The sequence below is a fragment of the Aplidium turbinatum genome, chromosome 4 (assembly GCF_918807975.1).
Source record: "Aplidium turbinatum chromosome 4, kaAplTurb1.1, whole genome shotgun sequence".
Taxonomy (NCBI): Eukaryota; Metazoa; Chordata; class Ascidiacea; order Aplousobranchia; family Polyclinidae; genus Aplidium; species Aplidium turbinatum.
The window spans coordinates 38,509,599-38,576,153 of record NC_137475.1 but is presented as its reverse complement, the minus strand read 5'-3'; the positions used below and the strand labels follow the sequence as shown (position 1 = coordinate 38,576,153).

At 36.5% G+C, this 66,555-nt stretch overlaps 7 protein-coding genes across 9 annotated transcripts in view; 5 read left to right on the top strand and 2 right to left on the bottom strand.

Annotated features, from left to right (window-relative positions):
• LOC145769579 (uncharacterized) overlaps window positions 1-58 on the bottom strand; it is a 4,465-nt gene extending 4,407 nt beyond the window's left edge. Inside the window, exon 1 of the mRNA XM_082581233.1 lies at window positions 1-58. This exon is cut by the window's left edge and continues 151 nt beyond it. Within this exon, the coding sequence (XP_082437359.1) occupies window positions 1-26 (26 nt within the window). The 5' untranslated portion in view covers window positions 27-58.
• Window positions 59-22,984: 22,926 nt separating this feature from the next.
• On the top strand, window positions 22,985-25,084 carry LOC145768422 (uncharacterized). 2 transcript variants are annotated; one of them, XM_082579912.1, is made up of 2 exons: window positions 22,985-23,752; window positions 24,956-25,084. In XM_082579912.1, the coding sequence occupies exons 1-2, from the start codon at window positions 23,626-23,628 to the stop codon at window positions 25,024-25,026; spliced, it is 198 nt and encodes a 65-aa protein (XP_082436038.1). In that variant the 5' UTR covers window positions 22,985-23,625; the 3' UTR covers window positions 25,027-25,084. The 2 variants fall into 2 exon arrangements, with proteins under 2 accessions (XP_082436038.1, XP_082436037.1); XM_082579911.1 differs by lacking the exon at window positions 24,956-25,084 and having other exon boundaries at window positions 22,985-24,243.
• Window positions 25,085-26,423: 1,339 nt separating this feature from the next.
• LOC145768423 (uncharacterized) lies at window positions 26,424-28,885 on the top strand. The gene is made up of 2 exons (XM_082579913.1): window positions 26,424-26,534; window positions 27,013-28,885. Exons 1-2 carry the CDS (start codon window positions 26,532-26,534, stop codon window positions 27,550-27,552), a joined length of 543 nt encoding a protein of 180 aa, XP_082436039.1. The 5' UTR covers window positions 26,424-26,531; the 3' UTR covers window positions 27,553-28,885.
• A 26-nt stretch (window positions 28,886-28,911) lies between these two features.
• On the top strand, window positions 28,912-33,964 carry LOC145768421 (protein GUCD1-like). Of its 2 annotated transcripts, none has more exons than XM_082579910.1 (5): window positions 28,912-29,076; window positions 29,474-29,583; window positions 31,531-31,742; window positions 32,325-32,526; window positions 33,188-33,964. In XM_082579910.1, the coding sequence occupies exons 1-5, from the start codon at window positions 29,042-29,044 to the stop codon at window positions 33,295-33,297; spliced, it is 669 nt and encodes a 222-aa protein (XP_082436036.1). In that variant the 5' UTR covers window positions 28,912-29,041; the 3' UTR covers window positions 33,298-33,964. The 2 variants fall into 2 exon arrangements, with proteins under 2 accessions (XP_082436036.1, XP_082436035.1); XM_082579909.1 differs by having other exon boundaries at window positions 28,912-29,080.
• A 7,346-nt stretch (window positions 33,965-41,310) lies between these two features.
• Window positions 41,311-42,311, bottom strand: LOC145769362 (uncharacterized). The gene has a single exon (XM_082580976.1). It carries the CDS (start codon window positions 42,207-42,209, stop codon window positions 41,634-41,636), a length of 576 nt encoding a protein of 191 aa, XP_082437102.1. The 5' UTR covers window positions 42,210-42,311; the 3' UTR covers window positions 41,311-41,633.
• Window positions 42,312-47,272: 4,961 nt separating this feature from the next.
• Window positions 47,273-55,677, top strand: LOC145768457 (receptor expression-enhancing protein 5-like). Its single transcript, XM_082579949.1, has 5 exons — window positions 47,273-47,559; window positions 50,802-50,895; window positions 52,885-53,023; window positions 54,028-54,193; window positions 54,392-55,677. Exons 1-5 carry the CDS (start codon window positions 47,388-47,390, stop codon window positions 54,628-54,630), a joined length of 810 nt encoding a protein of 269 aa, XP_082436075.1. The 5' UTR covers window positions 47,273-47,387; the 3' UTR covers window positions 54,631-55,677.
• Window positions 55,678-58,520: 2,843 nt separating this feature from the next.
• Window positions 58,521-63,785, top strand: LOC145769653 (uncharacterized). The gene is made up of 4 exons (XM_082581321.1): window positions 58,521-58,670; window positions 60,500-60,655; window positions 61,160-61,540; window positions 63,193-63,785. The coding sequence occupies exons 1-4, from the start codon at window positions 58,563-58,565 to the stop codon at window positions 63,241-63,243; spliced, it is 696 nt and encodes a 231-aa protein (XP_082437447.1). The 5' UTR covers window positions 58,521-58,562; the 3' UTR covers window positions 63,244-63,785.
• The last annotated feature ends 2,770 nt before the right edge of the window (window positions 63,786-66,555 follow it).

Below are 66,555 nucleotides of genomic sequence, written 5' to 3'. Positions count from 1 at the left end.
TTTTCCTTTTCTTGTTCATCGTCCATTTCGGTACGCAGTCAACAAACTGTTACTTGAATAAAAATTATAGCCTACAAAGAAAACAAAAATAAAGATTTTGACGTTTAGAAAAAATAAAAGAAGATTTTCAGCAGTCTGTTATCGAAAAATCATTTCTTGCAGAGTACCGTAACCTATTTTTTAGCGATGACAAACGACCTGATAAGTTTTTTGCGCAAATAACAAAAACTCTGCCAAAATCTTAGTCGCGGCTCATACATAGAAAGCACAGTCTTTATGTTGCTTCAACTGTTTGATTTTAGTTTGACTTTGATAAATTGTTTGGATAGTTCTACCTGTAAGCCCAAGGTAACCGTTAAATCTATTGACTTCTTTCCACAAAAGGCTTGATTTACTGTTATTGTAATTTTTCCCTATAGCATTAGTTGAAATTTCACTTAGTGTAAATTACTTTGTTGCCAAATCACTATAGATTTGTATTGGGTTCTTTATGATCTTTCGTTTTAACTCGAGTTTACTTAGCTTTGCCTGTCACCTGTTTCTAGCAGTGGCGGTTCTGGTCATTATCTTGATGAAGTTGCGAAGTCATTTTTGCTTGTTCAGGGACTTATAGGTCTCCAAACACCATCTCATCCTTACATTGTAAGATTTTAATACCATCTATTTTATGTAAACGAAACACATACCGTATTGTGTTAACCTTCACTCATGCAAAAGTGTTAGGCTACTGCAACGTCTCTTAGTGAATGAAGCCTTCATCATTTATCAGTTTACAACTTGGTAAGCGCCAGTGTGAAATTGCACAGGTAGGCTAGTCCTAAAGCTTGTCACAAAACAACTTGTCTGGAGTTAATCTCCAATAATCCACTCAAACTCACTCTACAATCTGTCGCTCAATTATATATACAGTAGAGTTGTTGTATAACTTTGACTTGAGGAAATAAAATCTCAGGCAAAATTTTAGGCTCATACTGCAGTAAGTAGCCTATAGCCTACTGCTGGTCCGCCCCGATAGCTCAATTGGATAGTGCGTGATTTCTAGAACGAAGAAGTTTTAAGATTATGCGGCGCTGGTTCGACTCTCGGGGTGTGTGCTTGAGCAACGCACGCTAAGGACTGCTCTCCATTCAGCGACATCTAATGGATGGAATAATTCCCCGGCAGCAACACTTCATCAATCTCGGTGACCGGCCTGCGTCAGTGATTCAAAGCCTTCACAAGTATGCGAACTGCCAGGATTAAGCTCTGCAAGAAGTTTTCGCAGTTCGAAGATAAAGATTCAATCAAGTGATCAGATAAGTTCTTCGACTTTGAGCAAATGTTGTTTTCTATAGCTTATTGGAAAAATAAACTAAAATCCTTAAATTAAATTCATGAGGCAAGCTTTTTCAATGCGTTTAATATTCGGTAAGTAGGCTATTTAGCTTAAATTTTAGAAGAACGAAACGGAAGAAATACACAATATAGGTTCCAAAAGCCTATTTTGAAAGAGAATTGAATCAGCTTTAGCACGCCGATAGTCATAAATAAACAAACTTTTACTGAAATGATCAAAAATCAACTACACTGTTGTTTCCAGTGCTGTATTCGAGGGTATACGGCGGTATAGGCCTATACGCAGTATAGTCTCTGCTGTTTACGAGCAACTATAGTATACCCTCTAGTTTCCCAAAGAGAGTGCCTATGCTAACCTTACTGATTCTTGACAACTACTAACTAACTACTCAACCATTTGAGGACCAATGGTACACGGGTGTACCATGAACTTAATTCCGTACCGAGGTACAAAAACAGGTACAAAAGCAGTTTTGTATCTCTCGTCCAATTTTGATATTGATAATTCATGTTATGGTAGAATGTAGATTAGTATTTTGAAAAAGTTGGGTATTATTTATCCTTTTGGCAAATCTGACAGTATACATTGTGCTTTTTTTTAAGAATACACCACTATAGTTGTTTCTGACAGTAAAACAGAGGCTACATTATTTCAAATCGTGGCCAAGAGATGTGCGAGGGTTACTTTCTACGTGGGATAACATAAAACTGTTAATCGATTAAACATGAGGCCGAATCAGTTGAGACAAACAAACGACTCCATATAATTGCATCCTTAATTGCATCTGTTTTCTTATATTAAATTAAAAAATTAGAAAATCCTTTTTTTTGCAGTAAATGTGCACATTGCTTATTTGTCTATCTGTGTTACAGATTAGAATATAGGCCTACATACTACACAATTGCCATGTTTGCATATTTGTTTCTGCAGGGCCATAAAACGTAGCCAAAGTGAAACTTTCAATACAGCACACGTTGCATAACAACTTAATACATTTCAAGTTCTCATTACGTTAGCAAAGTAGTAAACTCCATGCACTACCAAAAAACAAGATATAGCAATTAAAATGTGCAGTACCATCATAAAAACATAAAACCTTGTAATTACACTGTAAAATTTATAGCTCATCGTAACTTATCATTCATATTGCAAAATGACAGCGTGGCTTTGACGAGTGAGTTGTGATTTACAACAGCGTGAATTAAAGATCCATGAATCCTCATAGCTTTTTTGAGTGTTAAAAATAAACTAAATAAATATGTAGTAGGGTAGGTTAAGCCTGCACTATGATATTTTGTACAGAATGTTGTTAGTATGAACCAAAAGTTAGACTTTTAGAAGAATAACCATTGCAAAAGAAATTATTTTATTCATAGAAACTTTTCTAACGTCCGAAATGGAAAGGGACAACACGGATAAGTTAGAGTAGTTGATCGTATATTGTATTTTAAGGATCATAAGCCATGATTTATTTATACAAGAACAATTAAAAAAAAATGAGACTTGAAAATAAAACCATCTCCCTCAAGCAATTGTCTCATTGTGTGACAACCACAGCTTCATGCAAGGCTACACTCGAGCTGACAAGTTTTCAGTATAAGATAGCCTACAGAAATATTGTGTTTTGGAAAAAGTTATGTTTAATCCACAGAATATTTCTGGAAACAACAACAAATCGCGTTTGGGAACAAGAGATGATAAAATTATTAGGACTTCAATTAAAGCTGTAAGCGTGATCTACGCGACGGTTTCGCTTTTTTTGCTTCTTATGATAGTGGTGTATACACAGAGAAAAAGGAAAAAGATCAAACCTGTAACTTCTATTTCGAAAGAAAATCGAAGACACAGATGGACCAGTGCAGCGGAATGGTTGTCGTTGCTCTCTTTCATCTTTCTCTTCCTCAACAGCGTTTGCAGATGCTTGCCAATCTTTCCTGGGTTTGAAAAATTGAATTTTTGTGACATACTGATTAAACTAAATAGCGCTACGATGGAAGTCATATACGATACAACGTTTTTGGTTTTATGGGTGCGACACAAATATTGCTACAATTCTGAATCTTTCCGCTGTATGGCATCACCCTTGGCCAAGACAATCATGAACGTGTCATTTGCTTTCTTTGTCTTTGGAAGTGTCGGCAAATTGACCATGATCATATTTTCGGTTAGGTACGAAAAAATTATCTTCCCAAACAGCAAACGGTACATCTGCAAAAACGTGCACGAAATAATTCCTATTCTCATAAATCGTATCTTGATTGCATGTGTAAGATTGGCCTACCACTTTTTCACCATCTACTTAGCCGCTGTGCCATTGCTAAGAAAATCAACTCCTCCTCAAAGTGAGCAAGACTCATCAAAAGAAGAAGTGAAAAAGCTCCGCTCTATCTTGTTGCGGATCCTACTGGTGTCGCTAACGTGCACAGCATTCGACTTGCTATGGTTGTTAGCATCTGGAACATTGACTCCTGACAACGCCATGCAGCACTTCCTTGCCAACGGTGCAAACATTGGAATGGTAGTTGTGACGCAATTGGTATTTAAAGATTGGCCGAACAGACTATGGCCGTTTGGCAAAGGAAATTAAACGTAATCAAGGTTTAGAAGGATCAGTGTAATTTCTTTTAAATCTACATTGAAACATGATTTTTATAGTATAGCTTTGGTAGAGAGGTACTTTTTAAAAACCATAGACAGACAATCGATAACAACTTAATAACATTGAATTGCATAATTCAAAATTAATACAGAAATGAAATAGATACATAATTTCGAACGTTTTCGGCAAAACTTTCTGCCCTCTTCAGGAAAATATCTTAATTCATCTAAACAAAACAATTATTCGTGAAATGTTAATAATAAATGACTGAAATTCAATAAAACTGCACTGACCTGCGTACAAGCAACAACTGACGAACAAACACAAAAGGTGGTAGCAATCTGTCATAATTATGCGGGAGTGTGGTCATGAGACGAGATAGTGAGCGGACAACATAACATAAAATAAACGTAAGCTAATACAAATTCAACAAAAAAGATGCCCCTCCAGCGAATAATTGTTTGTTGAGCCTGGGGTTGTGCTGCTTTATTTGGAGTGCCTCATGAATTTTAGTTTCAAAATTTTAGTTTGAAACTAAAATTCATGAGGCACTCCAAATAAAGCAAGCAGCACAACCCCAGGCTCAACAAACAATTATTCGCTGGAGGGGCATCTTTTTTGTTGAATTTGTATTAGCTTACGTTTATTTTATGTTATGTTGTCCGCTCACTATCTCGTCTCATGACCACACTCCCGCATAATTATGACAGATTGCTACCACCTTTTGTGTTTGTTCGTCAGTTGTTGCTTGTACGCAGGTCAGTGCAGTTTTATTGAATTTCAGTCATTTATTATTAACATTTCACGAATAATTGTTTTGTTTAGATGAATTAAGATATTTTCCTGAAGAGGGCAGAAAGTTTTGCCGAAAACGTTCGAAATTATGTATCTATTTCATTTCTGTATTAATTTTGAATTATGCAATTCAATGTTATTAAGTTGTTATCGATTGTCTGTCTATGATTTTTATAGTGTCAGCAATTTGAAATCTGTCCAATGACAAACATTAATTGACCAATTTAATTATATGTTTGTGTATAAAGCTGTGAGTAGCTAGCCTAGATGTTGTATTTCACCCAGTAAGCTAACTGTCAGTCTATGTAGCTTTGTTGTAAAAGTTGCTGTTGCTATTGTATTATTACGTGGCAATTTGAAAGAAAACATTTCGAAATTCCAAAATATTTTGTTAACAAAAAATTCTTTGTTTTGGTCTCCTAAAAGATTAATTTCATGTCACAAGCCTATAGTTGTGTTTATAGACTACTAAAATGTTGTGCAAATTTTTGTTGAGGTATTAAAGTTATCTATTTTGGTGTTAATATAAATTGTTTGTGAATTTCATTTCAAACGATTTCTCAAGAAAGCTACGCAAATAAGCAGGCTTGTCCATGGGAATGGGATTTCCACGGGAATCCCATGGGAAATGTCCCATGGGATGGGATGGGATGGGACAGCACGAATTGCATTTCCCATGGGACAGTAGCTAGGCATTTTAAGAGCATTTTAAGAGCAGGAAATTGAAAATTTGCTGAATGAGCACAGTGACTCGGAATATGAGTGCCAATGATAATGAATTGTCATAGATAGACAACTTTTCTGAACTTCAAAGTTAACAAAATCAATAAATTTTGTCGTTTTATATCTCTTTTTGTACATTTAGTCCTATCTAGTACACATTAGACTTAAATTTCCATAAATTTAATAACATTTATTGAATTGTATTTTGATGGGAATCCCATGGGATGGGATGGGACGGGACAGGCATGAATTGCTATGGGATGGGATGGGATGGGACAGAAAAAAATGTCCCATGGACAAGCCTGCAAATAAGTCAATTAGATCAGGCTCATCACACTTGCTGAGAGTACACTTACATTGACTGCGATTTTTGCATGCAATCAGCTCGAACCAAACTGACAACAAATCATTAGAAAATACCAATAGGACAAATTCAATAGTAAAGTTAACGCTTTATCTAAAATTTCTTGATTTCCATGGTTTCTGCGAAGGTTAGGTTACAGTGTGTGACGTGCGTGCATTGCACGTAGCCAGATGCCGTAATTCGCCAGACGGAGGCCCTGTGCAAGCATCCATTATGGGCAGGGCCGGATAAACCCTTAGGCTAATAAGGCTATAGCCTTAGGCCCTGGAAAAATTCGGCCCTCAATTTTTGCAAGGTTGATAGTGATACAGATCCAGTAGCCTACCAGTAGGCCTACAGTTTTTGCTTAAAAACGAATGACTGAGTTGAGTCAATAGCCCACACATGAAGAGCCCATTTCTAAAACCACGTTGGCGCCACTTTTACTGAAATTGAGTTTAGAGCAGGGCTTTTTAATCTGGGGGTCGCGGCGAGCCGTTTTTCGGAGGTTCACAAGGTGCTTGAAATTCCAGTGTCGGCTATTGTTTTCAATTCTTTTTTGCCAGAAAAGATTAAAAACTGTGTTTTTTGGCAATCGCCCATTCCTCTACTTGAGGTTATTATATCGTTTAAGCTTTCAGACGTCGCAAGGCTTTAACTATAGGAAAGCATTCGATATTTTTCACCAAGTTCTTGTACGTTGCTTTCTGCAGACTAAAGTTAACCAGTAACAACGCTATGGTAAAAAAGCAAAATTATGTAGAATCCTATACAAAATAGATTTCTCAGTATTGTTTTCAATGGCATTGAAAAAAATTGGTGTCGGCTATCTTGTTTGAAAGTTCTCTCAGCAACAGGTGCACGCATTGACAAACTTAATAGTTAAAAATATGCAGAACCTACCATCTCACTGAAATTGATTTAAATAAATCCATAAAAAATTGCAATAAATTCAACCGGTGAAAGTGCGAAAATGTGGATTATTCTCATTATTTTTTCTCCTACTATCCAGGTAAGCTTGATAGAAAATGGAAATAACAATCGGAGGAAATGTAATAAAAGCCGTGATACCATCGCTAAAAAACGTTTTTCGTTTCGGTAGTTTACGTTGGAACAGCAAAACTAAACATAACTGGATGTCGGCATGAATCAAATTTGGTTAAATTTTGCATTAAATATGCTTTTGTTGAATACTTTTATGGGGGAGCGCGAGACTATATTGATTGCTCTGAGGGGGTCGCGATGGAAAAAAGGTTGAAAACTCCTGGTTTAGAGTGCCATCAGGTAAAGTATTACCATAGGTACCTACCATCTATTTCTTTCTAAAATCTTTTCCATCTGCTTTAAATTTGACAATAAAAATTGTGTTTGTTCCCAAAACCAAATATGCGCCATTTTTTCTGTTATGTTTATGTTATTTTGGAGTAAATACTTTCCATCTTTCATGTATGTATTTTTATTACTTTTTGTAGCTTGTTTTGCAAAAATAGGTCCTTCTGTAGTAAACAGCCTTAGGCCTACAGTACCCTTAATCCGGCCCTGATTAATGGGGCCCTTAATTTTCTGTTCATATTATTCGATTGAGCTGCTTTTGTCCGTACAAGAATCAATGGGCTTGTTTCTATAATATTTAAATAATTTTATACTTTTTTTGTACAAAACTGTCGACAATTAGAACACCGTTTCTCCAAGGTTGCATGGTCAAACATAAACTGTGTGATTGCAGATTTTCAAAATCGAAATAATGTCATACCAAAAATTTTGTCGGCGATAGTGCGTTGCAGGAATAATTTTGACATGTTAACGTTAATTTTGACGTAGACATAATATCATAAAAATCAAATCAAAATAGACGTTGCAACAACATACGTCATTTAATGTCAATCAAATTTACTTGTGTACAAGTTATGGAGGCGAGGCAACTTTGGAATTAGTAACAAACAATATTTCAACAAAATGCAGATGATTGTTTGTCCCAATAAGAATTAAAGTTTTGAAAGAATTTAAAGTTCCTGACAATCACCACGACAGATAGAGACTAATAAAATACAACAACCTTTGTCAACACAAATTTACTAATTTACTTGCGGGTGACTCAAAAATTTTCCGTGTTGATGTTGCACCAGCACCTAGTCCGCCCCGTTAGCTCAGTGGTTACGCGCCCGGCTCAAGATCACGCGGCGTAAGTTCGACTCTCGAGATGTGCGCTTGAGCAGGAATCAATTGAGCTTGAGCAACGCATATCAGGACTGCTCTCCATTCAGCGGCACCTAGTGAATGGAGTCCCGTCCCCAACGTCGGAGTCAAGTCCCCAACGTCGGAACAGGCGGATGAAGCCAGCCAGGCTCAACGACTGTGAAGGCGGATGAAGGCTGCAGCATGCCACCGGCTCCAATCGTCTTGGCTTGCCTTGCCATTGGATAAAGCTGATGGCTTTGTCAAGTTTATGTGTGCTTGTTGAGTGTGCGCCATTAAGTCCACGCTAATCAATTCACAGACAGGCGTCTTCGCAAGACACACATCATCCTCGAAGACGAGGGGATAGCCATCAGTGAATGGAATAATCTCCCAGAAACAACACTTCAACAATCGGAAGACTCCACTTTGCCAATTCCGGTAACCGCTGTCCTGCGTCAAGAGCCTCTACAACAGTGATTCTTAAACTGTGTGCCGCGGCACACTAGTGTGCCGCCACAGATTCTCAAGTGTGTCGCGAATCTTTTTGATCAGTTTAAAGTTTTGAAAAAGATCTCTCGGTCGTAGCAGCTGTAACAGGTTCTGTTATGTAGCCTATGCAGACATACAAACGTCAGGATAAGATGTTACAACTGATGCATTTTTTACAATAAAAAAAAGCCATTTCTTTGGCAGATTTTACATGTGCAACCTTTTCTTTAAACCATGTTTTAATAGAAAGCACTTGCCTTGGAAACAAAAGATAAACGTCATCAGCAAATGTGTTCAAAATTTTTTTGCTTCAACCTCAATATTCAAACGGAAGCAGATGATAGAAAACTTGATAATGTCGTCACCACTGATTTAATTCTTTTGTTCCAGCCAGACGTCTGTCAGACTTGAAATGAAAGCGAATGGTTCGTCACCTAAATGGTTCGCCACCCAATAAAAAGTTTAATTACAAATAATGGAAATGCTGTTTGATTTGGTGTCAACATATAAGTTTCAAAAGAGCAGAGGTATCCAAAGTCCGACCCGCGGGCCCATAGCCATGGAGAATAAAACATTTTTGGGGGGCGAACACTATTTGCCCAAATTTTTCAAAGTTTGTCCAAAAATACATAGGCCTGCATGTTTTCAAAAACGTAAAATTATTTACAATCTCTGAAGTAGTGCAGTCTAATAACTCTGCAGTCATCAACTTGGCCATGCACGAATACACGGGCAACAAAACGTAGCATACAATAGCAAAACAAGGCTGAATTAACTTTAATCTACATTCATATACCTGCCTGTATCCCAATTAGCCTAAATAAATCATCAAATTGAAACATTCTTGTGTGGCACAAAATATTGGTTTTGGTTTTGAATCTTTATCCCGGAACTGACAAAACTTTGTTAGGTTATTCCTGGTAGTTTCGCATGCCTAACTGGAGTTAACAGAGTGGTGAGGACGGTTTTAGTCTAATGTATAGCCTACTTCCCCCGAAAAGTAGCGGGCTTTCTTTGTGACAGAACTTAATGTGTTAAATCGCCTATCAGTTTTTTGTAAAAAAAACCCGAAAAAGGAATTCCTTGCTGTAAGTTTATCTCAACTTTTATATATACAGTAAAATTCGCCTATAGTGACACCTGAAGGGACCGCGGAAAAAGTGTCACCATAACCGAAGTGTCAGTATAGCCGAATTCTACTCAACTGTTGCGTATGCAAACGGGACTTTGCAACAGGTGTCACTATAGGTGAAGTGTCACTAGCCTATAGCCAAAGTCACTAGGCTATAGGCGAATTCTACTGTATAATAATCTTTCAAGTAGCCTACTACTTTTGACACCAAGTATCTGCTTCGCTTATTACAACAGTCACTGTTGTGCGTCTGCCACCACCACCAAAAATTATTCAATTTCAATAAGCTGCTATTAGATGCTAATATGTTACCAACGCAATAGGCTACGCCTTTTAATTAGCCGAACTACGGTACGTGTATTGTATTTGTTCAAAGAACCTTTTGACTCTCGTTACTTTGTTGTATAGATTTGTTTGTCAAGAGTACGGTACTACAACAATGAAGCTGCATCACTCTCCAGAAGTTTGATTGGGAATTCATTTGAAAAACGCCAAGAAACTCCATTCCTTTCCGATACCGAAGTCACCCGCATGCCATCAAGACCATTTTCATATCTCCTTCACTAAGTACGGTACATTTTTCATTGATCATCACTATAATATCATGTTCAAATAATTAGTGTATTTTCCTGAACCCATCAGTTATCGATTTCTGTTTTAAAACTACACCACTGTCGTTGCTGCGAACAGCTCATTTTATTTAAAAACGAAACACTCTAGGCTATATAGTTTTTTGTATAATAAGCTCACCGTACGTTTATTAAATGCTCGTGTTTTTAATTTTTAATTTTCTGTATTGGTTGTAAGTTCACTCGTCCCCGCATGGCTTCATCAACTGTCACACCTCCAGTTGCTTTAGGTATGTGAAGCCAACTGATTCTTTCAACGAATTCATCTATTTTAAACTGTTAGGTTTGTTTCTCGGCAGCCGATTTGTAGCAAGAATTGACAGCGATAAGTTTGGTGGCCATGCTTAACTTTACTTTCATCGACGTATGCTTTAAATTTACATCGCATGCACGTTTTAAACTTCTGTGGTTTTGCCGCCGTTTCCTTTTGTTGATTTGTTCCCGTAAACTTATTGTAACTTTATCATTGCTGACTGCTGTTGTTTTCCGTCAAAGAAAAATAAATTGAATTGAATTGAGCCCCGCTGTGATGGTACCCACTTTAACAAGTCGAAATTCTGCCACTGAAATTGACTAGAATGCAACCGCCAACCAATCAGACCATGTTATAAGAGGGTGCCGTCCAATTGTGATCCTTCTTGCACTCATCCAGAGAGTTAATGCTTGTTTTGAACTTTATTTGGTAATTAAAGAAGAAAAAGAGCAATAGCAGTAGTGGGAATCGAACCCGCGTCAATGAAATGACTATTTTCTAGCCTTAACCCTAACCCCTAAGCCAATCAGCTGACAAAAAATCCATCACTTAATTTGCTTTCTATCATCTTCTTTTTGCCATTTTTTACGTCATTTAAACCGTAGCTTATGATTGGTTGGCGGTTTCATTCTAATCAATTTCAGTGGCAGAATTTCGACTTGTTAAAGTGGCTACCCGCTGTGATTGACTCATTGACTTCTCTAAAATACGTCATGGTTGACCAGTGAGATTTCGACATGCAATGCATGAATGATTTAATCAAAAAAGCTTTAGCAAATTAGCATTTACTCAGCATAGGCACTTCAGTTCAGTTTATTGTTTTGCTGGCGAATGGCGACAAACAAACAAAAAGTACATAGTGTATATCAGCACAACAGGACGGCAACGAAAGACCTGTAAGGTCATCTATGTCTGCTGCCACCCTAGCCTGTTGCATGTAACACAGTACTGGTACTTAATAAAAAAAATAATAATCACACTAAAAAAAGGAAGTATCTATTTTTCCACAATCAGGTGTTGCCAGAGTTAGGATTAAAGTTAGGAAGGGTTAAGTTAAGGGTGAGAGTTAGGAATAAGATTAGGGTTTTGATCTTCCCAGGACTAAAAAAATTTCGAAAATACAAGTTTTTATCTTCAACAGCTTTAAACTTTTCCCAAAGTAGGGCAGAATTTCTTATCTGGCAACACTATTGAGGCTATTATTACACTATTTAGTGTAAATATAGCCACAGCCAAAAAAAGCAAAACAAAAAACGGAAATTTGAAAACCAATACAGAAAAAAAACAAAGAAATATCAACATAAAAGCAAATATGAATTAATTACCATATTGACCGAGAAGAAAACACTTGTACTTAGCTATAAAGACATTATATTATATGTAGCCTATAATCTTTCAGCTCATTAAATATGTCACTCCATAACTTCACACCAGTAAATCATAACATTTTTCACACTATTTGATTTACGTAACAGGCGGTAAAAACAATGCACATTTTTTGTGATGGCGAGTGTTGTAACTATGGTATCTAAATTGGTGAAGTAAGCATCATACAATTTTGGCAACATATCATGCACAATTTTAAACATTAATTTTCCATAAGTTTAATTAAGTCTTCAATCTTTAAAACGTTAAAAACATGATAGAGCTCAGTTGTATGGGTTGTTTTTGATACAAATAAGCATGAACGAATAAATTTATTTTAAAGTACTTGAATTGAAGGAATAATTGTTTGGTTAGACCTCCCCCAGTTCAAAATGGAATATTGAACCTTTGATTGAAAAAGAGCAAAGTACACAATTTTTAATACAGTTAATGGAACACAGTATCGACTATCGAAGCCTGTATGCAATACCACAATTCAGCTTGTTGAGAATGATGATTGATACGTTAAATCTTTATCGAGAACTCGAAAAGCTGCTTTGAAAGCTTAATCTTGGTAGTTTCGCATACTTGTAGAGGCTTTGAACCACTGACACAGGCCTGAGTGTGACAAAGTTAAATTTCCAATTGTTGGAAGTGTTGTTGTCTGTGAGTTACGGTATTTCATCCACCAGCTGCCACAGTCTCTATATTACTAGTCTGGAAGGCTAACGAAAAAGGCAGTTGTCGTCGCTCGTGAAACAGCGCCCCTAGTGGCGGTACAGTATATTATGAAAGCAAAGCACCAAAGTTATGCAAATACAGGCATATTGTCTACTATCAATGGTGAAATTGTGCAAGATATTGTGGTTGCAGACTTGTTTTTAATTAATGTAGAATGTTTAGGATGTTAGTTTCAGTATTTATCTAGAAAAATTCGTTTGGTTTACTTTTCTGAGGCTTGGGTTAGCATGAATACAAGTAGTTAAAAGATGATGTAAGTTCAAATTATAAGGAATTGAATTTTGGCTTCTTCAGCAGAAGACCAAAACATAGGTTGTTGAAAGGCTGGTTAGTTGATAAACTTTTCTGCCAGGAATATTAGGCACTGGTTAGTTTAAAGGAAGGCACTTGTTGCCAATGGAAATTGACCTAGACTCAAGATTAAACAGTAGGCTACTTTTGTCTATTCAAAGTCTATAAATGTACATAGATATTAATTACATTATGTAAATCTAGATAAGGCTATATCAGACATGTGCAAATTATGATGCACTGGTCAAATCTATACTTGTCACAACCAACAATTTTGCTGTTCATTAAGGATATGTGAATTACAGTCAAAAAATTGCCTATTCTTGTGGCTAGTTTTCTAGGTTAGGCCCAATAAGTTTATTCTAACTTGCCATTGAATATTTATTGTTTGTCAGTTTACACTACAGACTGCAGATATACTGGCAAAAAAACTTGTTTGTTTACTACTGATAAAAATATAAAGTTACGTATGTTATCTCCTTTCTTGTTCCACTTAAGATATTTTGCACCAAAATAAAAAAGTGCATAATTTGTCATGACACATTTGTAGCCTAGATATTATTAGTTCTTATTCACTACCGTAACCATGGTTGATTTTGAGCCAATTCCACTAAAAATAACAGCTAGCTTCATAGAAAAGGAAATACAGCACTTCTATATTTCAGATATGTCACATTTAGCATGTTACTCGTGGGCCACTCATGATATAGAAAACAATTTATATGCATAATACAAATAGAGAATGTTCATAAATACAGTATATGTTTATTACAATACAGCAATAAGTGTACAGAAAGGTTTTATATTGTTTTAAAAAGTCATTAAAATGTTGTCACAATGTTTGGAGGCTCTTCAAGACATGAGTGAAGAAGAACTTATCGTACAATATTTTTGATGAGGTATGATTGTTTAACTACACTTAATACTTTTGCAGTTTACTCGTTAACAATTCTCCGCAACAGCATTATCTGTTAACCGGGTTATTGTGATTATTCTTGTATTTTTTGTTTTTGTCTTTTTGCATGTATGGTAATTAATATGGACTTATTGGTCTGATGCAAATAAATAGTAATAATAATATTATCAATATCAAATTTGGAAATGTAGCCAATGAAATACATAACTGCAGGTTGAAAAAGTTAGCTTTCGAAAGCATAATATGCAATATACACTATTATGATGGTGCTACTTTAGAAGTGCATTAATTCAATAATTCCGTAGCTATATTTACATTTTGAGGTACCGGTAATGAACCTTCTTTGGTGCCATTTTTTGCATACTATATATAGCAATTGAACGTGACTTATTTTACACAAAACATATGCATTACATTACTGGTATGCTAAAGAACTATGGCATCAAATGGTCACCCAAGTTCGGAGAGGTTAATGCAGAATGGCACTTGAAGATGATTATTCATTACTTAATTTATTTGTATTTTACAGTTGAATGAAGATTTGGAAGGTGGAAATTCGCCTATGACGGGGATATTCCCTTCGAAAAGTGGGGTATTACACTGACATATTGCGCGCAATGAAATTAACAACCTTAATCTGCCTAATGCATATCTCGACTATTGTGAAGAAAGCTTATTGCCGGACTTGGACTGTGCAAGGTATACAGCAATCCATACAGAAACCCTCTACGAAGGCGCCTTTGAAAAACTTTTTTAGACCCTTACTATGTTGACGTGTATTGTTTTCGCTGTAATGGTCAGAAATAAAAAAAAAAAACTTAACTTAAGTGCTGTATGCGTATGAGGATTGAGGAGTCATATTTTTGCCATAAGACTTCTTACATGGTAGAAACAAAACAGCTAAACAATCGCATAAGCCGAACAGTGCAGGGTCATTTCATTACAATTCATCCAGAAAATTGAAATTTTGGAACCATAGAATTTATAATTGTCCCATTTTTTCACAGTTTAAAATGCTTGAAATTCTGAGTTATTTGGCACAAATTTTGTCAAAATTGGTCAAGCGGTTTTTGTTTCATCGCTATTTTAATCTTTGACCACCAGGTGGCGATTTTTTTAGTGAGCCGCATAAAAATGCTCATATCTTGGGACCTAGTTGCCCAATCTTCATAAAATTGGTATCTATCCCCCCATTTTCAGGGGTGAGCTTTCCAAAAATGAAGGTTAAAATAAGCTAGGAGTTACACTTTTTGTGATATAAACATTTGTAGTGCTTCGATATCATGGCCGATTTCGCCATGCGGCCACACATTTTTTTCAAAATTTTTTTGATTATTATTATTAGCATAGATGTTATATTCCAAAAATATCTTTTAAATCACTTACAATTCACAACCTCATAATAAAAATTGTGCACAAAAATGCAGAATTTTTAAAATAGTCAAAAACATTGGATTTTACTTTTTTTTTGAATTTTGAGATAAGACTTTAGATTCCATTACCACTACTTGTATTACAACTATTTTATGAGCAAAACTGTAGCCAAGCCTTTTTCTCAATACTAATATTGACGTAGATAACTGACTCCTATTCCAATAATTCCACTTTAATCACTAACAATTCATCAGTCCATACTGGGTGGTCCACCCCTCCCCCCCCTTACTACGTCACTGTATGTCAAGCAAAGAATAGTACAGTAGTATAATACACTATTACACAAGGTGAAGGAGTCAAGACATAAAGATGAAGGAGTTTAATACATCGAAAGGATGTAATGAGCTTGTCCGATGTGGGACATAATTATATCATTTTCCAAACATGTCTCGCTGCTACTAGTAGGACAGTGTGCACAGTACAATTGTGTTACTTTAATTTGTCAGAAGTTACATTAAAGAACAGCATATGCAGCAATCTAAGAAATACATAACAATCTGAGAAAGAAAGCATATACATTGCAATTTCTGAATTGGAATATATGGGCTTTGTCTGCACTGATCAATGTAAAATTACTTATATACATACATCATTGTAAGATTATTAGTGCCAAGAAGTGTACGAAACATTAAAGATAGTTTTAAGTAACTTTCTGCAATAAAATACAATTAAAAAGGATTCAATAAAATAAACCTATAGTTTTGTATGCATAACTAGTGCATCCCATTTTGCATTCAACATCATGTGACACTGGACAAAATATGCTCACTGCAGAGCCATTACAACATTTGAGGGCAACAATTGGAATGAATAAAAACGCAATTGAACAAGGGCCGCCATGCATGTAAATAAACCGACAACCACGGTTTCTACCATGTAGCTAAACATGTGAGAGGCAGCATAAATTACTATATAATTGAACACGGATTGTCATGCATGCGAATAAACTGCAAACCACAGTTTCTAGCACGTACAGTAACTAAGCTCTGTGAGAGGAAGCAAAAATATAAATACAATATAACATAAATGAACAAAGGTTGTTGCACACTTGGACACATAGAACAGCATGCCATTATTGTAACATTAGTCAAGACCTAGACAGCAATTTCAGGCAATCAAACCCAACATAATAGAAGCCAATCAATGCTCATCTTGAATGCAATGAAGCGACGATTCACAGTTTCCATGTTTGGAGCCGAAAATGTGTATATTCTGCCAGTTGTAGTGGAAGGACTGTCCAAAATCATCATGATTGAAGAAATTCAGGACCAGGCACAGTGCTTCCACGCTGGAATCTTTGTTGAGTATTTCTTACTTACACTTGTTACAGCTTCAGAGCAGTATTGATAGGCAGCTGCAGCAGTCAAAATTTGGTTAGCAGTTGGTCTGCCTAGACTTTCGTTACCCAGCTTCCTTTTTACTACTCCATCAATCCCGTCACATGGAGATTAACCATGACTTGTGGCAAAAAATGACCACTCTTGAACAAAGATTCCAGCGTGGAAGCACTCTGCCTGGTACTCATGGACAGTTGGACACCATTACTTCAGTTCAAGTTGTATTGGTTCTTTCAGTTTTAAGCGCGTATCAGATGATTCACAGTTTGCTGGCACATATTGTTTCTTCGATGCAGCCCCAATGATAAACATCCAAGATGTAAGTGTCATGTCTTATGTAGCATGTGTTTATGACGGACAGTGGTGGGTTGGGCTTGTTGAAATTGTGGACAAAGAAAAGAATGATGTTCTGGTCAATTTTATGCATCTTTGTGGCCCCTCTCCATCTTTCAATTGGCCTGGCCATGAAGATAAGTGTTACATGCACATTTCTTCAATCATGATGATTTTGGACAGTCCTTCCACTACAACTGGCAGAATATACACATTTTCGGCTCCAAACATGGAAACTGTGAATCGTCGCTTCATTTGCATTCAAGATGAGCATTGATTGGCTTCTATTATGTTGGGTTTGATTGCCTGAAATTGCTGTCTAGGTCTTGACTAATGTTACAATAATGGCATGCTGTTCTATGTGTCCAAGTGTGCAACAACCTTTGTTCATTCATGTTAATTTATATTTTTGCTTCCTCTCACAATGCTTAGTTACTGTACATGCTAGAAACTGTGGTTTGCAGTTTATTCGCATGCATGACAATCCGTGTTCAATTGTCTAGTAATATGTGCACAAAATGCTGCCCCGAGCCTTTGCTGGCTGCTTCATTTTTGTAAACGAAATTCACCATCATAAAACCCGTCAGAACCAAAAGAATGATTTATATTTGCCTTCTACAACGTCAAACTCTGGTAAGAAGATGCTATGTTTTAATGGAGTGAAACTATGGAATCAAGTACCAAAAGAAATGAAAGAAAAGTCTTTTAATGTTTTTAAATATAAATGTTTATTAAAGAATTTGTACAATAATCACTCCTGAAACGTATCATCCGCTTATTTCTCTACACAGTTTTTTTATGTTGCCCTGTGCTATTCCATTAATGTATTATGTAAAGTGCTGGTATTGTGCTATACAGTATATTATATGTATGTGTTAATGTTCTTAATTTTGTGCCTTTTATTTAAATGTTTGGGTGGCAGCTGACTTTGGTGACCTTTCGGTCTTTTGGTGCCATCCCTGCTGTGCGAATTATTTTGTGTTTTTGCTTTTTGTGTCTTTATTTTTCGCCAACAAAATAAAAAATAAACTGAACTCTCACATGTTCAGCTACATGGTAGAAACCGTGGTTGTCGGTTTATTTACATGCATGGCGACCCTTGTTCTTGCGCTTTTATTCATTCCGATTGTTGCCCCTCACATGTTGTAATGGCTCTGCAGTGAGCATATTTTGTCCAGTGTCACATAATGTTAAATGCAAAATGGGATGCACTAGTTATACATGCAAAACTATAGGTTTACTTTATTGAATACTTTTTAATTGTATTTTATTGCAGAAAGTCACTTAAAACTATCTTTAATGTTTCGTACACTTCTTGGCACTAATAATCTTACAATGATGTATGTATATATGTAATTTTACAATGATCAGTGCAGACAAAGCCCATATATTCCAATTCAGAAATGATAGCAGAAATGCATAGACTTGTAGTTATATCCTCAGAATAGTGTGACTTTATTTTGCAATGTATATACTTTCTTTCTCAGATTGTTATGTATTTCTTAGATTGTTGCATATGCTGTTCTTTAATGTAACTTCTGACAAATTAAAGTAACACAATTGTACTGTGCACACTGTCCTACTAGTAGCAGCGAGACATGTTAAGAAAATGATATAATTAATTAATTATGTCCCACATAGGACAAGCTCATTACATCCTTTCGATGTATTAAACTCCTTCATCTTTATGTCTTGACTCCTTCACTTTGTGTAATAGTGTATTATACTACAGTACTGTACTATTCTTTGCTTGACATACAGTGGCGTAGTAAGGGGGGGGACCACCCAGTATGGACTGATGAATTGTTAGTGATTAAAGTGGAATTATTGGAATAGGAGTCAGTTATCTACGTCAATATTAGTATTGAGAAAAAGGCTTGACTACAGTTTTGCTCATAAAATAGTTGTAATACAAGTAGTGGTAATGGAATCTAAAGTCTTATCTCAAAATTCAAAAAAAAAATAAAATCTAATGTTTTTGACTATTTTAAAAATTCTGCATTTTTGTGCACAATTTTTATTATGAGGTTGTGAATTGTAAGTGATTTAAAAGATATTTTTGGAATATAACATCTATGCTAATAATAATGATCAAAAAAATTTTGAAAAAAATGTGTGGCCGCATGGCGAAATCGGCCATGATATCGAAGCACTACAAATGTTTATATCACAAAAAGTGTAACTCCTAGCTCATTTTAACCTTCATTTTTGGAAAGCCCACCCCTGAAAATGGGGGGATAGATACCAGTTTTATGAAGATTGGGCAACTAGGTCCCAAGATATGAGCATTTTTATGCGGCTCACTAAAAAAATCGCCACCTGGTGGTCAAAGATTAAAATAGCGATAAAACAAAAACCGCTCGACCAATTTTGACAAAATTTGTGCCAAATAACTCAGAATTTCAAGCATTTTAAACTGGGAAAAAATGGGACAATTATAAATTTTATGGTTCCATGGCCTGGATGAATTATAATGAAATGACCCTGCACTACGTAGCACTCTGAAAAGTATAAGCAATTCTAAAAGCAAACATTGAAGGAGAATTCCTGTTGTATTTTGTTATCCGTTTTTGATTTGTAAAATAAACATCATAGCATACTTTCATCGTATGCTTTTCAAGCTTGAATCAGCTTGAAAAGCAGATTTCATAGCACATCACTGTGAAGAATAAAATAGGCTTTCTATTAACACCGTAACTTAAATAAAGTGCAGTATGCCGGAGTAGTTAGTCTAATGTTCACTCTCGACATTAGATCCCTTCAATGCAGAGTACTTTACCATATCTAAAGTTTTGGCGGTACTGCTAAACATTCGAACTGCAGGCGCGGTATCACATTCAACTCTTTAACGTTGTCGACCAAAGTAGTGTTCTGCGCCAGCAGCAAACGTTTCTCAAATTATTGCTGGTAAGGACAGGCATCTGAAGCTTTACTTAGTAGCATCTTCTCTCTATTGATATCTCCAACTAAATCTGAAAATCAATGACCTATATCATAAATAACATTTAACAGTGTATGTTACAATTAGCACACGTGTTCATCACTAATTAACTATACACAGGGATCATGCCAGATTAGTGAATCTTCTCAATATACGAGTACATTATAGCAGTGAGCACCATATGCTTATTGCTTAAATTGAAACAAACAAAACATTATATGTGTAACACATTACGTGATTCACTAGGCATAAGCTCTTAATTTTTACTAATGTCAACCATCATGACATATTATACAACATAAAATTACACTATTTTGTTATGTTGATCTTACCTGATGAAACTGTTTTTCCCACTGTGCTGTTGAAACAGAAAACCTTTTGTTTTCATCACTTGGAACTTTGTGCAAACAAAATCCCATACTTGTAGTGTTACATTGTGGTAAACAGCAGTTTATTCCACCACATTTACGCTTAACTTGTGACATTATCAATTTAAATAAGCATAACTAGGATAATAAGTAGACTAATTGACCTTAAAAACATGACATGCTTAAGATAATAAAGAATAGGAAATTACAACACAAAGGAAATAAACAAAACATAACCTTTGTCAGCATAACGGCCTTAACTGATCCACCGTTGATAGTTAGCAATATGCCTGTATTTGTATAGCCTACCTTCCAAGCAGATTCTGTGATTTGACCACAGTCTCTATATCAAAAACTTAAGACTAACTTAGTAGGATAATCTGGTAATAAGAAAAAATAGCCTAGGCCTATTTAAAGGTAATCTGCAAATAAGAATTTAACCTAACAACCTGCAGTTGACATTACTCGGCTAAGCCTGCCTAATGCCTATAGACTTTTGGCTACAACTTGCAAAAGTACTGTACTTCCACTTGAGGCGCTGTCTCAAATGCTAGGACACACCCTTGCATAGCAACGCCATTGAGCTTCCAGACTAGTAGTATAGAGACTGTGGTTAGACCTCCCCCAGTTCAAAATGGAATATTGAACCTTTGATTGAAAAAGAGCAAAGTACACAATTTTTAATACAGTTAATGGAACACAGTATCGACTATCGAAGCCTGTATGCAATACCACAATTCAGCTTGTTGAGAATGATGATTGATACGTTAAATCTTTATCGAGAACTCGAAAAGCTGCTTTGAAAGCTTAATCTTGGTAGTTTCGCATACTTGTAGAGGCTTTGAACCACTGACACAGGCCTGAGTGTGACAAAGTTAAATTTCCAATTGTTGGAAGTGTTGTTGTCTGTGAGTTACGGTATTTCATCCACCAGCTGCCACTGAATGGAGAGCATCCTGTGAAATGCTTTGCTCAAGGAGGATGCAACCTAATTCGTACCATGAACAATTCGTACCGTCAGTTCGTACCTTAAAAAGATCAAGAGAAAAAATAAAAAAAGTCGAAGTCACTGATCGCAGTTTCCGCAAACATTTTAAAATTTTCCGCAAACAAACAAAAACTCTTAGGATCATTATCAGAAATTTAAAAATGTTTGCGGAAACTCTGACCAACCCTAACCCTTTTAAAATGTTTGCGGAAACTTCGATCAACCCTAACCCTTATAAAATGTTTGCGGAAACTGTGATCAGCGACTTCGGCTTTGTTCTATTTTTTCTCTCGATCTTTTCAGTTTGTTTGTTTGCAGAAACACCCTAACCCTAACTCTTTTAAAATGTTTGTGGAAACTCCGATCAACGCTAACCATGGATCACTGGCCCTAACCCTTTTAAAATGTTTGCGGAAAAACGGAAACTGCGATCAGCGATGTTCTATTTTTTTCTTTCGAACTTTTCAGTTTGTTTGCGGATATCGATACCTAACCGATACCCTAACCCTTTTAAAATGTTTGCGGAAACTGCGATCAGCGACTTCGGCTTTTTTTAATTTTTTTTCTAGATCATTTCAAGGTACGAACTGACGGTACGAATTGTTCATGGTACGAATTAGGTTGCATCCGCTCGAAGACACTCCCCAAGAATTGAACCAGCGTCGCATAATCTTGCAGTTTCTTTGTTTCTAAAGTCAGGCGCTTAACCACGTTACGAGCATCTATTGATGATGTTGACCATTCAGCCCTCGAAATTAGCTTCCATCTACGACGGCAAAAACGTTGCCGTCGCCAAATCAACAAACCTTGGATTACGGCGGCAATTGCTGTATGCTTTAATCAAACAAAATTTTATGCGCTTCTTCTTCATCGTCTGTCACACGGCGGTAGCCAAGAGCATCACGCAAGCTATTTTAAGTGCTGACAATGCTCTTGTGAACTGTGAAAAGTTTGCAACCTTATAAATGCTGGCTTAATTGTTACGCAAAAGTTATTCTTTCATCGAATGCTTATTTTTGACCGGTATCATTGCGAATATAAAAAGTGGTACAAAATTGGATAAATGGTTCTTCGGCAGTAAAGAAAAGTAATGCTTCCGATCATATGGCATCGCGCGTTCATGAAGGGGCAGTTTTGCGTCTTCAAGTATTCCAGTGACGACGCGACAACCTCATCCTCCGATGATTCCGATTCTGACTAGTTCTTTATCCAACAGACTTTGTGTTGCTCGCAGTATCCTAATTGTGCCGAAATTATTTTAGTGTACTGTATACGCAAATCGAGGCAATCTTCTCGCAGAGAGCTATTGATTTGTTATCGGTACCTGATTGAGCAATTAACGTTATTTCATGATAATTTAACATCGCTAGATGTCGAATTAATGTAAACAAACAACATAGTAAATTTCTTATTGGGCATTGTTGTTGCGGTGCTGACTCGAACGTTGAATCAACCCAAAATTAACTTACTTTTCCCCCCCAATGAGTTATAACGTGAATCACGGTAACAGCGTGCGTATCGTGTTGCTCGCTTTATTGTTACTTTTGGTATTATTACATCACAACAAATCAAACAGTGCGGTCGTGATAGACTATTCGATTTTTTTTTCTTCTCGTTTTACATGTTTTGATACAATTTTTTCGTAATAAACGTTCACAGCAATTGAATTGCCGAGGCAATTTCAACTTTTGCTGTTTGGCCTCGTCAATATTTTTGCGAAGTAAAAATATGCTAATTTTGAAGACTGTGTGAGTGTTCACAGCAAGTAAAATAGTCCGAGGTGAGGTCTTGGTGCGATGTTTCTGCTGATTATACTCCCGCTGCGAGTAAATCAAACAGGAAAAAATTTTGAACAATTTTTGTCGGAATTAAATGCTCATTTTGCGACGGCATTTTCTTTGCCGTAGCAGAATGGCCATTATGACGTTTGCGGCGGCATTTACCACGGCAATTGCCGTGTGCCGCCGCTAATTTCGAGAACTGCCATTTATGTAATTGATTGTGGGAAACATTATACTCGGACTGAGAAAGCCTCTGCTAAGTTATTCTTTGCCATTTCACTTATCTTACGTATAAAGGCTTTGAACCACTGACACAGGCCTAGTCACTGAGTTTTGCAAAGTGAAGTGTTTCCTTGATGTCTGTGAATTATTATTCCATTCATGAGTAGTCGCTAAATGGAAAGCTGTCTTTGAAATGTTTTACTCAAGCCCATATCATTATCATACCCCAAGAGTTAAACCAGTGCCGCTTGATGTCGCCGTTTCTTTGTTCATCAACTTAGTCTTTTGTTGTGGACTTGCATTGTTTATGTATTCTTTCGTTTCTGTTTTATTTGACAAAGCTTAAACACCTACTGTAATCATTTACTTGTATTGTAATGAAATATTTGTTCTGGTAGCCTCATATGGACATACTGTAGCTTCTGTCAACAATGGGAGATCCAAAATTAAATCCGAGTTTGGGAATGAAAGTTACTTTAGCTACAATGCGAAATATATTCTCTCGTGTTCCTCAGATGTCAACAACCACTTTTTATGAGATGTGGTCAGAGCAAAGAGGTGAGAATCTACAATCCCAAAATCACTGTAAAAGTTTGGTTTCATTTGATATCAGGGAGAAAAAAGAACGGGATATCAGTTTTATTCAAGGTTCTGTCTGGATCAATTCGTTAGATAGCTATGAATGCAACGTTAAAAAAGTCCAAGAAATTTTAAAAAGCAAAATAGTGGAAATTAACCCTGGAGAAAATCATCAGCTAAATGTTACTGTGACACAACCAGAAATCGATGTAGTTGTATATTGTTCTATTGGTTATCGATCAAATGACTTAATAAAACAATTACTGGAAATTGATTTGCTTCCTAACAACATGGCTCAGGTTAAAGTTAATCTTTATAATCTCGAAGGGAGTTTATTTAAATGGGCTAATGAAGATAAGCCCATGATTGATTTGGACTCTCAACCCACAAAGTTTGTTCATCCTTATAATGCTTTATGGGGTAAATTATTAAATAAAAATCGAAGAAAGGCATCTTTGTAAACATTTTGTGCATGTATATAAATAATTCACAGCTTTTTGAAGTTTTGGTGGATAGCTTATTGTGTTACGTCACAGACATATAAAGCTATAGTTGTGTCATAAAAACAGATTTAACATCAACGTTTTGTGCATGTATAAAGTAATTCACAGCTTTTTGACGTTTTGGTGGAGAGTAGGGATGCACAATACAGAATATCGAATCTCAATGTATTCGAATCGCATTTGCAGTTTCTTTTCAGATATCAGGATTCGAAAATAAATCTGTTGAATCAACAGTGTGCGACGTTAAACAAATGTAAAGTTGATATTTTACGTCTTGCGCGGACTTTTTTCTTCATGGACTGTTTGTTCCAAGCGATTTTTTTCTTCCTTCATAGGGTTTGCGCAGTTATCAGAACTGCAGACACGCAGTGCGTTTTCGTGTGGCCGTATGATAATGCTTGATGATGCATCGTATGATGCTTGATTTATCATATGTTATACTCTGTTTGACATGTGATACTAATACAATTCAAAATAAAGTACAAATATTTTTGCTTTTTGTTCGATATTATTTGGAAAAAATTGTCGTGTAATTTCAGAATAGATTCGAAATTAAGTATTCTAGAATAGCCAGGTATTCTGTATTGTGCATCCCTAGTGGAGAGCTTATTGTGTTATGTCATGGACATATAAAGTTGTGTCATAAAAACAGATTTAACATCATCAGTACTTCATGCAGTTATTCCAAAGAAGCATGTACGCCGGTACGGTATGCCAGATAATTGCAAGGAATCCTTGAACTGGAAGTAGCCTATTGCTCTCCAGTCTCCAGTAGTAAAAAAGTAAATATTATGGTAGGCTAAATTGTAAACATGACATCATTTTGTTCTGTTGGTAATATGTATTTTTTGCATATCGTAAAATTTTTTAAAATTAAAAGTACTAAATGTTTTGCAAGATGGATGGCTAGGCAATGGTAGCACTGCTGCCGTTGCCTGAATTAAATCACTTTATTGATTATTTTCTCAGTGCATTGCTAACATTATGTACTGTACAATGTACATATGTATCACATGACATGAGCCTCCTACATTAAGTTAGCAGTTGTGATCTGAGCATATGACAGACTAACAGCTGAGCAAGTGACAACTGAGCTAGCATATAACATTTCAGCAGGTGGCTAAAGTTGACAAATTATGAAACTGAGCAAGCCGAAGCTTGGCATGTCACAAGTTACCAAAATCAGTTTATCAATCGATGACCAAGCAAGTAAATCTCATTTACTGACTTGGCAGTAGCTGAAATGTATAGCTGAAATGTACTTGCTGGGTTGAAGCACTTGCGAAGTTGTCACATGCCGAGTGGTTTGATAGCATATCACATCTACAGCAAGTAGTACCTATTTATGGTAGAAATGTTTAAACAATTGAACAAGTAAAAGCATGAGATTGTATTTATTTCTTTTATTATATATATCTATATATGTTTTTTTTTTTTATCTAAATTGGAGTAAGTAGAAAATCAATATATTTAAAATTAAAAAATATTTGCAGTCTGGTGTTACATTGGCTATAGTGGTAATATGTATTGCATGATGTATATACAAGCAACAAGCGTGCAAAGAGCAAACTCATTTACTTTTAACTCTAGTTCAAGTCTTATCTTCGAATGTTTAAAGTCTAAGCCTCTGTGATGTTTTATCTATGATTTTAATGTTTTATTAAGCTTTAGCAACCTTCGTCCCCCGTTTAATAAGCCCACCCACTAAATAACCCCAAATCATTCGGTCCTGAGGTGGGCTTAATAAGTGGGACTACTGTATGTAGAATTAGTTACAATTTAGCAAAAAATGTTCATTTTCTCAAGGTCATATTTCTGTTTGCTAATGGGCATTTGTATTTTTTTAAATTTTAATATGAGTGGTTTTTCTATCTGATGCAATATTTTTTGTATATGCCGTACGGTACTTCATTTTGTGCAAAAGTTGTTATTTCACCAGCTATTAATATATATTATATTAAACTGTTTAGTTTTCTGTCTATGCATCTGGATATGTAAGCTAAAATTGTACTGAATAAATGAAAGGTTTTTGCTACTGACATTCACATTTAATTATCACACTGTCACCAAAATTGTTTTCATGCAAAAAAATATTGTAGATTTGTCATATATCGGATATGTGGTATAATATATTTTATTTTCTAACCAGAATATTGTTACATATATAATTGTTTTAACAATTTAGGGAAAAGTGTTGTAATTTTTTCTGTTGATGAAATCAGAGGCTTGAAGCATCTACTCACTTTCTACTTATCATGGTATGTATTCCATATAAAAAGTAAAGACCACTTTAATATAGGGTCTGCTACTATTCGGTGAGTCCGATTTGGTGAGTTCCTAACCTCTAACCCCTTACCCTAACCCTAAAACTGCAATGATAATTAGGCTACGGTACCCGATAATTTAAAAAAAATATTTGAAAAAATCACCGAATAGGGATCGAATGGGCCATTCCGTTAATATAAGCAGCGTTTCACTATGTGTGTTTTAATTTTTGTGCAGAGTTTTGGGTAATGCAGGTTTTGTTTTTTGTATAATAATTTAGAATGAAATAATTGTTGTAGTAACAATTGTAGCAAGATGTAAAATGCAATTAATCTGTCATAAATTTAAGAAACGAGTTTTTGAGTTTTGAAAATGTTACATTTGAAATTTTGAAAATGCACATTTGAAAATGCTTTTTTGTTATGTATTGTCATACAACAACACTAAGCAAGTGCTATTTTATACATTTAGGGACAAGGGTCTTCATACTTTTCTGAAGAAGAAGAGCAAGAAATCTTAGATGAAATGCACATAAACCGAAGATATTTGCAAGAAATCCAAAAAAGGTATTCACAGCTCGACACTAGCAAGTCTAAAGAAGAAACTGAAGGAGTGCCAGTTGAAGTTGCACTACAGATTCCAGAAGTCCATCTCCACAAAATCGCCACGTTTTTAGCTGAAAAATATGGCGGAAGAAACAAAATTATGTATCCAAGAGAGTTTGTGAACTTTTTCGGTGCCTTATCATCAAAGCGTGGTCCTGATGAAAAAGTCGAAATTCTATTTGACATTTTAGATGTTAAAAAGTTAGGTTTTCTGGGGCCAATAGAGTTATATCGTTACTACCACCTACTGTTATCCCCTTCATTAAGCGATAAGCAAATAGAAGAGATCACGAAAAATGCTGTCCAAGTAGCTAGTGAAAAAATTGATTTGAAGAAATTTCGTGAAATAATGCCGGAATGGCAAATTGCTGAAAAAATGACAATTGATCTGCAACTTACTGATTAGGGCTAATCTTATCAGTACAAAGTACAAATTTATTACCAGGGCCTGAAAATTAAAAAAAAGTGAATATTATTGTAAATTTTGTTACCGTTTTCATATACAGTATATAATATACTACATTACTACGGTATCATACTTTGTTATTTCAACTTACTTTGTATATACTTATAGTTTATCCTTTCAATATATACCCCAAATCTTTTCAAGGGACGATATTTTATACAATTTTTCACTGTTGTTTTAATGATTTATGTGAATAACGTAGTACAACAAATGTTAGGGAATCACCTATTGAATCGAAACATGAAAATTATGATTGCTCTTATACCTTCTGGTCGACTTAATCCAAATATTCAACCATCGTAGGTAAGTCTGGATGCAACAAAAAAAGGAACTCATGGAAAAGATCTGCTTGAAATAAAATTGCATTACATTGGAAAAGATGATAGCTAACGTTAATGTGTTCAAAACGAGGCTCTATTAATAAAATTGATATTATCGATTCCATACTGCTTACTATTTATAGTTTCCGTTTGGCATTTGCGTGCTGATCATCATTGATCTTGTGCAGCCAAAGGAGGTATCCTTATCTACCCATGTTGTTGATTGAGCGGCACCGAAAACATAGTTGTGATTTTTGTACGTAACTTTGTGTTGTGTCTTATGTGAGGTTAGATTACTAGGTAATCAGCAATCACTGGTTGTCAACTTCAAGTCATAAATATCATAGCTATTTGCGTACATGCTTTGCAATTGCAAAAAAGCTAAACTGGCTCAGTCGTGTGCTACCTGAGGTTTCATGCTGGGGGCTTAGCAATTGTCAGGTGCAACACTTATTCAAATAAAAATAGCGTTGCCATTACAATACGTGTTCACGTCATCATGACGTTAAAAACATTTACTTCATGACGTCACAGACTCACAAGGCAATTTGGCCCCAGAAACGTTCTCCAGCGTGACAAGTTGAAGGAAAAACCCTCTGTGAAAAATCAAAGTGCAAAATAAACTGTTAAAATCTTGTTGTCTATTTTATATTACGAACTGCAGTTCGTTGTACTATTTGTGGCACACGCAGCGACATGTTTTCGATATTACAACAATTTGTTTGGAGGATTGACATCATGCATCGTCTGTCACCTAAGCTCAATCAGCTGGTGTTGACAACGATGAATAAGAAATTCACTTTAAAAGTTAAATTCACGCACACTCTCTATTTGGACATTTGTTTGCTTTTTAATTGTATTTTGATTATGTTTTTAGTCCTTAACATTGCTTATCTAGATACCTACATATTACTTTTACACATTCCCTTGATTACACTTTGTGTATTTTTTAGTGACACTCACATTTTTTGGTATATTGTTTTGCGATTTTGACAAGCTGTCGCCATGAGTCAATACTTTAGACCTGTTGGCTCAGTTAAAAGCGAACTGCCATCTGATTTTCCTGTAAAATTTTCGCTTCCAATCATACACATTGCACAACAAGCTGAATGGGATTGCGGTATTGCATGTCTTCATATGCTGTGTAGGTAATGTTGTTCTCTGTTTAACTTTTGAATTTGATTCGCATCAGGTTTTATTCATCTTAGACTTGTATGAGACTTACATTATCTCGTGTTATTTTCACATTAAGTTTGATGTTGCTGTTTTTAACATTTGGTCTAAGCGGTGTTGGTAAAAGGGCTGTCCTATTATATATATATTATCGTTTCACACTCTTTGAGGTAAAATTGTAATAACTGCATATTTACATCATATACTGACTGTATGAGTTGGCAGCATGTTGATATTGTCTTATGTAGTCGTTGAAAAAAAACTATAAAATGACGTTATGTGACGTATAAACATGCCACTCTACAGCTAACAAAGTAAATTTAGTAATGAGAAGTTGATGAAATGATAGTTTAAGCTTTTCTGTTTAGATGGCAGCTTAAGAAGATCACAGAGGAAGAGGTGGCAGCTGCTCTGGAAGAACATTCATTGAATGACGAAGTGTGGACCATCGATTTGGCGTATTTGTGCTCCATACTAGGTAGACTGGTCTCGTCTTGACTAGAACTTAACTTTTTACCATCATTTTGAGATACCAGAGATAATTACTAAATATGCTTGAGGTAGGTGTGTGGTACAAGTAGCACCTTTGAACCCTGGGCAGTCGCCATGGATGTTACACCATGGGTCTCGGGGAACACTGGTCTTGATCACACACCAAACTAACAAGTGGGTCCACGTCCCACCTCATGGGCAACAACCTCGACTGGCTGGCTAAAACTTGTTAGAAATCCTGCTGCCTTGCAGGAAATACTTTTTAAGTAAAGGCTAGGCCCACCGCCAATAACTGTGGTTAGCGTCAGGAAGGGCATCCGGCTGGAAAATCTATGCTCCAAAATATTATTTAAATGCAGCAAAACAAAAGTGATGGTGAGTGGAGCAGAAGGAACAGTTGTTGAGGACAAAGTAGATCCCTGTGGAATATGTGGCAAGAGAGTGATGAGAAATTCAATGCAATGCAAGAAATGTGGAAAGTGGGTACATGCAAGATGTGCTAATGTCAAGAGAGCCGCAACAAGATTGGCGAAGTGTTTTGTTTGTGGGAAATGCAGAAAAGGAGAGAATGAAGTGGAAGGCCATGATGATGAGTTCTGCCATGGCATCGAAACAGTGACAGACTTCTGTTATCTGGGTGATCGGATAAATGGAAGTGGGGGATGTGAAGCAGCGGTGACAACAAGGGCAAGATTGGGATGGGCAAAGTTCAGGGAATGTGGGGAAATGTTGTATGGCAGAAAATTTTCACTAAGGATGAAAGGAAAAATATATCGGAGCTGTGTGCGGCCTGCAATGCTATATGGTAGCGAGACATGGGTATTGAGAGAGAGTGAACTGGCAATACTGAGAAGAACGGAAAGGTCAATGGTGAGAGTAATGTGTGGGGTGAAAACGAGAAGGGAAAAAAGGACTGAAGAATTGCTGGATATGCTAGAGATGAGAGAGACCATAGACCAACTGGCAAGGGCAAATGGAGTAAGATGGTATGGACATGTGATAAGGAGGGAGGAAGGAAGTTTTCTTAGAAAGGCACTAGATCTAAAGGTGGATGGGAAGAGGAAACGCGGTCGTCCAAGAAGAACGTGGAAACAACAAGTGAAGGATGAATTTAAAAAAGTCGGACTGAAGGAGGAAGATGCAAGGGACAGGGTGAAATGGAGAGAAGGGATTAGAACAATTGCTGCGCGGAAACAATCGGCCACCCCCACTAGTGGGGAACAAACCGACGATGGATTATGATGATGATGATGCTAGATTAAACTTTCTAAATATCTTCAATAACGGCTTGATGATTTTAATGTTTTTATAACTTGTTGAATGTTGATCATAAAATAAATGCTGTAATTTGGAGGTTGGTTGTTCTACTGTATAATTAAAACCGATTTTATTTATCTTGGTCACTCGATTTTGTTTTGCTTCAAAAAAAAAAAATTATTCCAAACTACAAGTCGTTTACTTGACGGAATTTTATCAGTGTTTTTTGTTGAAAAGCTTGATATCCCACAATTTTACACCAGTGCTATTCAACTTTTTTGTCAAGCCGGAACCCCTGATTTACTTTCACGTTTTTCACGGAACCCCTACTAACAAAAAATTAGGTTATAACAATGAAATTTTTGTTAAAATAGCATAACAATGAACAAGTGATGCAACGAGTATCAATGTTTCTTTTTCGGCTATTCACTCAACCTCTTGTTTACCTGCGGCACAGTGATCTAAAAATAGAATGGCGCATCAATACACTGAAGCAAGACATCAATTTCCATAAGAAATGAGGAACCCCACTGCCTCCGCGTAACCCCTGTTGAAGAGTACTGCATACCATCATTGTTGACTAAGAGTGTATACACGCAATTGTGATTATCTGACGAGCGTTTGCGGTTTCCTAGCTTGTGGGTGTTTCCAACTTAACCGTGGATATATTTTGCAGGGTTCAAGCATCGGTATTGCACCATTAATGATGAATTTGATTCTCGCTTCATAAATTTGCCTTTTTATTTCAACACGTTTTTCAGCCAATACCATGACGAAGCCAGCAGAATAGCTGGCTTGTACCAACGTGCAAGTGAAGACGAAGTAAAGATGGAGAAAAAGTCAGTTTCAATTAAAGAAATTATCCTTCACTTAGTTGATGAGAAGCAGGTGAGAGAGAGAGGGAGGGAGGGAGAGATGTTTGTTTTATTTGCCTTTCTAACACGAGTCGAGAAAAAGAAACAATTGTATTATAAAAATCAAAATATAACAATAGATGTGAGATATCTTCCCCTGGCACTATGAGCCTCTTTAAATTTACAGTATTTTAATTTTCGCTGCAATTCAAAGGCGCAAAGTTCAACAGCTCGCGTTTTTAAACACGGATAAAAATATTGATAAATCTCGTTTAGGAAAAATCCTTTCAAAATCTGACATGAAAAATTACACGTTTGTATTGAAATCAATAGAAAGTCACTGTACTCGAACTTGAAAATACTTTATGAGCGCAAATAAATTCGGCGGAGTTTGGCAGTTTCCATTCCGGTGTCATCATTGGTAAATTGGTGGTTTCAGGTATGTTTTCTATCACTTCAATCTTCGCTTCTGCTGGTTTGTTGTCAATCAATCACTTCCCACCGATCACGAGTCTCCACTCTCCGATCTAGCACTGAACTTAATCTTTTCATCGGCCTGCTAGGCTATATCTTTCTTTTCGATATTATTGTTAACATTATTTTTTTTTCACAACAGCCTGTTATAGTCCTTGTCAATGCCGCTAAACTCTCTGTGAACAAGGACAATCATGTTGAAGATCTTTGTGAAGCCCTTGATAGCATCAAACTTTCAGAATGCGTTCCAACACAAGACTTGAGTTACTGGGGTCACTACATTCTTGTCGTTGGTTTTGATATAGAGACGGAAACAATTTGTTTTCACGATCCATCAAAAATGGGTGAGGTTGGTTTAATTCTCGCCTAGCAAAAGTGATATTTTTTTTACGTTAATTTAACGTATGCTGGGATTGAATCAACGTAAAACAAACACAGTTTGCTAGCGGGAGTAGTAGGCGTAGGGTGATTTTTTTGCATTTTTGAAACAGATTTTTCAAAATCTCCACTTTTTCTGTTGTACCAGGATAAGCTACGTTTTTGTACAGATTGCGTGACTATCTAATGACGGATTTTTGGTCGCATACCGACCGGCAGTTGAAGGTTTAGATTAAGTAGACGGAAAGCGTAGTTATAATCTGCAGGTTGCTGCAGCAGATGGAATGCTTTGACCGGTAGATACCTGAAAGATGCTACAATATTCCCTATGAACCAGCTGACTGCAGTCCTTGTGACCCTTGTAGCACTCAGACAGAGAACTGGTTGTTGGATTGAACTTTGGTAATTAAAGAAAAAAAAAATAACGGCAGCGGTGGGAATCGAACCCACGTCATCAAAATGATTAGCTCACAGGTTCTATTATATTTTTATCACAAAAGTTTCAGTTTTCTTTTAAGTTAAATTTGCTTGTAACTAACAACAAAAATATTTTTGTCTCTTAGATATCCCCAATGAGTACAAAAAGTTTTTTTTTTTGACTAATGTACTTCATGTGTTCTGTTCTAGGTGCTAATCTTTGGACAAGTTTTGAAAACTTCGAAACCGCAAGGAAAAGTTTTGGCACTGACCAAGATGTTTTGTTTATTTATCAATCCGATGAAAGAACTTTTTCTTAGATTTACTCTGGGTTGAGGTGAATGTCGCCCCTTACTTCTATTTGCACTTTTATTACTTATTTGTTTCTTCACGATTGTTTGCAACTCATTGCCCATAGCTTTTGTTTTTACTCTTAAAAAAAAACAGTTCGGGTGCTTAGTGCGCCTGCCTCTGAATCGGTAGGCATGGGTTCGATACCTTGTCGGGTCATACCAAAGACTTTTTGAAAATGGTACTGAATCTAATTTCTGCTTGGCACTGAGCTATGGAATGGATTCAGGTAATAATGTACTCAGTTGCGCCTCTATACGGTTTTATTGACGCTGTCTGCTTTGTAGAGCTCTGAGGAGCAACGCATTCTGCAATGGATACAGCATACAGCGCTATATAAAAACAAGCATTATTATTAAAGACATGGCCATTACTTTACTCCCTAAATTTATTGTGGGTCACTTTGTCTTTGCAACAGCTTTTGATCAGTAAAAATAATGCCGCTAATTGGTCTTCCTTACACTTATATTTTGTTAGCTTGTGAAATCGTACAGATTACATTCACCTGCACTCTCAAGCCGTGCATGTTTTGCAGTCAATTTTATTGTCTTCCAAGATTCCTTTGCAATTTTCTATCACGCAATCAAGCTATCTTGTGAACGTTATTTCGCTTGTGTATTGCAGTACATGATTTGATGTTGATTAACCTGTGTCTGCTGTAATTATTATTAAGACATCACACCTTTTAAATAGGTCAGTATGATGAGTTAATCAGCTCTTTCAACATCTCATGCTATTAGCTTAGTTAGTCATTAGGTCATCGATTTTTGATGTTTGGATGCCAGACTGTGTATTTATAGTCTGCTGTTTCGCTTAACAGTGAAGTTGTGGCAGGGTAGTTGGGTTGGATGTACCAACAGTGTAGGCTACTGTATCCTTTTTTAAGGGTTGACTTAAGCGAACTGTCTGGTTTAAATTATCGAGAATCAATTTGCTGTGGATCAGTAGGCTAATTGGGGATTCTAATAAGCAGATTACGATTGGTTCATAAGAAGAAAAAAAACAGTCCGCGAAATAAGTAATCTGTAATCAGCACTTTTGCATAAGAGGTGCATAATTTACTGTTGGTGTAGTCCAACCCTAAATGTTGCGTTTGCCGCATATTTACTTACGATCACGGAAGACACTGGGAAATGTTTGGAGCCAACCATTTGCAATGGCGTACGCAGGAGAAAGGGGTTTAACATTACAAAAATATAAATTATGTTTGATGCTCTCATCATTGCGGTACCACAATTGTACTGTGTAACTAGCCCAATGATGATTTGACGCAATAAGTCCCCACTTTGGACTATATCACCATTTACGAGTCACTGTTTTCCAATCTGTTAAAAAAATTAGCAACACTCCCGGTTCATTTCTTTTCACTCTGACCTGTGTTCATTACTTTATTGGTTCTATTGCGCTTGTGGATTTCAGATCAGTAAATACAATGTCCCTATGATAGATTTGGTGCAAAAGGAGATTTTAATATTTATTTTTGCAAAAACTGATAAAAAAGTGTAACATAAATGTATAACTACAAATTAAAAAAATCACGCAAACTCGCGTCATGTTTACATTAGGACAACAAAACAGTGACAAACTAAAATTTTCGAAAGGCTGCGGCAAAAAAGAGTTTAGATGTTTTGTTGGAATTTAAGTCTATCCAATATCTCTGCAATAAAGCGAACGGCAGATGACAACTCTCATATGTAGCATCTAGCATGGTGTTCCAATTCATAAATGTCTTCACCGCGGCCACTTCATTAGATGTGTGTATTAACGTGTAGGCTACACATTTGGAATAGGCCTATAGGGGATAGGTGTGTATTTTGAACCCCTTAAAGAAAAATAAGCACAACTCAGCCAACTTCTGGTCAATGTGTATTATTTTTCACCCAGATACAGTCTAGGCACTTGCAAACCAGTGTAGAAAATATACATCACATACAATATAAAAATACAGAATAATTAAGCAATAAAAAATGTTCAAAAATGGTCCAAATTACACATATGGTGTGTATTTTGGACCATTGGGGTGTGTATTTTGGCCCATTGGAGTATGTAATTTGAACTGAAGTTGATTGAGGTCTTCGCAATGAAATTTCTGGATGACAGTTCAAGAATCCCTTAAGCCAATCTTTTTCAGCCAGACCCTTTTCACTGTTGAAGCGGGTATTGATTTTATTGGCAGACGCGATGTCATACGCAAGCTTTCTTAAGTCTATGGCCCCTAAACCATAAAATCTTGACTCCATTTCCAAAACATGTTTGACCAGTTGATCTTCAATATTTTCGGGAAGATCAAGTTGTCGACCAATGGTTTTTGACACTGTCTTGAGTAGCATATTTATTGGTAGCCTGTTATTGACCACCGTCATTCTGGCAGAATAGTTTTTCCGCTTTCCGCCTAAAAAAGTCATCCGTGAATAAGTGCGAGGCATAAAATGCGACCTGACATACCTTCGAAAAACCTTAAATAAAACAAAAACTCGCAACACGTGCCACTTAAATTTTACATGCATCGGATTCAGTATTAAATTACCTTTCCAGGGATGTGCACCAATAGGTGGGCATTTGGAAGGAACTCCCAGCAGAACGCTTCAAAGATGGAGGATATATTTACGATAAACATTAAAACAATACGATGTTTGCATAATGGACACCACTTCAAACATCTTCAAATAGAACTATAATCCGCAACACGTGCCACTTAAATTTTGCATGCATCGGATTCAGTATTAAATTACCTTTCCAGGGATGTGCACCAATAAGTGGGCATTTGGAAGGAACTCCCAGCAGAACGCTTCAAAGATGGAGGATATATTTACGATAAACATTAAAATAATATGATTTTTGCATAATTGACACCTCTTCAAACATCTTGAAATAAAACTTTAATCCGCAACACGTGCCACTTAAATTTTGCATGCATCGGATTTAGTATTGAATTACCTTTCCAGGGATGTGCATCAATAGGTGGGCATTTGGAAGAAACTCCCAGCAGAACGCTTCAAAGATGGAGGATATATTTACGATAAACATTAAAATAATATGATTTTTGCATAATAGACACCTCTTCAAACATCTTGAAATAAAACTTTAATCCGCAACACGTGCCACTTAAATTTTGCATGCATCGGATTCAGTATTGAATTATCTTTCCAGGGATGTGCATCAATAGGTGGGCATTTGGAAGGAACTCCCAGCAGAACGCTCCAAAGATGGAGGATATATTTACGATAAACATTAAAATAATATGATTTTTGCATAATTGACACCTCTTCAAACATCTTGAAATAAAACTTTAATCCGCAACACGTGCCACTTAAATTTTGCATGCATCGGATTTAGTATTGAATTACCTTTCCAGGGATGTGCATCAATAGGTGGGCATTTGGAAGGAACTCCCAGTAGAACGCTTCAAAGATGGAGGATATATTTACGATAAACATTAAAATAATATGATTTTTGCATAATTGACACCTCTTCAAACATCTTGAAATAAAACTTTAATCCGCAACACGTGCCACTTAAATTTTGCATGCATCGGATTTAGTATTGAATTACCTTTCCAGGGATGTGCATCAATAGGTGGGCATTTGGAAGGAACTCCCAGCAGAACGCTCCAAAGATGGAGGATATATTTACGATAAACATTAAAATAATACGATTTTTGCATAATAGACACCACTTCAAACATCTTCGAATAGAACTTTAATCCGCAACACGTGCCACTTAAATTTTGCATGCATCGGATTCAGTATTAAATTACCTTTCCAGGGATGTGCACCAATAGGTGGGCATTTGGAAGGAACTCCCAGCAGAACGCTTCAAAGATGGAGGATATATTTACGATAAACATTAAAATAATATGATTTTTGCATAATTGACACTTTTCTAAACATCTTCGAATAGAACTATTATCGGTGTGATATACAAGGTTTTCCTACCGCGCCATTGAGGCAACCTCATGCGGTCGCTAGGTTTTTTGTTGAGGCAGGATCTATCGCCAGTAGCCATATTCTACCTGCCTGGTGTGTATCTGACTGAACAATGACGACAACCAAGCATAGATACGTGACAATTAATTGTGTCAGGATTTCCTTTAAACTTGATATTGGCGAGGTTGTATGCAAGTGCACTTTCTACTAATGATTCCACATCGCTCTCATTTGCAGTTTTTACAATTTAGGCCAGGGTTGTTGCCGGGGAAATATTCCATTCACTAGGTGCCGCTGAATGGAGAGCAGTCCTAAAAAGGCATTTCTCAAGCGCACACCCCGAGAGTTCAACTTGCGCCGAATGATCTTGAGCCAGGCGCGTAACCACTGAGCTAACGGGGCGGACAAGCATATTGACCCCATAACCATGAAATTTTGGTTTTACACTTTTTTTATTAATTGGTACAACTAAAAAAAAGTAACTTTAGTGATAAAAAAAATCGCTTTTGTAATGAGTGATAGGCGAGCATTTATTGATTTTTCTGCTAGCGAATTCAACGACTGCTTTCGCAATTTCGCTGTAATTGACAAAGACTTAGCTGATTGCTATTTACTTCTTTCTGTGTGAACCTGATGAGGTTCAAGTTCATTGAGCTTCGCTAGACACTTCAACATAGACCATTAGGCTACTCTGTGCAATGGAGAAAAAACATCAAGAAACGCTTAGAAAACATTGTAAAGCTGAGTAGACCAGACATTTCTCCATCATTGTATGGCAAAATTGTTCCTACTTTAGCATATGTGGAGCGATGATTTTCCTTTTTGAAATCAATGCTATATCCAAACATAAATTTTGCAGACGCAAACATTGTATATGCATAGGTCCAATAAATGAAATTGTACTTAGATGCATTAGAGTTAGATATTTGAATTCTTCTTGAGATTTTGAAGTGATATAACGTAAAAGTTTGGGTTCGTTGTTCGAATATGTTATTCGAATTCGAATATGTTATTCTTAATTATGAAAATTAGCATAAACTTGATGTTTAAAAATTAAAGTCATATATTGTCATATACAGGGTGACCCAAAAAGATTCGTACCCATGAAAATTTCAATTGTGACTTTGATTGAAAAGCTATTTATTTCAAATTACAACCACACATTATTCAGTTTATGAAAGACCATTGACCAGAGTTTTAGCTTTTTCTGTCAATTTTTAGTCAATTTATGGCTTTTCCAAGATGTGTTCCAAATGTGAAAAAATCGAATAAAACATGGGTACGAATCTTTTTGGGTCACCCTGTATCTCAAAAAATAAAGTCATATCTTTTGATTTTTTATATCATAAAAAAGCCCTTTATTAAAGCCCTTGATTAATGATGTAACAAAAGCAAACGTGCTTCCAAATTCTTATCAGCAACAATGATTCTAGCTAATTAATTATGTGAAAACAGATAAAAATGAATATGAGAAATAGCTCGCGGCACCCCAGAGTAGGCTGTTGTAAATGGCACCCAGGTTGAGAACCACTAAATTAGACAATGGAGAATTAGTTGGAGCGAAGTTTTTCGGTAGATCTGTAGGCTATCCTATTCATAACAGCGGGTTAAGTTTGGTGCAAAAATAGTAATTCTTGAAATAAGTTGGTTAATCAACACAATTGCTATATTGGTGAATAATAACATATTTCTTTGAAGAGCTAACGGGGCGTATTGATGTTAAACTTCGCTCGACGAATAAAGCGACAAAACTGGCGCTGTAGACATCAGAGGTAAAGACTGGCAGCAAATATAATATCTCGCTTGATGAGGCAGATGCCTTCCGCGAATTTATTTTCCAGTTGAGTATTTCCAATCGCCTTCGCCGCGTGGCACATTTCTCGTAGAAGTTCTTCTAATCTTCTCATGCACCTGATGATGCTGCCTTCGTATGTGTCGGTCATCTCAGCTATCTGAGCGAACGTGGAACCATTGCACCAGCTATGAACAACGTCCATCAGCATGGTCTTGAACGACTGAATGTATTCCTCCTCATCCAAAGGTAACTTCGATTCTGACGAAATCTTTGCAATTCTCCTGGCAGCTTCGTGCATTATCCGAAGAGGTCCAGCTAATGCTTCACTCTTCACTCTTCACTCTTCCAGCTTCGCTTCCATCTTTGAAGCGTTCTGCTGGGAGTTCCTTCCAAATGCCCACCTATTGGTGCACATCCCTGGAAAGGTAATTTAATACTGAATCCGATGCATGCAAAATTTAAGTGGCACGTGTTGCGGATTAAAGTTTTATTTCGAGATGTTTGAAGTGGTGTCTATTATGCAAAAATCGTATTATTTTAATGTTTATCGTAAATATATCCTCCATCTTTGGAGCGTTCTGCTGGGAGTTCCTTCCAAATGCCCACCTATTGGTGCACATCCCTGGAAAGGTAATTTAATACTGAATCCGATGCATGCAAAATTTAAGTGGCACGTGTTGCGGATTATAGTTCTATTCGAAGATGTTTGAAGTGGTGTCTATTATGCAAAAATCATATTATTTTAATGTTTATCGTAAATATATCCTCCATCTTTGGAGCGTTCTGCTGGGAGTTCCTTCCAAATGCCCACCTATTGATGCACATCCCTGAAAAGGTAATTCAATACTGAATCCGATGCATGCAAAATTTAAGTGGCACGTGTTGCGGATTAAAGTTCTATTCGAAGATGTTTGAAGTGGTGTCCATTATGCAAACATCGTATTGTTTTAATGTTTATCGTAAATATATCCTCCATCTTTGAAGCGTTCTGCTGGGAGTTCCTTCCAAATGCCCACCTATTGGTGCACATCCCTGGAAAGGTAATTTAATACTGAATCCGATGCATGTAAAATTTAAGTGGCACGTGTTGCGAGTTATTGTTTTATTTAAGGTTTTTCGAAGCTATGTCAGGTCGCATTTTATGCCTCGCACTTATTCACGGATGACTTTTTTAGGCGGAAAGCGGAAAAACTATTCTGCCAGAATGACGGTGGTTGTTATTGACATGTCTTAACACTGCAGCTTTGGGAATTTTGAACTGACGCGATGCTGCATAGGTGAGATGACTGGTCCAAATTACACACTGTCATGCACTGTTAAAAATTACCAACTATGACTTCCAAACTTGGTTACAAGTCTTGTAATTGAGCACAACATCTCCTCATAGGTTAAAGATAATACCAACATCATATCAGACTCAAACGTCATGCCAATAACGTCTCAGCGCTTAGCAACCAACTCCCCAAAATAACATCAGCATACCCAAAACCACAAATTCCAATCTCCCGTCCACGTTTCCAAACCTAATGAGCTGAGTTTTTCACATCCGGGCTATTATTTTTTTTTCTTTCAAGCTGTTCAAAAATATTGACAAAACGATTTTTATTTTTTGAGTTAGGGGACTGGTCCAAATTACACACTGGTCCAAGTTACACCACTTTCCCCTATTAGCTTACAAATCTATAGGCTAGGCTATTAGCTTACAAATCCAGCATTCGGGCTGTTCGAAACAAAAATATTCTGGATGAGTGTCGAGCAGCACCTGTTTTGACAAAAAAAAACTTGCGTTTTTATTTTGTTTCACTCAAAGAGAGTTGGTTCGAACAGCCCAAGTAACATATCGCTAAGCTTGGGTTATAGCTTGTCTTTTTACTACCGTACTTTAGAATCCATAAATCTTGCTTAGGCTATATTAAAACAATGAAAACGTCCTGTTAGGCAGCCTATATTTCATAGCGACATATCCTACACAAGCCTTGCTAAGTGCGAAACTATAATAATGACTAGAAGTCGATGTAGGCTAATTTTGAACTCTTGGCCAAATGTGTTTTATTTAAGCTAGCCTTAATATCTTTTTTAAATTTGAAAATCTAAATTGTATCTAAACTAACTAAATCTTAAAGAAAATCTAAACTAAATCTTAATCATTGAATCTCAAATCAAAACTTTTAATTTAACGTTAAAACAATGCCAAATCTTTTCCTGTTAGGCTATTAGATGCTCTTCGGATTTCCAGCTGTAGTAGGCTAATTCTAGTCAATACTTGCATTGCAGAAATCGCTCAAAAAATACATTTGTCAAATAACTTACCACTTAAGTCTTAAACTATCAATTTACACTAAAGATTTTAACAGCTATCAAGAGTAGCAGATTGCACTACCGTCAAATTTGCAGCTTGTAGACTGCGAATTGGCATGGCCTGTGTAGGTAGGCTATGCAGGTCGCCGAGGTAGCCTATGTGTCTGAATCGGCCTATATTTTGGTGAGGTGAAAGCTTTTTACCGGTTGTTGGAATTGCACTGCAGAGGTTATGTTGCTGAGCTCTAGACTCACTTGTTCTTTTATTAGTCATCACGCTACAAAGTCAAAACAGTCCATTGGTAAGTTGCTTGTAGACAGACATCCTTCTCATCTGTTTAACTTGTTGAGCTCCACGGGTGACGATGCTTCCTATATTTCCACCAGCTTTGTTGGAACTTCCTCCTTGCTGTAACCAGCTCATCACAAGCAGAAATTCTTCAAAGTCTAACGTATTTGAGTTATCTAAGTCGATTTCTTCAAAGTATTTGTGCCTTTCTTCTTCACTGCTAGTCTCACCAAATTGATCTAACACCAAATTCATTTCTTTGAAGTCAATTAATCCGTCACAGTTCAAGTCAAAGATTTCAAATTGCACTTTGAAATCTCCAATATCCTCTGCCTCCCACTGAGGAAACCGCTTAGAATACGCCTCATCCGAAACGTTTGTCAAAAGCAAGCGTTTTTCACTAATTAATTTTCTTTGAGAAAAGATATCAGCACAGTAGGACCTGTGAAGTTGATCGATTTCATTTTCTTCCTTTATCACATCGGATTTTCGGTCGCCCAAAGCATTGTAATCTTGTCTTCTGTGGTACGAAATAGCTTCTGCTTCCAGAGGGTAATAAAACATATTTCCCATCACAATTAATAGTTTGGTAGGTCGCACTTCACTGCACTTTGAGTCACCTGTTCTGCTCTAACGGCTTGAAAGTTGCCAGGTTGCAGTGTCTCAATCTCAAAGCGTTCGATAGTTTGAAAACAATTTTCTTTCAAATCTTGCTGATTCTTGACCGTGTATTGTGACTTCACACAAACAATGATAAGTAACACTATTGAGTCATCATGTTGCTAGATTTGCAATCACACAAGCCCAATAAAAAGGGCGCGGAAAATTCGTTTGTGACGCCAAGACTCTCAATTTTGAAAGAAAAGTTGGTCATTTATGGCAAGAAAAGTAAACTGTCAAGTGTCAACCGTCTTGTGACTTTCTGATAAGCTAATTCGGGTTCGGATGGAAAATTAATTACAGCAAGCAATAAATTCCAACAATGGTTCATGTGGTCTTTGCCATTGAAGGGAACAGTTCAGTTGTTGCTTTGAAAAGAAATCAGGACTTGTGCAAAATGCATTGTGGGCCAGGTCGTTATGGCAGGAATGTTTGTTCACTTTGCATTGAAATAAGTTAATCTATCAAATTTGTAGCCTACTAAATTTATTTTAATTTAAGTACGGTATTTTATAGCAGTGTGGTAGTTCAGACTTTTTTAGGCTAGGTCTACCTGACAAATTCACAGTATTAGATTTAGAACAATGAAAATTTATAAATCATCTGACAAATTTGTACTAAAATAAGATAAAAATGAGGCTAGCTTCTAATGCTACTGATAGTTCAAAAATTCATGTTAGGGAACTTGAAATATTGAGTTCAGGATTAGTGTATTTAGAACAGTGATTAGTGTGAGGCTGAAGCATTGATCGTGTGTGTTCTGAAAGTACAGTTTAGCTTAGAATGCTTTTAGAATCTTGACCTTTTTAGTCTGGAAAATTTTCATACATTTGCAAGCAATCTGAATTTTTGCTTTTAGAGACAACTTATAAAAAAATATTGTTGCAATTAATGAATCTTGGTGCTTGTGAGAGAAGACATTAGTACAATTAACCTGGATAGAATCAACCCCTACAACAATAAAGCACGGTGAAAGGGCTGTAAAAACTGGCAAACCCCTGCTAGCAAGGACAAACGAATGACGCTACTTGGCAATTTTGAGCTTTTGTTAAAGTACCAAATTCAAATTATTTTTTTAACACCCTGGTGTGAGAGTTTCCAGTGACAAATGTTGATGTGGAGGTTTAACTAGGGTCCATTTGCAGCCATCAACATAGTTGCAACCCTTCACAAATTTGAAATATATGCAATTGAACATATTTTGACAGAAAAAAATTTATCAGTATATTTATCAATACCGGTAATGTTATTAAAATTTATGTAAGTTTTATTGCTAACTGGGCTATGTAACTTGTTTTTCAGTTTTTAAATTATGCCTTTAGAAAAACTTCATTTTTTAAAAGATAAAAAGTGGCATCCTGACTTTCAAGCGGCATAAAAATAAGTAATAAGTATATTATTGTAACTCTCCGCCGCCAGTGTAGCCAAATCGTTTGGCATCTGCTGGCTTCAATCAGTCTTTCAACAAGGTTGATAGGATCTCCATTCTGTTTTGTCCCTTGCGATGTTTTGCAATCAATGGAGATATGGTATGCTGAGCAGGGATCGCAGGCCAGCTTTTCTGATTGTAATAAGTTGGTACGGTGACGTCCGGTTCGGCCTTGGTACTTTTTGCTGCCAATTATTGCAAATTCAAGGGCTTTCTGGGAAGGTGAGTCCTGGTGAAGTCTCAGAATGTGTCCAAACATGTTCCATCTCATGGTGGAAATCTTGCAAGATAATGGTTCACTTTTGCATATTTTGTAGAGGTTTTTGTTCGAGACAAGACTGTTTGGCCTAGTATGACCAGTTATGACACGTTACAAATGTCTTCGATGATAAAATTGCTTTTATCAGGGTTCGCATGTTGTTACTGTCATCGCATTATTTACCGCGCGTTTTTTACAAATCGTTATTAGGTGGATCGTGCAGAATTATTTCGCCGGAATGACAGTAGTATTTGGACGCATTTTGGAATTTTAATAACACACAATACCACTAAATTATTGCACGCTTAAGAATATGAAAATATCATTCTACTAAAAAAAGAGTATTTGTTTAAGTTAACAAATATGATTTTCATAGGTCCTTGAAAATAATAGACTTTGAAAATACATACATGAACTATATTATATATATTCCCTATAAGACAAACATTTAATTTGTTTATATTAAAATGTGTTATTTCAAATTCTGTGCCCACATAATCTTTATAAAAGTGAGCATTTATTTTATTATTTCAGGCAGTTGTATGATAATAACTTGGTTGTTTATGTGGTACCATGTCTTCTTTGAATGAAATGTTAGAAAAAGTTGACAGAGTTCTGGACGAAAATAAGTTAATCAAGAATTGGATGGACAAGATCGAGAAGCAAACAAACATCAAAAAGCGATACTTAGCTATTGGTGAGATTACTAAATGTATATGTTATACATTTTGTAGATATTTTTGCTACAAAATGATGATGATATTTGCCCATTGTTATCCGAAGATGGCCAAATTTAATTTTTTCAACCTTGTATAGGGATCTCCACCAGCTGCGGCAGGCTGGCCAGGGCATGATTGAAAATCCAACCTTTTGGCAGTTTATATGTTTTGCTTGTGCAAATGCCTACCAAACTTAAAACTTATCCAAACTTAAATCATCATTCTCTTGCATCATGTGCCTATCGGACAGATGTTAGTAAATACAACGCTTTTATCATGCTAAAATGTATGCAAAAATCACCAAACTACAATTTAATTGTGTATGCTAAAAATTTACAGGTTTCATAACATGTAATGTTAAAGTAGTTGTGCAGTGAGTAAATATAGGATGAAGAAAGAAATTCTATGTGAAGGAAACCCATCTTTAGACACAAACTTGTTTCAATGGTGCAATCCAGGAACGTGTGCTGTTGAGCGTTAAGTTATCAGACATCAACATACACCTTATTAAGTTATTATATTACATAGGTAACTGATATTTTAAGTTCAGTTTGGACTGTGCTGAGTGGAGACTGAGGATATGCTTTGCCAGACCCCGTCCTACTTCTACATCCGGGAAATGAGAACTTTGAGAAGTAAACAGGAAGAAGTTTTAGTCTAGGTCATCGACATCAGTCAGTTTGAGAATGATTTGCTTAAGGTTTAGCGTGAATGGGCATATTGTTGGGATGTGTTTGTGTATGCGTTAACTTGGTTGCAATGGTTGATTACAACTGTGTGATACAATCCAATTTCTTAATATTGTATTATGTTAAATATTATATCTTTGCTTGGTTTCATCTGCGCATAGTTCAACAAAAATACTTTTTTTCTTTACCAAAGTTGTTATCCTACATTTGTTTACAATTCTCATTAAACTTGGGAAATTCGATTAGTGCTCTGTCCATAGACTCCTTAAGTAAAGGACTGGAACCTCCCATGCTCGGGGTTTGTAACTTGAGTCCTGGCTAAAATGACTTCTAGAGAAGCTAGAAACACAATCTTGGATTCCATATTAGGGTTTTTGAGGATGGCGAGTTCAATAGTGTTACTTTCAACACCATCTGAGGTCATTTTCAAGGTCAAAATATTATATTTTAATGTCAAATTACAGAATTTTGCCCATTTTTGCGTCTAAATTGTAAAGTAAAACTGTTTGAAAGAAGTCTGTGACGAAATATGATATTCTGCACCTACTGCATCTATTGTGTAAGATATTTTCTCTACACTGCGTAAGTTCTTTGAAGTTCTGTTTATTTATTTTGCGAAATATTTTGGTGATTTTATATGCCCTTGCAAAACATTGCGGTTCCAAGCTTTTGTGATGTAACAATTTACTGAAATGATAGCTGTAATTTGCATGAGAAGACTGAAATACGTTGCCGGTTTCATTTTGCTGAGTTGTTCTCCTTTGTAGATGCACCTTTAGCTAGTAATAATGCTGCTTGTAGGCTACTACTTTAGCTAACATTATATTGAAAGATGTCCTTAATGTAAGTGACAAAGAAAAGTCTTTGGGATGCCTCAGGAGGCAAGAAAAGCTTTCCAACTAGTGATAGACATTGTCTATTATGGTGTCATCTTGTTATGTATTGTCAATTTATGTATTATATTGTAATCATTGACTCCTTTAGATAATAGCCATAGTGTTGAGAAATACATATGATGTTTATGTAATAGCATATTTCATCATAGACTTCTTTCAAACAGTTTTGCTTTACGATTTAGACGCAAAATTGGGCAAAAATGACCAAAATTCTGTACTTTGACCTTAAAATATAATATTTTAACCTTAAAAAAGACCTCAGATGGTTTTCAAAGTAACACTATTGAACTCGCCATCCTCAAAAACCCTAATATGGAATCCAAGATTGTGTTTCTAGCTTCTCTAGAAGTCATTTTAGCCAGGACTCAAGTTAATTATTCAGACTCAAGTTTCAAACCCCGAGATCGCAACACTCCAGTCCTTTACTTGAGGAGTCTATGGCTCTGTCACACAACACAGTGCATTGTCAGTCATCGTCCAGAGCATGTCTTAGGATTAACGATTCCTATATTTTCATACAAAGTAAAGAAATTATATTTCTTTTTATCTTCATTATCTCTTATGTCACAATGCAAACTCTGACTGCAGTAAGGTGTGATCATTTTTGATGTGTTTATTCACTGTAATGAAATTCAGCTTAGAGTAGATTGAATGTTTGCATGGTGATGTCTTGCATGCATGAGGTTACATCCGCTTGTGTTAGAGGGGATACTGTTGTTAGGCAAAACTTTTAAAATTCTACCTTAGCCCTAATTTCAGCATACAACAGAATTTCCTGACCTTTAGTAAATTTTTTTGGAAATTTTCATCTAAAGCAAATCCTGATACAACTATGTGATTTATTATTTTTAAGTTCAGGTGGTACGGTATTATATGATTACCGATGGTTTCACTTGACATTGGATAGGATTTAATTTGGGATTTCAAATTTTAATGTAGTATCATATACAATCAACAGATTTTGTTTATAGAAAAGATATAAAATGTCAGTTCTTAATCTATTTCAGAGTTTTGTGTATAGTTGTAATACATCGTAGCATTAGGGACACTAACTGCTTAGTTCAGATTAAAGAAATTAGGAAAACAGATTTGTAGAAAAATGAAAGGATCTGCTAGTAAGATGCCTGATACTGAAGAAGTATCTCTGCCAGTACCACCTCCACCATCTGAGAGGCAACCTGGAGATTTCTTGCCACCATTCCTTTACAACTTCTTGAACAAGTTGGGCCTTATAGAGCTGGTGTTGGTCCATAAATGGAATTTTTTTTATGGTGAGATAACAGCAAAACAAGTTTTTATGCTGTAGTTCAAATGGCTTCAATCTAAATGACGTGATCCGTATGCCACCGTACTTGAATCACTCAAGGACATGATTGCTTCAATCCCAACAACGTGATATTTAAAAGATTCTACAAAAGTCATTCATTGAAAACAGGTTGAAACATTAATCAGGTTTATAAAACAGAATGGTTCATAGAAATCCAGTGCAAGTTAGAGAGTGAGGTTTGGTTAATTGCAAAATGAGCAATACTTCTGAACAGTGCAAACTCTTTGTCAAACACAAAAAATTACCAATGGTTATAGCCACAAACATAAAAATGACAAGTCTTGCATTATTCCAGTTGAAGTTATAATACTATTACCACTATGTCATTTGGCAAGAAGTCATTCTGGTCATGCATTATTCAGGCATGGTAGTACACGAATCTTGTTATACTTGTATAACTCAAGTTGAAGTCACTTGAACCATATCATAAATTATGAACCAAGATGATAGTTGTTTATTGTAGTTTTGTTGGGGTGCATTGTTGCAATGTATCAGTCTTAGAGGATAATAAGTTTTACCATTTTATAAGCTTTGAAATTACAGTAATTTCTTATTTTATTGTCAATTTTAGTTGTATAGATGCATTACAATTATAATATTCTTCAGTTAAAAAATGTTTTGCAATACAGGACTACACAGTACACAGGTGTACCAGAATCTTGATATTGTATACAGTATGGGACATGAGAAATATTAAGCTTTCCTAAATTTCTTGCTCACTGAGTGTAGTAAGCACTAAGCAGCCTATTCAGTAAGAATTGAATTTGCATGTGAAGCAATTTGTGCAAACTAAAAAATTAACAGAACAAATTTTTCCCTTATTGAAATTCGTTTGACAAGTTTTTCTTCAGAAAAAAGATGGAATTAACAGTTTACATCAGGTTTTGGATGTTTTATAGTTTTTGGATGTAAACGGATTAGTTGTGCTTGTAGAAGTAGGTGCAAACAGGTTGGCAAAGAGTAGAATGTATATATTATACTCCGTATGAAAGGTATACATTTTGAAAAATATGGTCTCTAAATAAAGTCTCTCCTCCCCAGGGTTGAGAAAAACCCGGGTTTTTTTAAAAAAGCCCAACCCGCCCGGGTTTTTTTAAAAAACCCGGGTTTTTTTGGGTTTTATTGTTTTTTTTTTAAAAAAGATGCAAAAAAAGGTAGATTTATGCTTATTTCACCTCAAAACTACTTTTTACGAATGAAGTGCCTTTCACTGCTTTCACTCACAGTACATGCTTGCATAACTCAATAAAATAATGCACTAGGGTTGTTGTTGCTTGAATGTTGCATCATCCATTCATTTCAAGATCAAGTTGGATGTTGCATCATCCACTGATTTCTATACCTAGTTGATGCTACCGTGGTAGAAATCACATTATTGCATCATTTGCTTTAGATTTGAAGGCAAGAAGCATTTATGCCATCATGTTTAAATATTTTTTATCATTTATATATATATTATATATAGTAATGGATGAGCAATTGAGCGATTGCGTGGCCAATGGCCATTTAGGCAAATGCTCTGAAACAGCCATGCGTTAAAATCATGAATCTGTAATTGGTAAATAGCCTCCTAAATTGCATTTCACATCATATATACAGACTACAGTAGAGTAGGCCTAGTACTTTCACCAGTTTAATTATAAGGCCTTCTTGCATAAATGAGTTTTAATGTAGTATACACAAAGTGGCATTACTTGATTTTTGTGTACTGTACAATACCCACTGCGTTTTTAGTTTATTCTTGGAAATTTACTTCACAATCACATCCTTAAGTCCTAATTTAAAGTTTGTTTTAAGTGCCTTGTAGTGTTTTTGTTCATTTTTTTAATTTTCTAATAAAAACTGGACAAATATGATGTTTTGGGTTTTTTATGGGTTTTTTTGGGTTTTTTTAAGTGGGTTTTTTCAAAAAAACTTTTTTTCAAAAAAACCCACCCGGGTTTTTTTGGGTCGGGTAAAATACCGACAACCCTGCTCCTCCCTAATGTAGCCAATAGCCAAACCACACATATGCCACGTAAAACCATTCCACATATATACTTATTGTGGAATAGTTTTTAGTGGTGCTTGCATGAGGCGGTTTTTGGGGTGTGCTCTGGATACAAACTTACCTTTTTAATAGTGAGAATTGTTTGCCATAGCAGTTGTAACAATATACAATATATACATACAACATATTTTTGAAGTTTGCAACATAGAGTCGTGATTTTTTTTAATTCTGAAGAGTTAAGTTTATATGCCTGTGTTCTGTTAAGTACATTTACTGTAGTGACACCAAGGCATCAAGAAATGTTTTACTTTTCATATTGAATGTAGTAATTGCCGCTCAATATGGATTGAACGCATGCTGTATGTCTGTTGCCAGGAAGAAAATTAGTTTAAAATCACCATTTCAATGTGGTTTGTTTGAATTTCTACAGGAATGGCTGCGTTTTTGAGCATGTATCTTATGTATGGGTACGGCTACGGTGCACATCTGTTGTGCAATCTTATAGGGTTTGTTTATCCGGCTTACATTTCGTAAGTGTATATATAAATAGTTGTGTGGTTTGGGGTAATTATTGATATGACAAATTTGTCGCGTGTGTCGTGTTTCATCACATGTGCTTTAATTCTTTTCCGGGAGCCATCAGTTGAGCCACTGAGGTGGAAACACTGATATCTACACATTTAAATCAATAGGAGCAAAACTGCATTAAACTAATTTGTCAACAGACCGCTTGAGCTTGATTCTATTTGGTGGCATGCTGCTTTTTTGCTCTTGCTACTATTTTTTTGCTGTTGAAAAATTAGTAGTTTATTACACTTGCATGGTTTAACCAACTTATTAAGTACTAACAGTGCGATCTGTCCATTCTGATTTTTGAACAATGTCAAGTGTGAGAAAATTCCTTTTTGAGTATTGTTCTCAGTTATAAAGTAAAACAAAAGTACCGTACGAAAAGGTTTTGCTTGCGTAGACCTTTAATTCCATCTTGTTCTGGAGTAAAATCGCGAAACTTTAACTGCATAATTACCAGTTTCACCACATTTGCAAGTCGCATCATTTTGTACCATTCAAATTAGCTTCATGCACGCAATTCAATGATAAGTTTGCATGCACAATTGCACATAATTGCTTGATCTAATTTTTGCGCATTCTTGTCATTTGCTGATGCATGTGCTGCTGTTAATTTTCATTCATAGGTTTGGTTGGATTTACATCACTTTATCTTGTTCAAGAGTATTTCATGACCATAACATGCAATTTGGTTGGTTTTATTTTGCCTGCCATTAAATCGTAAGTAGCAGTTTATTTGATACAGTGGTTTTCAACCTATTTTGCACCGCGACCCACTCAAAGCAATCAACGTAGCCTCCCATAAACATATTGAAAACAAAGCATATTTAATGCAAAATTTAACCGAATTTGATTCACGACGACAACCAGTATTTTCTCGTTTTGCTGTTCTATTCCAAACTTCTGTAACCTAAAACGTCTTTTCACGATGTCTTTACGACTTTTTTACATTTCCTCCAATTATTTTCCATTTCTTATCAAACTTGGCTACATTGTAGGAGAAAAAATAATGAGAATAAGCTACAGTTTCGCATTTTCATCGGTTAAATTTATTACAGTCTTTTATCGGTTTATTGAAATCAGCTTCAGTGAGATGGTTATTTCTGCATTTTTTAACAAGCTTTTCAATGCGTGGAACTGTTGCTAAAAAAACTTTTAAACGAAATAGCTTACACACTGAGTTTTTTCATGCCATTGGAAGCCATACTGACAAATTCATATTTGACATAGAGAGAATTCCAAATACGGTAACCTTGCTTTTTGCCATAGAGCAGGGGTTCCCAACCTTTTTACGATGTCGTACCACTTGGTCGCTCTGTACTGCTAAGCGTACCACTTCTAGTACACCAACTAGTTTGATCGAATCATATTTTATTCAGAAGAATAATATTAGCGTACTAAAATAACACTAAAGCACCACAACTAAATTAAATGAGGCTTTTGTTTACTGTCCACCAATTAGTCGGTGCCGGTGTAAATTTGCTAACAGCGCATCGAAAGTCATTTCCGGGCCCACCTAGTCGGTTTCGATTTTTTGACTTGATGTTCATCATGACTGAAAATCCCTGCTCGCATTCCCACGTGGAAGGGAAAATCAGAAGCTGTGGAAGAGCATGGGAAGCTAGCGTTGAATATGAAGAAGCCATACTGAGCCACAAGTTTATTGGAGAACATTCCTTGTAACTGTTCTTGAACATTTTATTCTGATCTATTTTTAGCTTACAACTGGTTAAAGACGTCTAACATGAAGTAACATGATACAACTTGCATTATTCCACGCTTTTTGTAGCTTAAGCTATAAAACAGTAGATGATATCTATCAAGAGCAATCATTTGACATAATTAACGCCCACTGTCCCACAGCGTTGCACGACTTTCCAAAGCAACTGTGCTTCTTGTTGAAAACTGACATGACCTGTATTTTGAAGATCGTAATGATTCGAATCAACAAGAATAGTTACGTAACAATAAGAAAGAATAGGCTTAGGGATTTTTTTTCTAAACAAAATCAAATAAACAAAATATAAAGTTGTGAATCCACATTTTTGCGAAAAAAAGGGAAGCCACCCGCGTACCATCTGAAAAACCTTCGCGTACCACAGTTTGGGCACCCCTGCCATAGAGCATAGAGTGGTTGCCGGTTAACTTTCGTTTCCACAAAGCAACGTACGAGAACTTGGCGAAAAACATTGAATGCTTTTCTATTCTTAAAGCCTTTGCAACCTCTGACAGTTTAACTAATAGAATAACCTCAGATAGAGGAATGATCGCTTACAAAAATACACAGTTTTTAATGTTCACTGGCAAGAAAGAAATGAAAACGACATTCTGGGTTTTCAGGCGTTTCATAACCCACCGAAAAACGGCTCTCGACCCCCAGGTTGAAAACCCCTGATTTAATGTGTGCTGCTGCCACTAACAACCTGACGACTTATCGCTGTGTCAGGGTTTCTGTATGTAGATTAATTGCATCAGTTATTTGCATAAATCATTCGTTTGTATGGAATCTTAGTCATATTGCATTTTTTCATCTCTCGTCGTATACTTGCTTCATATTACCTGATTTACCTCAATCTCATAGGCTCATATCTTATATTTTTCGCTTAAGGGTAACAGGTGATACACTTTTTATTCTCTTCTTACGTTGTTCCAAAGTTAATGTTGTTCATAAAAATCATAGTTATTTATAACAATTTTGTATCAATATAGGGTAAAAGCAATAGAAACTCCATGCAAAGACGATGATACCGAATGGCTCATGTACTGGGTCGTGTTTGCTTTTTTCAGTGTTGTTGAATTCTTTGCCGACCTTACCATGTCCTGGTTTCCTTTTTACTTACTTGGAAAGGCAAGTGCATTGTAGGGTCTGCTACCATTCGGTGAGTTCGATTCGGTGAGTTCCTAACTCCTAACCCTAAAACGGCAATGATAATTAGGCTACGGTACCCGATAATTTAAAAAAGAAATTCAAAAAATCACCGAATAGGGAATCGGACTCACCGAATTGGACTCACCGAATCGGACTCACCGAAACGGGCCATTCCGTGCATTGCAATGTGCAACAAACGTTCTATTGAAACCTTTATGTGTCAAGCTAGTGTGGAAAACCAATAACTTTTTATGCATTAAGCAATTTATTAGCTGCGGTCGTGTGCATTCTTTTAAAATAAAGTGGTGACTTTGTTTCTGTCAATCAGCTTTGAATGAGCTGAAATGAAGAGTGTTCTTTAGCTTCGTTATTCAACTTTGAATTCGATTAAATGGTCGATTTTATTACATAACCCGCTCAAACATAAATGGATATGACGATTAAGGTACCAGAAAGGAAACCCTTTTTGCGAAGGCAAATACTGGCTGCGTGATCTGATCCACCGCTTATTGTTTAATGTTTATACAATTATGACATAATAATAATGTTTTTATTGGCGCCCATTGCGACAGCATACAGTACACTGCGATCACAGATGCGATACAACACTCAGGAAGCAGCAAAGGGACATAGTAGGCTTCGAGTCAGCTGCTCTGTGACCACTGACTGTGACTATTAAGTGTGTTTGCCGAGATACAGCCGCGTGCTCTGGAGCGGTGTCGAACCCATATCCTTTCGAACGTCGCGCAGACGTTCTCACCACTCGGCAACGCAGCCGACAATTTTGTCGTAAATGCGTTTCTTTTACCCCTTTTATGACGTTTCCAACAACTTCTTAAAGGTCACGTATGACTGATTATGATTGTGGAAAAACTTGTCCTCGGACTGAGAAATCCTTTTTGAAAACTTAGCAGTTTCGCATACTAGATATTTATGTACGACATTTCAACAGCCAAATAGAATTCCAACAATCGCTTTTTCAGTGCCTCTTCTTGCTGTGGTGCATGTCCCCTGTTTCATGGAACGGCTCCGCATTTCTATACAAAAACTTTATCAGACGCTTCATCCTTTCTCACGAATCGGAAATTGACAGAGTTTTCAATCGTGTAAACGCTGGAGCTAAAGACATATTGTCAACTGCCTCTGAAGGTAATTCCTGGTTAACAAAGACTTATTCTTAATTTGTATTGGTTCTAAATCATTCTCTAGTATCCTTCTACCCTTGTTTTTTAAGAGTAAGTTTGTCTTTTCCGTTATTATGCTTTTAAAGCGATACTTAGCCTATTTTTATCGTGAACATTTTAAACCTTGATCTTTCTCAATGACATCTATGTGTCGACGTTGTAGCTGCCAAGAGCTCTACAGCCGGTGCAATGGAGAAAGTGGCCTTGTCAATGATGACCTTGAGACACAACGACCCCCCTGCCGTTCACACCGACCAACCAGAAGAAGAGGCTGCAGAGGTTCCTCAGTCGACTCACAGCTTAAAAAAAGACCATTCTAAATCGAAATCTTCTATAAAAAGCAAAGAAAGCAGTGGTCATGTATCAGCTTCTCCTTCCAGCGTATCTAAGAAAGATGACTAAATTTATATGATACCTACAGAAAAGCTATGCTCGTTGTCAGTGCTTTGTATTATGTGTAAGTTTCATGCCCTATTCGAATAATTTTGTCAATTTTTGTCAGTTTGACGCTTTTTAATGTTGAATTTGCGCAAAATTGCAAAAGTAATTTTGAATAGTTGTCAACTCTGCTTGATTAGTGTTTAAATAAAGTTTTCTCCTTTGGTTTCATGAGAAATAAGAACTTTTCAATGCATTGCATAAAATGCATAACCTCAGAAACTGATGTTAAATATTAAGTAACGCAATCTTAATGGCTCAAGCTTTGTTGCCAATTATTGCTACACCTTTGTGCAGTTATTCAAGCAATACTGGTTCTGTAATATTTTTTGTCAAATTTATTGCTATGCACGTGATATTGTAAAGGTCTCTACCGTTTGCTAAAACAATTTTGAGTTTTTCTGTCTGTGATTAAATGACGTGGTAAGTTACGTCACTCGTTGGAAATCGTTCTTTCAGAGAAGGTAGGACTTTGCAGTTTCATCTCACTGTGTTTAGTTTAAAGTGTCATTATAGCTTATTAACATCTCAATTATTATTGCATGTGACGTCATTTTTGTTTGCCCATTTGCTTTGATGATACAATTAGTTGAACTGAAATTTTGTTTGGCGTAAAGTTTTACTTGAAAAGCTTTGTTCAAATTTCACTAATAAAGATTTTTGTAATTATAAACTTTGTAAAGGGCGTAATTGTGAGAAAGGCGACCCCCTATTTTCTGCAAAATTTCAGACCAAGCTGTGCCAACTGGAATTTGTCAAATGAACGCCCCAATGAAAGAGAGCCGGCGAACTTAACTCTTGGTAATGATTGTCACTTGCAGGCAACATTGCTTTGCCATAAGTGGTAACTTTTTCCAGTGACCTTGAAGAGTTAATATTTGCCCAAGTAAATAGAGAGCATGTTCCCAGAGCATCTACAAACAATCCGATTGTCATGTTGGTTTGTATCATTATGCGTTGTATACCGGTACCGCCCTTTTGAACTATTACAGTTTTGAAGACAAAGCAAATCTTCAGGCTCAGTAAGCAGGCTGCATCTTTCAGCATCACAGAAAAGTACAGGTAATCACAACTGTACGACTTTGCACATTAAGCTTGTTTGGTTTTTTTAGGTTAGGCTCTTAACTGAACTCAGCCTACATAATAAAGCGTTTGTGTGCCTACAGGTATGCTATTAAAAGCAGAAGCTAAGATACAGAAATGGAATTGAGTAAACGTTTTAAAACTTGAAAGAACACGCTATTTTAGCAGCACTTGCGTTCAGCTGGGTACGCAAGGTTTCTTACTGGGAGAGGGAAGTTTCGTTTGAAATAATTTGACTTTTTTTTATCAAGAGTAGCCTAATGCTACTCTTCAGTGTGGTTTGACCAAAGTTTAAGGTAGCCGAGGCTATCTGTTGTTGAAATATAAACTCTCACGGTCTTTGCTTATGTCACTGTAGGCTACTTTTGGATTGAATTATTAGACATGTAAATATAAAAAGCATGATATTAGACCTAAAACACGGATGAGTAGCCTAAAAACTGTAATAGTTCGATTAGCAGGCAATGTCCTTAGAGTAAAGCATAAATAAAACCTCTTTATTAAAGTTTAAATATCGATTGTAATTTATTACGGCACCAAATTGTCGCACTCTAAATATATACATAGTGAAAAAGAAGGCTTACCCTACAAGGCAGTGTGAGTACCATCTCGTCTCCTTCCCTCCGAAATTCACAAGTGGGCCTCTACTTTTTAAGAAAGGTACGGTACCTATAATGTATTTTTCAAACAATAGGTTGTGAATTCGAATCAGACTGCCTCCACAATCTGTTGGGACACCATCTTTGACGGCATAACAATGCAAAGTGTCTATGGAGTTTAACTAAAATAACTACCGGTAAACGAATTTACAGGGCCGTTTTTAGAGGATAATTTGGTATTAAAAACGGCCGTCTCTAAAACATGTACCGTAATTGTATCACTCTTGAAATAAGTTGCAAAAACTAAAAACGAAGAAAAAGAATAGGCTTAGGCTATGCAGTGCTTGTGTTGGAAAAAAATAAGACGCTGGGTTGAACGCACAGCAGCCTACTTTAACAAGGTAGTTACAAAGACTTTAGCAACGTGGAGTTTCCTTCTATCTATATGCAAGCCTCCCCCTTCCTAAAAAGTTTTTACATTAAAAACATCATCTCGAATGCATAGCCTACACTGGATAATCTCTGTCAACACTTTTGGGTGCCATTATTGAATATCTTCGTCGTTTCTCGAGCATTTAATTTTGGACAAGTCTAATGGTAGGCTATCAACCGTCCAAGAAAGCGAGAGCATAGACATAGTAGGCTATTATTCCTTTTGGAAACTCCAACAAAATAACATAGATTTACTGGTTTCGCTGATCTAAAATAGTAATTCCAAACGATAATCAGCAAAAGCCTACAAAACCGATGGATGCATTCCAGCTATGAAATGTCGAGTTTTTGTAGGAGTATTGTCACATCTTTCATTTAAAAACTACGAAAAATTCTGCACTAATAAAATATGGATATGGATGGGCCCCCCTAAACAGAGATGTGGGCCCACTAACCAAGGTTTCTTTCTTGGCCTCGGAAACCTGAACAGTTTCGGTCGTTGTGGTGTATTTGCAAGACCATTCTTGAACAATAACATGTTTGCACTATAGGGGGAGGGAAGGTAATTTGATACACTTTTAACATTTTTGCCTGTTAACTGAAAATTATCTGACACAAACTATTGATTTTAAGCTGAAATGAAAGTCTGATCCCTTACACACTTTTTAAAAACATTTTCACTTTTTTATTTTTGTTACTTTTTTTTTAATTGAAATTTTAAAAACGTCACTCAAATGTATCAAATTACCTTCCACGGAAGGTAAATTGATACACCCGGAAGGTAATTTGATACAGTAAAACTAATACAGAAATCCCCTTTGACAGCAAAGCAATAAATGAAAATTTAATATGTGGTTGGCGTGATTGGGTGCAAAGATGACTGTTGAGGCCCATGTGTGCGGCGAAGTTTCTGCAGCGGAATGATCATGGGAAGGATCATTGGCTGGAGTTCATATTCAAGGGGGGTGCTTTGCGCTGTTCTCATATTTTGACAGCAGATAGCGTGTAGGCCTACGAAAGCCTATATAATAGTTGTTTCCCAAAGTAGCAGGTCTTATTAATAAAGAATAACTTATTTAAATCAAGTAGATCAATGTCAACATTTATTACAGTCACAAAAAAGAATGTAATATACTGTATCAATTTACCTTCTCCACATGTATCAATTTACCTTTTTCAAAAAAAGTTATAAAATACTGATTTTTGTATGCTTGGATGCACATTGCAGAAAAAACGTGACATGCCCTTGAAGCCTTATCAATGAACTGTCAAATGAGTTTGGTTTCATCTTTCAGGAACTTTTCTTTAACTTTCCAGACGAAAATAATCATGAGTTAAAATTTTTACGAAAATACTCAAAAAACACACTTTCACAATTTTATGCCATAAAAGCACGAGTTAGCTGCATGGTGCAATTTTTGTAGGCATTATTTTCACAGATCTTCCACCTAATGACAATATTTTTGACCAATATTTTTTGTACATTTCTGTAGAGGGGGTGTATCAAATTACCTTCCGTATCAAATTACCTTCCCTTCCCCTACAACAACGCTAAAATTAATCAACATTTTTAAACGGTGGGGAGAGGACATGGCCCCCACTGCGTACGCCACTGTATACGTAGCCTACTTATTTCGGAAGATAATTTCCTTTCACGTTGTCAGGACTACTGCATTGTAGTTGACTCAATATAGGATAAACATTCTCCTTGATCTTGCATGGCCCATTGTAAGAATATAGCACAGGCTAGCCTACACTTGTCTGAGACAGTTTCTATAAAAGATGTCATTGCACTGTAAAGCTCGTTTGGTGGGAAACATTGAAGAAGAAATTCGACGATTTAAAGTGGATCAAAACGTTGCTGCAAATTTTGATTACCTCAAAAGCAAGGTTCGACGTTAAACTAACGAAAGTTACTTAAACTATGTTAGAAATATAGATATTAGCTAAGTTATATGGACTTAGTCTACAAAAAAAAAACACTTTAACATTTTATTAGGCGTAGGCTATGTGGGCTAGGCGTAGGCTCGGTTGCCAGCTACATGACTATTTAAAACAGGGGTGTGCAACCTTTATTACAAGAGGGCCACATATAAATAACTGGGTGCAACCGCGGGCCGCACGTTTATTTAACATATGATTTCTAGTAGTTGCAGCAGGCACAAAAAAGTAGTTTTTTTTGTTATTAATGTTATTCTTATGGCATTATTAGGGGTTATCTTCTTGCAGAAATAACAAGTTAAGACGCATAAGTTTCTGAAGAAAACTGCTATTCAAATTTATTGTTTCACCGTCTTTAAACGAGTTCAGTGAGAAGTTTGCAGCTGGCTTCTTTTCCCGACGGCTTTTTCCAAATTTACTTTAATGGAAGTGCTCGCAATTCGAAGTCCATTTTCCAAGTGTTCGTCTGTCAGAACCGATCGATAGGGAGATTTCATGACGCCCATTTTAGAAAAAAAATTGTTTGCACAAATACGTTGAGCCAAAAAGAGCCATTTTTAAAGCAATGGATTTTTTTAAATGTGCAAAGTCATCTTGGTTGAGATGTTTTCGGTGAAAATCGCCAAGATTCATTTCTAAATACTTTGCTTGCAAATCCGTTTTCTCTTGAAAATCAATCAGTTCAAGTTGGATATCAGCTGGTGCTTTGTCAATGTCTGTGTCGAATGGCGACGAGAATATACCAAACAAATATTCATGAAATTTGAAGTCCTTGAAACGAGCCAAAAATTCATACAACAATTTTTCAAATTTAGTTTTCTTCTCAGGATGCATTCCATAGTCTCTCAAAGTTGAAAAGTGGAAAAGATTTCCTGCCTGTAGGTTGTATGTGAGCTTTCCAAAGTCGTAATTTGTTCATAAAGCCTTTTATGTGACCATATATTTTTAACGTTCCAAATAATTAAACACGATGAATTAGTGGTGGCCGGTGCAGATTTCTAAAATGGTTAACAGAAGGTGCGAAATCTATAACAATCCACTCTATAATGAATTGTTCGCAAGTACCAGACTAAACTAAATTATAAACACGTTTCGCGGATCGCACACAATTCAAAATTGGCACATCTATGCGGGCCGCATTTGGCCGGCGGGCTGCACGTTGCACACCCCTGATTTAAAACATCATCAATATTCAATCGGAAAATAACTGCCAAATTGATTTATTCGCCAATAGCTAAATGCGCCTATGTCGTTAACAACTTTGAATTTTTTGGACAGTTTGAATTATAAATAAGCTTAATGCACTTATAAACTTAGACTACGGTACGAAAAGACTAACCTTCTGCTGAACTAGGCGTTCTTATTTTTTTGCTTTGTTTACTGCTGGCTGTCTCAAAAGTAAAATTTCTCCCATCCCCTTTTTTCAGTCAGATGTTGAGCATATATTTAGCTTTTTTTTCTTTATTTAATTTACTCTGGCTAAAGCCCTTATGGGTTAGCCTACTGGACTATATTAGGCTACTTTTATTAATTCATATAAAGATATTTTTTAGACTTAAGCTTAGTCTACATTATGTGATTTTACAAACACTGGACAATTTTAACTAATGAATAGTTACAAAAACAACCACTATAGCTATATTTGGTTGAAACCGCTATGTGGGCTAACATGCTTTTTACCTAGCCTAGGCTACAACCTTCACAAATTAAGCTCTATCGTTGCAGTAGGCATTTAGCCAAGCTACTGCAGTTACGCTCTATGTACTTTGCATGGTCAGATCATTGCGGTGTTTCCGAGCATTAAAGATGACAACTTTAAAGTGTTTTGGAAAGATGAAGAAGGTGATCTGATTGAATTTAGTACAGATGAAGAATTAATTGATGGCTTAGCCCAGACAAGATCGGCTGGTGATCTTTTCAACATTACCATCAAGGTGAAGTTGTTTTTTATTATCTATTTTACAACTTTAACTTTCCAATCCTTCCCTGAAACAAAATTGACGGAAAGCAAATGCAACCGTGTAACTTCATTGCAGTTTCAAAACGACGCACTTTGAGAATTTCTGGCCTATAGACCAATGTTTTGATTAAATTAGCCTATTAAAAATTGCCTAGCTTGGTTGACGAGGCTTAGCCTATTGGATCTACTAGAGGCCTTTCCTTGTCACCTGCTCACAGACATCCAAGCTGTTAGTACGGTCGAGGTCAGAGGTATCGAGTTGCTCTTGAGTCGGTTGTGATCCGATTTCTCTTTGCAACATTGAGTTATTTTGTTGCCAACTGGACTGCTTTGCTTTGGGTCATTTAAGTTACCTTATACCAGGCCTTGGCTACTATTAAATAGCACAAACAAATTTGTGATAACTATTGCTAAGGCTGCTTCATTGCAAGTTGGCCTACCACTGAAGCATGGTTAATTTTTTAATTATTTTGACCAGAAAAATGAAAAACAAGATCCTTCTTCGGCAAAATTTAATCAACCCGGAGAACCTTTTGAACCGTTTTTGAGAAATCCGAATCAAAGTCCTAGGCATAGGAACTGGCAATACCAACCGAGGCAACCATCTTGGCATACTCCTAGACACATGACAGATCCCGGACTAGTTTTTCCTGATCCATTTAGTGCATATCACCATGGTTGGCAATACGAAAGATTTCCAGGACCTCAAAATTGGTACGATGCTGCCCGACAGCCATTTGCTCCAACGTACCAGTTCTATGCAGGAGATGAAAAAACAGGAGCGACTGGGAGCAGAGGACCTTATGGGACTTATTCTAGTTCTTGGATGACATCAGACACACCGAATGAAAACGTTCAGGTAGCCTAAATCAAAACTAAAATGGATTATTTAATTTTTTGGACAAGTGGAGTAGGCTAATAGCTTAAACTGAATATGCAAAAAGCCTAAATTCAAAATAAACTACCGGTACCGGTAATTGTTTTTGATTAGTGTGTATTGTACCGGTACTGTTTTACGATGGTAGTTGTTTTTTTACTTCATTCAGCAGATGCATAACTTGCGCCCATCCAAACCATATTTAGAAAACCAAACCTTGTGTGTAGCCTACAACACTAAATTATATCATTAACACACACGTAATGTTCGCTTTTTGACAAACTGGTGCTTGCAATCTCATCAAGTAGTTTCCACCAGAGAACCAACTGCGAGTAAGACCCCCATGTTGCAAACACTGGACAATTTTAACTAATAAATAGTTACAAAAATGTCGTTGGACCAAGGATACTAGCTCCATAGTTTTCATGTGAACGTAAATAGTTTGGTTTTGAAATTGCGAGGACAAACAACAGTTCAAAACTGAGATTTTATGGCTAGCCTTTTATTAAGTCATTTCGGGTTTCATGATCTTTCAAGTTGTTTTTTGTTTGTCGTATCCAGGCTTACACTCGGTGGTTGAAGATTTAGATTAAGTGGACGGGAAGGCAAGGAAGCCAATTTTCATGTCCACCTTCTGGCATGTCTTTTAGGTGTCCTGCCAAAGGCAAAGACATAGCCGCATGCTCTTGAGCGGTGTCGAACCGGCGACCTTTCGACTGCCGTTCCAGGGCTCTCACCACTCGGCTATGCAGCCGACTTTCAAGTTGTTGATGATGTTTAGCTAATATGATGATGAACTGTTTTATTTTGATCAACAACGCACGAGCACAAAATAATTGACACGGCGAGAAGAACACAATAACCATAGCCAGGTCAGAGACTTTAAAGAACCGGCCTGCCACGTCCCGCGGAGGCGGGGAGCGGCGTGATTATGGGGTGGCGATGCACCCGGAAGGGAAGTCCACCAGCTTAGGTCGTGGAGGCCAGGCTGGGGAGTCTAGGTACCTGTGGAAGGAAAGTGTGGATCGAAAATTTTGTGCGACTCGTCCGCAAAATTTAAAATGGCGGAACGGGCCAGGGAGACGGGCTTAGTTTTCGCAAACGCACAAAGGTCAGCTGGTACCGGCAGAAGTTTTAAAGCCGGGCAGCGCCCAAATGTCGTTTGAACTTCCAACTACTGTAGAGTTGGGCTACTTCATAAGTTTATAAAAAATATTTGCAGTGGTGAAGCTAGGCTCTAGATAGACACTTTCAACTGTACAAACATTTAACAAATCATAAATTTTTCAAGTAGGCTATTTGTGGTTTTATAGGGATAATTTTGAGAAAGAAAAAACTAGTCTATTTAATAACAGTTGCAGTTGTAAGTTTGTAGAAGTTGACTTCTAACCTAAAACAGCGTCTGGGAGCATTGTTTATGAATTAATAAGCTACAAATTTTGGATAATTTGGTTGGCGGTTTGGTTGCCAGATGTACCGTATGTCAAGAGAGTGACTGGTTATTTAGGTTGTCTAACTGGCGGTCTGTCTTTTTCTTGCATATAATTACTTAAATTGTTTTGTGTTTAAGTTTTTTATGCAATAAAAATTCAGAGATGTTAATTTCTCATTTATTTGCATGTCATTTTATGTAGGTTCAGCAGCAAAGCCAATCGAATGAAACTGACAACACAAAAGAAAAATAGAAGAAACATTTGCTATTTCAGAACTTTTGTTTTGTAAACATTTATGGGCTGATAAAATTTAGAGAAATTTAGTATTGGGTTTGTTTGCATTCTGCATTAAACACATTTATATTTTTATGTAATATCTAGGCTACCCTGTGTTGTTACAATTCTATTGCTTTTTTTCTTTTTCAATTTCTTAGGTTTGCTGCACATTGAATTAAGGTGTATTGTAATATGAATGTAAATAGCCATCGATTCGACAACAAAACCAAAATAGCTGGTAGTTACTTACAAAAAACAAACAAATGTAACCATAGGCTACGCATCTTAATTTCAAATGTATTCATCATTCACCGACAATATTATGCTGCAAATATTATGTTATGTCCATCTATATCTTGTTGGGACCATTTATAAGCCTGAAAAGGATCTTTTTCTGGTAAAGTTACCAACCCACTTTTCTAGTTTTTTCCAATGTGTTTTAATTTTCTTAAACTGTAATTCATTGGTTTTTGTTATGATGTGTAACAGTGTACCTATATTCAATATTACTCCATGTTACTTTTCCTAATGAAAACAAATGAGCTTTTTGTGGTAAATCGCGATGAAGTAGGCTACAATTATTCTTCTCAGTTGCTTTCAGTTTTTGGCTGTCGCAATTAATCAGGTAGGCTACAACCCTTCGACCATCAATGAAACATGTTCAAGAAAATGAAGTATCTTCTGACAGGTGTGGTCACAGCGGTAAACCATAATCTCTTCGTGGGAAAATTGTAACATAACATTCCCGGATCCGTTCGTCTGTATGTAATGACCGAAAGAAACACTCCTTTGAAAACGTCTATTCAAAATTGTATTTCTGTAAAATTAGCCACCTGGCTGTCGAAATTGGGATGCAACACCGTACACCACTAAAAACTTGTCAGTACGATACAAACTACTTAGATAAAGACGGAACTTTCGTCCAGCTGGCAAGCACTAAGCAAACAGTTAAATATGCGACTAACTTTCAAGCAACCATTTTACGAATGACTAGAATACATTGCTATATCTCAAACTCACGTACGCAGTTACTGTGACGTCATAGTGAAACATTGTGAAGCAATTCTCAACAGGTGTGATACAAGTCTTACGAACGATGGTGCAATCTTGGCTCATTTTTTAGGAAAAATTCCATGACGTAATACGCTAAGATTCAGTAGACCTGAACGGTTTTATATGACGCTTGATTAATTTGGTGAACCATTGTCGGGAACAAGGTGTCAAACCCACAACAATGCTTGACATGAACGACTCGGTTACATGTCTTGGAATGCAAAGAAATTTATTCTCACACGAGTCAGTTCAATCATATATAGCTAAATATCGATTTCGATCAGCTAAAAGCTAGATCATCTTCAGTATTATTGACCAGAATTATATTTGTATAAGCTTAACTGAAGATGATTTAGCTTCTAGCTCAGGGTGGTCCAAACCCTGGCACGCAGGCCGCATGCGGCCCGCGTCAAGCTTTTGTGCGGCCCGCGAACACTTTGTGCACGCCGGAATTATCAGTGCTAAATCCAAGGTTTAAAAATACACCTACGTTTTATAAATACATTACATTTGCCACAACCCTAAATAACTCGCGCATAATCTGGTCAATAGGTAACTATGAGGGAACAATGTCGGTTTGTGACGACACAAACGTGCGTTGATATTTTGCTTAAGCGACACACGGAACAGAATGGCTGATGAAACCCTGGATGCCTGCTTACGTCTGTCGACCACTGAATTTAAACCAGGGATCGACACTAGGCTATATGCAAAAGCAAAAAACAATAAATTGTTTTGGTTTGCTAATTTGTTGACGTGTTATGTATCGTATCTTTTACTGGCTGAAAATTCCTTTTTGAGTCGCAAGCAGAGATTAAAAAGTGAGTTAGGTGTGCAGAAAAACATTAGGTGGATCAGAACAGAAAACTCAGTCCTTTCATTGCAACTCTATTTTGTCAGCGACAAGATTTGTTAATGTTTATAGCTTGCGAACAGTAAGAATGTAGCTAAAACAGATCGAAATCTATAGAAAAGAAGTTCAAAATCGCAACCTAGTTAAGTTTTTATTTAACAACGTTTCTACTTTCGGCAACGCGTTATCATTTCTCACTATGCGGCCCGTGAAGTATTTCTCAAACCCTAATGTGGCCCTTCATGTTTGCAGTCTTGGACCACCCTGTTCTAGCTGATCGAAATCGATATTTAGCTATATATGATTAAACTGACTCGTGTGAGAATAAATTTCTTTGCATTCAATGAAACATATAAACCTATTTTTTATAGTGATTTTATAATGCTATTGTGAAGAAAGGAGCATTCTTCCCGACTGTCAGCGCAAGACTGAGCACTCACTAGTGCAGCGAGCAGTTGCGATTTGCTAACCATTACGTTGTAGCTTCCACGCTATAGCCATTTAGACCATCTAATCAACTATATGTTTCTCGGCAGCCGATTGTAGCAAGAATTGACAGCGATAGACGTTTCGTCCATGAAGCTGGGCTCGTCAGTATCGCACCACAAATTCTTGCCAAAAGGGTATTCGACCGCCGCTTTTACCAGTCAGTTTAAACTGTTACCTTAAACGGACTGATAAAAGCGGCGGTCGAAAATACCCTTGTGGCAAGAATTAGTGGTGCGATACTAACAAGCCCAGCCTCATGGGCGAAACAGGGTGTCTGTCGCTGTCAATTCTTGCTACAATCGGCTGCCGAGAAACATGAGCTTAAGATTGTTGCATTTTTTGCAAAGCTATAGTGCAATCAAGCAGGCACATTGACTCCAGTCAGTTGAGCTGCAAACTAACTGCAATAGCTACAAAATTCACGAAATCTATAACACCTGAAGTTGTGCTATCGCTTTTGGTGCAATAAAAACTTACAAACAATACAGCAAATGCTTCAAAGATTTGTAAATTCCACTGACGCTTCCAAGATCCGCGGGAAGCGCTGAACGAAGCTTTTCAAAGCTGAAACTCATGAAAACGATTCTAGCCCATACGCATTCAGTTTGCAGTGGTTCGGTATAGACTTATTTCGTCAGCAAATCATTTTTTTTTATACACGTCTACAGACGTTGAAGTTGAATCAATGTAAAATAGAACTTATTTGCTGTCTGAATGATGGATTGCAGTGGCTACGATGAGGGCCGCTGAGAAATAGGTCGGGCCAGGTATCAAGCCAAATTTTGGATCTTCTCTGAAAAAACTAAGGCTTCTAAAACGTTTTTTTTCCAAGAAAAAAGTTAGGTGTTTGTTTTATAAGTGCAAAAACGAGAACATTTATAAAAAATATCTTG

Coding starts and splice junctions, on each gene's coding strand:
- LOC145768422 (XM_082579911.1), top strand. CDS start 23,626: ATGGGAGATCCAAAATTAAATCCGAGTTTGGGAATGAAAGTTACTTTA.
- LOC145768421 (XM_082579909.1), top strand. CDS start 28,938: ATGAGTCAATACTTTAGACCTGTTGGCTCAGTTAAAAGCGAACTGCCA. Junction 29,584..31,530: donor GTATTTGTGCTCCATACTAG/GTAGACTGGTCT, acceptor TATATTTTGCAG/GGTTCAAGCATCGGTATTGC. Junction 32,527..33,187: donor TCACGATCCATCAAAAATGG/GTGAGGTTGGTT, acceptor GTTCTGTTCTAG/GTGCTAATCTTTGGACAAGT.
- LOC145769362 (XM_082580976.1), bottom strand. CDS start 42,209: ATGGGAAATATGTTTTATTACCCTCTGGAAGCAGAAGCTATTTCGTAC.
- LOC145768457 (XM_082579949.1), top strand. CDS start 47,388: ATGAAAGGATCTGCTAGTAAGATGCCTGATACTGAAGAAGTATCTCTG. Junction 53,024..54,027: donor CTTTTTACTTACTTGGAAAG/GCAAGTGCATTG, acceptor TCGCTTTTTCAG/TGCCTCTTCTTGCTGTGGTG. Junction 54,194..54,391: donor ATTGTCAACTGCCTCTGAAG/GTAATTCCTGGT, acceptor TCGACGTTGTAG/CTGCCAAGAGCTCTACAGCC.
- LOC145769653 (XM_082581321.1), top strand. CDS start 58,563: ATGTCATTGCACTGTAAAGCTCGTTTGGTGGGAAACATTGAAGAAGAA. Junction 60,656..61,159: donor TTTTCAACATTACCATCAAG/GTGAAGTTGTTT, acceptor TATTTTGACCAG/AAAAATGAAAAACAAGATCC. Junction 61,541..63,192: donor CACCGAATGAAAACGTTCAG/GTAGCCTAAATC, acceptor CATTTTATGTAG/GTTCAGCAGCAAAGCCAATC.